This window comes from Sciurus vulgaris, assembly GCF_902686455.1.
Source record: "Sciurus vulgaris genome assembly, chromosome: 5".
Classification (NCBI taxonomy): domain Eukaryota; kingdom Metazoa; phylum Chordata; class Mammalia; order Rodentia; family Sciuridae; genus Sciurus; species Sciurus vulgaris.
In genome coordinates this window covers 78,158,872-78,230,960 of record NC_136465.1, presented here as the reverse complement: position 1 = coordinate 78,230,960, position 72,089 = coordinate 78,158,872, and the positions used below count along the sequence as shown (strand labels likewise).

General features: G+C 34.9%; 4 protein-coding genes across 5 annotated transcripts in view; 2 read left to right on the top strand and 2 right to left on the bottom strand.

The window, feature by feature from the left end:
• CLEC1A (C-type lectin domain family 1 member A) overlaps positions 1 to 12,346 on the top strand; it is a 19,854-nt gene extending 7,508 nt beyond the window's left edge. Inside the window, 6 exon segments of the mRNA XM_079143164.1 lie at positions 1,009 to 1,107; positions 2,418 to 2,594; positions 5,693 to 5,844; positions 7,327 to 7,445; positions 8,480 to 8,627; positions 8,629 to 12,346. Of these exon segments, the coding sequence (XP_078999290.1) occupies positions 1,009 to 1,107; positions 2,418 to 2,594; positions 5,693 to 5,844; positions 7,327 to 7,445; positions 8,480 to 8,627; positions 8,629 to 8,682 (749 nt within the window). The 3' untranslated portion in view covers positions 8,683 to 12,346.
• Positions 12,347 to 17,898: 5,552 nt separating this feature from the next.
• On the bottom strand, positions 17,899 to 31,715 carry CLEC9A (C-type lectin domain containing 9A). The gene is made up of 6 exons (XM_079143177.1): positions 31,011 to 31,715; positions 30,122 to 30,202; positions 21,460 to 21,606; positions 20,371 to 20,522; positions 19,024 to 19,145; positions 17,899 to 18,400 (listed from the first exon to the last, which is right to left on the bottom strand). Exons 1-6 carry the CDS (start codon positions 31,096 to 31,098, stop codon positions 18,268 to 18,270), a joined length of 723 nt encoding a protein of 240 aa, XP_078999303.1. The 5' UTR covers positions 31,099 to 31,715; the 3' UTR covers positions 17,899 to 18,267.
• Positions 31,716 to 33,721: 2,006 nt separating this feature from the next.
• CLEC1B (C-type lectin domain family 1 member B) lies at positions 33,722 to 41,994 on the bottom strand. Its single transcript, XM_079143178.1, has 6 exons — positions 41,529 to 41,994; positions 40,721 to 40,819; positions 39,604 to 39,729; positions 39,295 to 39,446; positions 37,663 to 37,769; positions 33,722 to 35,354 (listed from the first exon to the last, which is right to left on the bottom strand). Exons 1-6 carry the CDS (start codon positions 41,590 to 41,592, stop codon positions 35,210 to 35,212), a joined length of 693 nt encoding a protein of 230 aa, XP_078999304.1. The 5' UTR covers positions 41,593 to 41,994; the 3' UTR covers positions 33,722 to 35,209.
• On the top strand, positions 37,790 to 66,780 carry CLEC12B (C-type lectin domain family 12 member B). Of its 2 annotated transcripts, XM_079143163.1 has the most exons (8): positions 37,790 to 38,543; positions 44,677 to 44,711; positions 54,849 to 54,900; positions 56,741 to 56,839; positions 58,247 to 58,465; positions 58,974 to 59,128; positions 59,333 to 59,448; positions 61,906 to 66,780. In XM_079143163.1, exons 1-8 carry the CDS (start codon positions 38,513 to 38,515, stop codon positions 62,054 to 62,056), a joined length of 858 nt encoding a protein of 285 aa, XP_078999289.1. In that variant the 5' UTR covers positions 37,790 to 38,512; the 3' UTR covers positions 62,057 to 66,780. The 2 variants fall into 2 exon arrangements, with proteins under 2 accessions (XP_078999289.1, XP_078999288.1); XM_079143162.1 differs by lacking the exons at positions 37,790 to 38,543; positions 44,677 to 44,711 and having other exon boundaries at positions 54,718 to 54,900; positions 60,141 to 62,039.
• The last annotated feature ends 5,309 nt before the right edge of the window (positions 66,781 to 72,089 follow it).

Below are 72,089 nucleotides of genomic sequence, written 5' to 3'. Positions count from 1 at the left end.
TTTTTCTGTTTTAGAACCTGAGTTGAATTCTCAATGAAGTATAACTCACAGATCACAAAAAGTTCAGAGTTTGAGGGTTTCTTTCTCTTTTTGTTTAATTTGAATCAAAATTTCAGATGCCACCTCCCTCTGAGTTGAAGTCTTCCCTGTTAGATCTGTAGTCATTCAGACCCACATAGATGACCTCACTAGCTGATAGGTCTACTCATGACTTACATTGGCACTTCTGTAATGACAAGTCAAACTTACAGGAATGGAAGCAAGAAAGGATGTTGGTTATAGTTTCTCTTCTCCTCCTCCTCTTCCTCTTCCTCCTCCTCCTTCTTCTATTATTTAACTGCCTCAAAACTTGAGATAGTTTAAATCTGTCTTTGAGAAATTTGATAATCATGTTTCTGTATACTCTATTTCTGGGGAAATATAAATGAAATGAATGAATAAACAAAATCCTTGCAAAAGAAGGACGAAGAAACCCCAAAGAAAAAGAGTAAAATGATCATTTCTCATTACTGATATGCAATTTTTTTTCCAGAAGAAAAAAATAAATGTGAAATGGGGGGGAATCACATTTTGAAGAAGTAAAAATAAATTAGTTTCATAGATTTCTTGATGATGTTAAAAGTTGTTCCTTAGTATCTTCAGGTGTCTCAGTCTCTGGTTTAGGCAGTTTTTAGGAGAATCTTTCATCATTAGAATTTTGACAAGCAGTAGGTTATGAAAACAACCACCTAAAGATAACAGTAGTGTTTAATGTGATTTGGTGCATAGTAGTACTGGGGGGAGGATAGGAAAGGGTGGGACTTGTGAACAACTCTAGCTGTGATAAGTGAGGATTAACTGAACTTTGTGATTATGTTCCTGAGGACAAAGGGTAAGTTATCTAGACTTGATAAACATTGTCCTGCATAGTTTTTCCCGTCCAGAACCACCTCCTCCTACTTGCTGGGTGCTGACTTAGATCCAAGAAAAGGAAAAGCCAAACCTCCTTTTCTCTTTTGTTCCCTGCAGAGCACAGGACTCCCTCTTCAGCTTGGCGCCCAGTGGCCCTGACACTACTGACTTTGTGCTTGGTGCTACTCATAGGCCTGGCAGCCCTGGGCTTTGTGTGTAAGTCTGGGCTCTGCCTTGGGGAAGGATCCTGGTTCCACGGTTTGTCTAGGAGAAACACTTGTTATGGACTTTTTAACTTTTAATTCTGGAACTTAGGGGGCAATTCAGTGCTCCTTTTCTAACAACAACTATTTAAAGATCAGTGGTGGAAGAAGTATTAACACAGAATTATCGCTTGCTAACTAGAATTAAACCTGTTTCAGTTTAGGATTTTGTCTGTTTAAACGTCAATCTTTAAAACCGTTACTTCATCTCTCCCAAATTCCACAAGTGTAGGTTGGCAGTGGCTTTTGCTTTCAGTATGTGTGTTTCAGTGGGCTAAAGAAAAGGAAAGGGATTTTATTGATATTCATACCCTCAATACAAGGAGAATAGATAAGGCCCATAATCGCTATATTTTCCATAAAGAAGACAATTTGCAAAATCTTTTGAAAAATCAAATAAGGAAGAATGCATGTGTAAAAATCTTTGAATTTTAAGCTAACTAGGACAAGTTCCTTAATAAAGGAAGTAGATAAATTTGCCTCATCAATTTAAGATCCTACAGTCATGTTCCCTGAAGAACTAAAGAAGGTGATTCAAAGCAAAAGGTCATGAAAACAAGCAGATTTTTGTGTCAAAAAACTTATTTTTATAGTAAAAGTTTAAAATTTTGTTTATAATCTTAAATTTAAAAGTAAAGAAACTTCTTGTTTCTCTGTAACTCCAAAATTTTTATTTGACATACTATTATTTTGGAAATACCATTCTTCTTAGGAATATAAAGCAACTTTTGTGATTCATGAGGGATTTCTTTATTTAGATTTAGAAAACCAAAGTTCAAATCTGCATTGAAATTCTAAATTACATTAGGGAAGGTTCTTGATCTCACTAATCATAATCATAAATTGATACAAGTATGGAAATGATAATTGACTATTTTAATAATCAGACAAGAACAACATATGGAATATTGCCGATATTTAATGTAATGATCAATAGGTAAATGAATTTCTGGTTTTAGGTTAAGTAATCATTTGTGTGGACATAAAAGTATCTATTCAGCAGTAAACTAGTTTGGGAATTTACTTCTGAAGCTAGGAACTGCTATTATGACTCCACATTTTCAGAAAGACTTAGAGAAATTAATTTGTTCAATATGATATGATTTATTATGTATGTACTAGAGTCTGTACTTTGATATATGTAATACGAGATTTTAGAATCTAAGATCTTAAATGATACACCTTTTGCCTTCCTCTTAAGTGGAAATTAAATATAAAAGTAAAGAAATGAATTGTCCAATCTGACCTGGCCACTTGGGTTAGTTTTTCAGTTCTACCAGCTATCCAGTACTCAGCAAGACAACATCTCTGAAAAGGAAGAAAAGTTGGGGAATCTTTCTCAACATCTGCAGTCTGTCCAAGCCCAGAATAGGAAACTTGCAGAAACCCTACAGCATGTGGCTGAAAAACTCTGTCGTGAGCTCTATAACAAAAGTGGAGGTAAACAGGTCTTCATCCCTTTGCCCCTATCAATATAAAGTTGAATTTCTTATTAACATAACTGGGAACCAGTATTATTTAACTAGTTTTCTGGCAAACTCAATAAAGAGTTTGGGGATGCAAGATCATGATCAGTTTTGGGGATCATGTAGTCCACACATGTTTGTGTTACTGTACATGAAAGAATTCTTCAAATGCAACATTTAAAACAGTGGAAAACAATTAGTTTGGATAACATTACAAGTAAATAAAACAGGAATATGTTTCAATTTATCTTGTCCCATAATTGAAAAATTCATCCCTACTACATCAATAAATTCATAACTTAAGAATCATACAAATTACAGATAAAGAATGCAGATAACCTGAATAAAATCTGTTATTTTAATTCCTATGTCTTGACTGATACCAAAAATGTGCATTTTAGGAAGGACTGTAGATAATTGCAATGTCAATGATGGGTGAATCACAGTTGGATATATAGAAATAGTGTTGGAGAAGACTAGTCTGTGAGTGTGTGTGTATGTGAGTATGTGTGTGTGTGTGTGTGTATGTGTGTGTGTATGTGAGAGAGAGAGAGAGAGAGAGAGAGAGAGAGAGAGAGAGAGAGATTATTTCCTTTCCATTTGGTATTTCATGATCCATTTTATTCCAGTCAGCCTTCTGTTCTCTTTAACATATATACATACAAAGAAACGTGTATTTTCAAGTCTTCATTTTTTATTTATCCTTTGGGAACTCTAAAGGAGGACAAAATCTCTCAAACTTCCAGACATATAGCATTTCCCATCCTAAGCAGACATGCTGATTGTGTAATCACCCAATAATATAAATAGGCATAAATAAATAATATGAATAGGTGTACTAATGCTTCTCTAAATGACTTTTTACTCACATGAATACTGATCTCACTGGTCACACTTTTCTTTCTTTTCTTATTTTTCTAACAACCCAGTGGGCATACTTTTCTTTGTTGGGTGCCACATCATCACAAAGAGAATCCAGGTTTCTCTGAAATTTTCATCTAGCTGTATTAAAAAAATAAAAAGAAAAGCTATGCAAATAAACCATACCTAGTTTAAGTATAAAATTGACATCCAAAAGTTAGGAACAAGAAATAAATGCTGTCTTTAGAGTCAAATACATGAAAAATAAAGTTTGTGTCTGGACAACGTATATAAACTTACATTCCTGGGTCCAAGGCCCAGTAAAAACAAAGGAGAAACAGAAACAAAAACGATTATATGGAAAAAAAATTGATCAGACTATGTTTGATGATGTATTTTTCGGTGTTTATAAAACTGAATGCCCTTCCTAAGAATACTAGTCTCCGTAATGTGGACATTCTTGCCTCACTGATCATGAGCAATGGTAACTTTTTATCACTGTATGTCATATATATATATGCACACACACAGGTAATTTATAGGTGAGGAGAATTCCCAGAAAGCACACATGTTCATCTTAGGAATCCATTAGTATTTGTAATTTTCCTAGTCATGCAAGCCATGAATAAAACAGTTGAAAACAATCCATTTTCAGTACACACATTAATTTATCTGTCTTAAAATATGCATTTTTCTCCTTAAGTATATTTTGTATCTAACTATCTGATATACATATATATGTATATATACCAGATGATGCATAGATATACATATATACATATATATATGCATCAATATATATACATCATAGATATACCAGCTAGCTAGCTAGTATACATATATACATATATAATACCATATAGATAGATAAATACACATATGTACATACATATATATAAATATGTATATATATAAATATATATATAGTATGTGTGTGTGCACGCATGTGCACAAGTGCATGTGTGTGTGTCTGTGCAGCAGGACCAGGGGAAATTATTTCTGACTCATTCCATTTTTATAATTTTTATGTAATATTAAATATTAAAGTAGGTAGGTAAAGAGGTATCTCTATTGCTATCACTTCAGCTGCCTAGTATCTTTATTTTACATAAGGCATTATATTTTAGTCTTTCTCCTTTCCATCTAATTGTATCTTGTTTTTTTCTATACACTTTTTAAAATTATACTTTCTATCAGTTCCCATAGAAATATGGAACTTTACTTGTACAGAGAAAATCACTCACTATATGTGAAGATTAGAGGTATGCAAGAAAACTTATAACTGGAAAGGGGAGTAACATTTCAGTTGCAGTTTATATCTCCTGAAGCCAGTTCAGACACTACAATGAGCCAAGATTTGCCTTCCTGTGGAGCCCAGATGCAGCTTCCTAATCTTTTCCTGCCGAGTGCTCCAAGCAGGCATTTACCAATCTAAATTGTCACGGTCACAGTCATAATTGGAGTTAAAGCTAACATCAGTTCAGCCTGTTGCATGTATAAGCTACTGTGCTAAGGGCACTATTTATATTTTCCTATTTACTCTTTACCACAATCCTTTCAGGCCCTATGACTCTCAGGGGTCTAATTCCTAAATATGCCATGGATACCCAGTGTTCCATCTCACTCTCAATTTGTGCACTTACTTCTTTGGCATGGATGCCAATCTTAATTTCTGATACATGGAAATTAATCACTCTAACTTCATGCTTATCTCAGCATTTTTCCCCTAACATTTTATTTTTGTTTAGAGTAAGAAAAGAGCCCATCTTATACTGGTTTGCATTGTATTTTTAAAAATCCCTTTATCATAATATGAGGATTTTGAGAAAGAAAATTGTGATCCTTTGTTTATTGAATATAATGCATTGTGTGTTCCTGAACATGCGAGCTGCTTCACAAATTGAGTTTTCTCTCCATGTGATGCATTGCATAGCCAAGAGACAAAGAAGTTTCCATCACTCATTACTCCATTCCATACTCCATTAAGCAGTGACTATTTTAATTTCCACTGTATACTCAGCACCAATTATAATTCCTGGCATATTGTAGCTGCTCAATACATATTTGCATTTATCATTGCCTAGGCAATTTAAATATCTGAGAGAAGGGAAATTAATTCTTATTTGGGGCATAAACACTATATAATTTCATGAGAAGAAACACAGCAGACATAGGTAGAAAATAACTTACAAAGTTTTTCTTCCCCCCAAGGACACAGGTGCAACCCTTGCCCAGAAAAATGGAAGTGGCATGGGGACAAATGCTACCAATTCTATAAAGAGAGTAAAAGTTGGCAGGGCTGTGAATATTTCTGCACTGGTGAGAACGCTACCATGCTGAAAATAAACACACAAGAAGTGCTGGTAAGGTCTTTTCAATGTTTGAAAACTTCTTAAGAGGAGGCCTTAGAAGAGCTGGCCAAGAAAATTAGGAGTAGTGAAGGATATTAGCTCACAAATTTTCCCACTTACTCTGATCAAGGCCTCAATATTATTCCTATTGCTTTGCATGATTCTCTCAACTAGACAAAAGGAACTCTGTTCTTCATAAATGCTCACCCCCATAGAAACTACTCCTCAGACAGGGAGCTGCCTGCTGGGATTATAGATGTGTGCCTCTGTAGCCAGCCAAATTTCTTTTACTAATATAATATGTCCTGGCATAAACTCTCCTCGTTTTTCTTATTCTCTTTGTTACCTTTACCTCCAGCCCATACTGAAGACTCAGGTATGTCATTGAATAATACTATATGGAATGGTAGAAAATTTTGCTATGAAAGTTATAAAGTTATTTTCTCTTATGTACTTTATAAATTTGCATATGTTTAAATTTCTTTTATATGATTTATTTTCAGAACTATTAAAGTGATCCCATTTAATTGGGAGAAAATATGTTGAAATATAGTTCTTTTCACATGACTACTCTGTGACTATTGTTTTCAATAGTTTCTCTGATATTTCCAATGATCTTTTGTTGAATCAGCATGTGCAATTAATTATCTGAGGCATTGAGGATATAAAAGTTCTAAAACAAAGCATTTAACCCCCAAAAATTCATAGTATGGTAGAAAAGAAAGACATAAATTGATAATTATAATAATTATAATATATGTAATTATAATAATTGTTATATATTATAATACATTTATATAATTACTATGTTAAATGTATTATGAATATAGAGTGAAAGTAGATGGAAGGAACTTTTTAAAATTTCAACATGCATATTAGAAATAAGGACATACACATGACTCTGTGTTTGTGTGTGTGTGTGTGTGTGTGTGTGTGTATGGAAATTTTAAAATTTCTCTTTCTCCCCTGTATAGTTTGAGATGTAAGTTATTCTTCCAAATCCATCTTTTACTTCTTTGTGCACTGAAGTATATTCATTATTATTTTCTTATTCCCAGTTATTTTCTTTCCTAAGTATTTATAGAGGTTTCTTCCCATTCCTGAACTTTTCCTTTCAAATTTTTCTATTTTTCGTAGTCATTCCATATCTTTTTGTTGATCTTCCTCCCATTATTTTATATCACTCTTGATGTTTCATCTTGTGTCTTAAAAATCGTGGATTATGTATAAATCTTGACTGATGAAATTCTTGGTTTCATTATAGCAGTATATAAAATTCCAATATATAAACTAAAGCAAAATAATTTCTTTAACCTGGATGAATTTCTAATGAACTTCCTGACAGATATTTTTGTCTCTTAATCATACCCTCATCTATGTGAGGTAGGACTCCTGTGTTGATCTCCCATGAACAGTGCTGGATGCCCCCATACTTCTCTGAAAATAAGTTACAACTTCTCTAAAGCTAAAGATTATTTTGTGTGCCTTTCACAGGAGTTTGCCATGCCTCAGAGCTACTCTGAGTTTTTCTACTCTTATTGGATAGGGCTCTCCCGCAATGGCAGTGGCAAAGACTGGCTGTGGATGGATGGAGCACCTTACTCCTTTGAACTGTAAGATTTCAGAACATATTACAGGGAAGGCATCTGACAGAGTGATGGAGTTAGCAGTTTGGTTCAGCGAACATTAATCAAATATTTGCTTTATCCTGAATGCTATGTTCACAAGATGTCCAAAGATGCTTAGAACATGTGTGATTGCTTTTGAATGGCTTATAAAACAGGGAGACAGACCTGTAGTGCTAGTAAAATATCAGGGGACAGTTCCCTGGCTGTTTTCAACACTGTGTGTCTAGGAGTAACTGTAAATTGAATAATTAGGTTGGAGAGAAAGAAAAAGAAAATCTTTTATGGCTGTGTATACAGGAAACCAAGATGTAAAAGGGGGTGTGTTAGGTCACACATCTTGTTAATACCTAAAAACAGGATAGAATCTCAGATTTCTTTTTTTTTTTCTTTTCTATCTTTCTTTTTTTTTTTTTTTAGTATGGTGAAATAGGGAGCACATCTTTAAAAAATATGCACACTAAGAGTAGATTTGCTGGCAATATAAACAGACTGTTGTAAAACACTAACTTTACTCATGATGGGAGTATTTAGAAAGAAGAATGCATGAAAGTATTTGAATAGGAAAATGCAATGTTGGGACCAAAATATATTACACTTAAATCTATATCTGCTTTTCTTCTCTGTGTACAGTGAAGCATTTATTCTCTCAGGAGACAGGATTTATTAATATAATTATTGGTGTTTTATAGTTAAGTAAATAGATTAAAGAGGCATTATCTACTGTAGATAAGTAGATAAGTGTTTAAGAAGCAGATAAGTTTTTAAGAAGCAGTGAAATCATATGATAAATTCAAATTAGAACTAGTTTTTGTTTGTTCTGGGTTTCCTGCTACATTGAAGAACAAGAAGCAAATTGATAGACTGGAAATAAAGAAGTTGGTGACTCCGTCTTCCCAGTAAACTTATTCAGGGTGTATATTTTATAATTTTATCACCATAGGAAGACTTTTAGGGACTTTATGAATACTTAGTATTTCACTGTAAAAATAAACTGAGTAACTTTTTCTTTCTTTTTTAAGGTTTGAGATTATAATAGATGTCAGCAGCCTAAGAAGCAGGGACTGTGTGACCATCCTCAATGGAAAGGCTTTCTCAAAGGACTGTAGAGAGTTGAGACGATGTGCATGTCAGAGGATGGCGGCTAGAGTGGAGCCCGAAAGTCTTCACTAGCCCCCCTGAACCAACAGATGAAGGGGACCGACTGTTCTGCTTCAGCTACTAGCAAAAGAGCTGAGCCAAGTGAGGCCAGTGCAAGGCATATTTGAGACACTGGGAAATGGAAAATAATCAGAAAAGGCAAACTCTCAGACTGGTACAAGCAAGATTCCCATTTTTCCTGTTCAGGATCATCAGCATTTCTGAGCTTGAGGTTCATGCACATATTTACCAGTCACGAGAAGTCTTATCTGTGGACCACCAACCAGCCCCAGAAACCCTTAAGGTTTCCATCCACTTTCTTGACTTAGAAATAACTTTCTGGGTTTCTTCCTTCTCAACATCCAACATCATCTCCCCGTTTCTATGTCTTCCTCATATGTGGAGAAGTGAGACACTCACTAAAATAGAGGAATTAAATGGAAGTCACATCCTTTGTTCCAGAGGCAGGTGATCCAGGGGAAATGAACAGACTTCCCATCCTGTGCTTCTACATGCATGACTAATTCTTTTTGTTTCTCTTCAGTTCACACTTTTCCTTTCCCAGTCTGTCAATAAAGACTCCATCTGAAACAGCTGAAACAACTCTTTATGAGAATCTTAACTTCTTATAAACATATCTCTGCATACTCAATAATACTCCAGGAGCTGTTTCTTTTCCCTAAGAATTTCTCAAATCAGTTTTACATAGAATCACTGCCCTTGATACCCGCTTCAGAGAGATTGAAGACCAGGGGAAAAAAGAAAAAAGAAAAAACCTCTCTTATGTGCACCAGAAATAATTTGGTATCAGTTCTTATTTCCTCCCATTTGATCCATTTTTATACCTTTCAGGTACTGAAGAGTTAATAATAATAAATGTAAATAATGTGAAGTGTGTGTGATTTTAGAATGGATTTGTGGTCTGGGGAAAAATTAAGCATGAGAATGCCTTTCAGAGTATGATAATAATCATTGTTTTGATTGTGCCTTATTGAGAGTTTGTGGAGACTCTGAGAATTGCTTATGTGATTATTGGGGAAAAAAGTAAGCCTTTGAAATATATGTTATCTTCAAGAGGAAGGTTTTAATATTTTCCTAAATGAGATATTTTTAAGCAAAATCATGACATCAACACATGACTAGTGAGTAAACTGCTTTGCAATAGACCACATGATTTTCCAATCAGGTCATGGAAAGTGAAAGAGACTAACATCTGCAGAGCTGAATTCTAGACTAGATGTCTTTCTCAAGATGGCTGTTATGCACAACTGTAACAGGGATCTTTGTGAATAAAACCATCACAACTGCTGACTTTATTGGTTATAGATGAATCAATTTTAGGGGTTTAACATTAGAAAGGATCATCCACTAAAGATTATAAATCTTCATTTTTCAACAGTGAAAACTGGAGTGCTTTGTTTTCATTTTAGGAAACATGTATCTCATGGGGAAATGACATTCAATTAGCAATCATATGATGAAAAAACTCTTGTGTGTTCATTTTCGTTAAGACTTTATTTGGTAAGAGTGTCACTTGTCTGCATTACTTATAGATTCTTCCTTGAGGACTCTTTTAATATTCTTCTGGTTAACTAGCTAGGAAGCTTCTTCAGTGCTGATATATTGTGCTGTGCAAAGAGAACTGCATTTGTGATTAGAAAATGAGAGTTTTAGACCTGTTATTCTGAATTACTTTGTGGGCCAGTCATTTTATTTCATGGAGCTAATTTCACTAAGTATAAAGTGGAAATATTTATAATTTCCTCATGATACTATTGTTTGTTAGAATAAGGTAACTGTGAAATTAATTTCACAACCTAAATTGTAATATAAAGTAGAAGGGAAATTCATAATATATTTTAAAAGATTTAGCGATTCATTTTTAAGAATAGGGGAGCACGAACATGCATAAACAACCTTCTTTGGAGAACTATATTCATGAACAGATTATGTAGAGATAACTACTTTGAGGATATTATAAAATATTTTGTATGATGAGTGCAGATGTTCAATGAAAGTGGCTAATATGTATATAACAAGAAATGAGAATTGGGCATGTTGGTAAGCAACCATTACTTAAACCTCACTTCTGCAAAGAATATATAGTTAACACAAGAAAGTCACATAAATTTATAGACTAAATTGTAAAGAAGGGATATGATACTCATTTAAATATTGATTCCTGACATTAGGTACTCAGGGACGAATGACAATGTCTCTTCAACTGCCATTCTTTGAAGAGTCTAACTGCCTAGAGAGTGAAAGGTGACTAGTGTCCTCACTCCCAATATTGGACCTAAAGGAGGGATCCTTGTAGATGGTGAGGAAGAAAAAATGGAATTCATTTGACATACTTTCTTTCCTTGAACTCATTCCTCTTCCTCTTTGCCCTCAATCTCCTTGCTTAAGAAAACTCACAATATTGATTGCATTTCAGAACAGAAACATTATAGTACAATGTTTTCTCCACACACTTAAAAAAAGAATTTAAGAATAGCAAATAATCACAAGATGAATTTGAAGATATGACTCACAGAGAACAACTTTCAGTTAATAATCAGACTGGGGTCCCACATGAATTGGCTTTTCAGCAGAAGACGTGATCTCTTCTAGGCTGTTCCGTGAGTAGGTAATTCTGAAGAAATTGCAGGAAAAGTCAAACAAGAGCACAGCCTTTCCTGGTAGAGCTTAGTTCCCTAGGGTACACAGTGAGCTAGTCCTTTTCCTGAGGATATTGAACCAGTACTTGAGACTTATCAACAGGAAACAGGTCATGAGCCCTGTAACAGCAGGAAGTATGAGAAGGATGATGGGGAGATTTTATTTGGGGGATCCAAGCAGATTGTGAACCAAGCATAAGAGTTTAGCAGGTTGTCTCAGGGTCAGTCTTAAAATTTTGGAGTCAGTCCTCTGTAGAGAGATTCTTGTAGTTGAAAGATACAAAAAAGCAGCCCACAGGGTTTATGACTTTTGTTAAGGTTTGTTTTATGAGGAGATTTTTCAGACTCTAGGAGCACCTATTATTATTCTATTAATATTATTATTCCGATGTGTTTCTTTTTATGTATTTAACACACTTTACTAATACCTTTTGACAAAGCCTCTTTACATTTGTAGGACAGTTATTTTTTCTTTTCCTTTTTTTTTTTAACTCTTAGAATTCAATGAGAAGAATCAAAGAGACCCAGTTTATCACTGGTGGAACTAGGTTTTAAAATTGGTTATCTCGGTGCTAATTGCCTTTAAAAAGCCTTGGTATCCTGGACAAAAAGTAACCTGCAGGGAAAACATTTCCACCCACAGCATTCCTGTGGAAGCAGCATTGCTACTGAGGAGACTTGTAGGAACATATGTCAATTGCAGTGTAGATAAAATTCTAACTTGTAAATACAGCATCATATACTAGCTGGATAACATCAGTTGGAGGATGTTTGTCTTTTGTTTCACTGAACTTATTCTAAGAAGAATTACAAATGCTTCCTATCCTTTCTCTAAACATAGCTCTGTGACAATACTTTGAAGAATCTTGAAGACAAACAGTCTTTACCACTGAAAATCGCTATTGTTTCTTCTTTATTCCAGGTTATTATATTTAGCAGCCAGCTGCCAGCTGTGATAACCAAACACAGGAGACAACTTACATGGTTGTGGGGCACCAGCAGAAAACTAGAGAAAATTCCTTTTGTTGATATTCCCACCATTAAACTCCGGGTCAAAGGTAAATAAAACAAACAAAAAACAAAACAAAACAAAGACATGTTCTTACCATTCTTCCATGCCTTTACCTATTGTAAAAGGACCTTTAAGTAAGAGAAATTTTATTTTCATTTAAATGATTTCCACTGCCTCAATGAATTAGGGTTTATTTTTACTTTTTTTAAATGATACCTTTATTTTAAGGAGAAAATATGAAAATAAAATGTATCTTAGGCACTTCTTGTTAAAAACGAAGGACTGGAAATTATATTGAATTTAGCAAATATTTATTAAGAACCTCCTATGTGCCAAGATATTGTTCTAGCAACGGTAGGTAGGAGAAAGATAATATACAAAAAATTAATGAATATTTCCTTCTTGAAGATGGTGAGGTACTTAACATATCAACAGTCTCTTGGAAACAAGATAGATGTTTCAGGGAGCCCACACTCCAAGCACAGGGGTTGTCTATAGAGGAGAATTTTATTTGAGGAGGATTCGTTAACTTTAAAACAGATATTCTCTCCAAGGAGTTGCTGACAATTTACAGAAAATTATTTCTTCTCAATGTTCCTACAACATGAGCAGGTAAAGGGAATACACATAGAGGGTTGATGTCTAGAAGTGGGTCCTGGCTTACTCTGGATAACAATAGCAAACACTGATACAGTGTTCAACTCTATAGGACATCATTCTCAACAATTTATATGTATATATTTATGACTTAGTCTTCCAATAATATTTTGAAGTAAATCCCATTATTATTTTGTAATGAAGAAATTGGGGTATTGAGAAAGACAATTAAAAGTACTGGATTGTTAACTTTGGGAGTGTAAACATGAGCCCTTTGATTTGTGAGTGGTGGGTATAAGGAATCCGGCCTCCCAACCACCTGTCAATCTGCGTTCTGCCCACCTCTCCCTTTACAGGAATTTCCGGCCTCCCCATCACCTGTCAGTCTGCGTTCTTCCTGCCTCTTACATTACAGGAATTTCCAGCTTACGCTGCCATAATCTTCCTGCCTCCCACATTATGTCCTATCATGCTATTGGTTCCTCTGAGCCTGCTAGATTTCAATATCTGGGAGAGGCCACACTCCATCTTTCTCTTTTCTTCCCTTCTTTTCCCCCGAGCGGACGTGAATTGTCTGCATAAAATAAAGTCCCTTGTGTGAGATCTCGTGTCTGCGGAGCATTTTTCTGGGAGCTATCAACAAGCCACAACTGCCCCTAACATCTGGTGCCGAAACCTGGGATGGGTTTTTTCGCTGACTAAGCAAGTGGAATCCCATTCAATAGCCCCAGCCCCTGCGGATACAGGCTCACCTTCCATTTACCTGGACGCCCAGTTTTCTGCATACAACACCGGACTCCAAAATTGGTGAGTTCCCCTTAGGCAGGCCCCTGACCACTTAAACACATCTCACTGATCTGAGAAGCGGCCAATCCCGTGGTTGCCTCCGTCGCCGCGGCCCCCCTCTGTAAATCCGGTGCTCTCAAGACTGCCAAGGTGTGGGGGTACCTCCTTGGTCCCCATAGCTGGTCCTAGTTGCTGGGTGGATTCCTGATTTTATGGTGCTGAGATTCTTTCTCAGGGTTTGAGGCTCTTTTATATTTTTTCCTCTCGCTTGAAATCCTGGCCAGGTCTTCAAATTCTCTTGGCTAATGCCTGGTTAGACACTGGTATTGGTGACGACCAAACCTCTGGACTAACCTCTTGTTGCCTGGCACCGTGGTTCTTGGGACGCCACTAATCACTAGCCAGGTGGGTCTCAGCTTACCATGGTATCCAGGACATCCAGCCCAGCAAACTCGCCCCTGAGATGTTTATTAAATCATCTCAAACCCCTTCACCTATTCCCTGAATTAGAGCTAAATTGTCCTTTAGATAGTAAGTCAGAATGGTCTATTTATGGCACCCTAAATTCTAGCTTTATACTAGGTAAAATTATATGCCTAATTATACTAGTTATGATTAAGTACATATGTGGGTGGCCTGGTGAATGGAAAGGAACCTTTCCCCTTCGTGTTTTCCCTTTCTTTCTTGCTGCTTCTCCTCCCCCTTTTAATCCTTTCTCTTCTGAGTTTGATCCAGCTGATGAGTCATGTCCTTACAGGTCTCCTACTGCAGAAGTTCCTGTTCATTCCTCTCCTTTGCCTCACTCTGTTTCTCCTTCCGCTCCCCCATTCAGCCCACCAAGTCCCCCCACCACATGGTCTCGTACACACGTTCTAGCTCCTCTACGGGAGGTGGCTGGCGCAGAGGGAGTAAAACCTGAACACGTTCTCTTGGTTGATTCCTTATTTTCAAATCTTTTCTTTCTCGCTTCTTAGCTCTCCCAGCAGGCTCAAGAAATTAAAAGTACTTAAGCATCAAGTTTCTGCTAGAACATATTATTCAGATTCAGATCTCAGTCAAGGGTTACATTGAAATGTAAATGAAGAAAGGAGCAGTAGGAGACCAGTTTCAAACCCAAGAAAAAAAAATTTTAAATTTCTCCTGGGCTACAACTCAGAATACTTTTCTCCCTTTCAACTTTTCTCTCCTTCTCATTTTCTCATGCTTTAATTAATAACCATTATCATTTTTCTTCTAGGACTTTGTTTTTCTTAAATGCTGTATTTTTGAGCTCACAATTTTGATCCTACAGACATAGGTTAATGATTTTTGATCAGTTCTTTTTATCCAACTCTAGAGTTATTTTTGAATATCCATTACATTGCAATGGAAATAAATATTACAAGGCCTTTGCTTTTGTGTTAGATATAAGCGTGCATAAAAATTAAAATTTTAAAAATGGATCCAAATATTTTTAATTCACATGATTTAATGAGGTTCAATTTAAATTGGGTAAACTAATAGAAGTAAAATGTCATTAAAATTAACTCACAAGTCTCTAGGTGGTCACACTAATAAAATATTAATGTTTATAAAATGTCTAACATCAATTTTTCTAGGAATTTTCTTCAACAGGAAAGAGATGGCAAATACTGTTGGTACACTTGTCTGATATCTTGATTTTTCTACAATAAGATGAGTGAATTGGAGTCGACATGTATGGGATTACTCAAATGTGTTTGTTAGAGACATCTGATTAATTTATAAAGCTATTCCATGGAGTAACATACTTAAAAACATTCTTTGTATATTAAATGTGTTCATATTTTCCAGGTATACAAGCCTTTAAAGCAGAAAATTTATCAAGCTGCTGTTCTCCAAATTAAACTTGTCTGTAATGGTAAACCTATCATTTAATGTTCTATTATAGGACCTGTCATCAATAGGGTATATATAACCTAACATTGCACACATATAAAGATTGCTGACATAACTCTTTAGATCCACATTTCCATCAGAGAACAGAGCTCCATCTGATCTCAACTTAATCTTCAAAATCTGTGTTTATATACTCCACTGAAAATCCCCAGGTTACCTGAGATAAGGCTCTGCCTCACTACCCTGCTACACATTACAATGGCTCCAAAGTAAGCTTGACTTTAACTCATTTAAAGTTGTGTTCAGAAGTTTAATGTTTGTTGTAAAGATTACTGTGATCTCAAATGGAAACTCAGCCAAAATTCAAAATAGCTATTGCACAAACTGAATGTTTTACTGTTGATGACTCCATTTTGTATTTTTCTTGTAAACTCTAATTGTTGCCTGATCAATATTTTGCAGAATTACTGCTTCAAGAGCGAACATCATAAATTAACTTCTCTATGAGTGACCCCTGTGGAAACTCAGCTGACTCTTTAACAGACAGGAACAGGTCACTTTGACCAGCTTGATCTTAAACACCTAGCAAATCAGTTAAAACCAAAGTATAGCCATTCTTGGGCATTTAAAAATAATAGTAACTATCAAGAGAAACTGCCAGAGTCAGAAGTTTTTAGTCAGTTTAAGGCCTACAGACACAGGTAGGCTTAATCTATTTTTGCTAGTAACAGAAGTATAGAGATATCTACTAAATGTTGTGTTCACATTCCTGATAACCTAGACAATGTTAAAGCTCCCAAATAAAGGCCTGTCCTCTCCAGCCTTTGCTAGGCCTTGTTATGAGAACAACTTCTCAGTTCTTCCACCCCCCTGGTGAGGAATTATTGACTCTGTCATCTTTATAATATGCATTAGCATGTTCCAGATCCTGCAACATTTATATTTTATCAATCTCATTTCAGCACTCATGTCTTTTGTTCTTCTCCCATAGAAGCACCCATCTCCAGATGCCTTTACAGCCTGCTCTCCCCCAACTGGACTTCTACCATGAACCCCTCAATTGACCCGATTTCTAAAAAGGAACCTCCAAACTGCTTGCCCCACACTGCCCACTTCCAGCTAGAAGAAGTCAGATCGGTCATCAGCTCTTTTCTCTACAGCAGTGAAGGAGTTCCTAGTATTAGAGGGGTAAATGAAGTCAGAATTGGGGACAGGTAGTTAGTGTAGAAATAAGGGATCAGTCAGATGGAGAAAATGAAGTCCATGAAAATCATCTGCCTTTGGAAGCCTAGAAGGAGAATGAACTTTTTACATCTCACCTGCAAAACCAATCCCAGTCACCTAGGCAGGAAGGAGAGAGAAGGCTTCAAAAAGAACTGGAGAGCAAGATTTTTTAATGTTTTATAAAAAAAGAAATGTGGGAATGTAAGGAATCCAGCCTCCCAACCACCTGTCAATCTGCATTCCGCCCACCTCTCCCGTTACAGGAATTTCCGGCCTCCCCATCACCTGCCAGTCTGTGTTCTTCATGCTCTTACATTACAGGAATTTCCGGCTTACGCTGCCTCCCATGTTACGTCCTAACATGCTATTGGTTCCTCCGAGCCCCACGAAGATTCCAATATCTGTATCTGGGAGAGGCCACACGCCATCTTTCTCTTTTCTTCCCTTCTTTTCCTCCGAGCAGACGTGAATCGTCCGCATAAAATAAAGTCCCTTGTGTGAGATCTTGTGTCTGCGGAGCATTTTTCTGGGAGCTATCGACGAGCCACAACTGCCCCTAACAGTGGGGATGCAGTAGAGTGAGGCAGGAAGTTCTCAGCTGTCCTTCACTGGGCACTAATGCTGGCATCCTGACTGCCCCCTCCAAATAGAAGAAGTTCTAGGAGTTCATTTCTCATGGAACTCTGCAGTCCTGAAAAGAGTACATTGACATTGCAGATAGACGCTTTCCTTCCTTAATTTCAATTTGGAAATTCATATCTCTTTCCTCTCACTGTGCCAGTCCAAGAGCATAATGCCTGAAAGCTTTGAAAATGCATAGAAGGACCTGATAGATCATAAGGTTAAAATCAGTCAGCTATAACTTCACCACCTCCCCCAATGACTTATAGATTTCTGTGTGATATTTATACTGATTCTGGACAGAGAGAAAGGGAAAAAAAGAAAATAAAAGAAAAGAAAAGGAAGGAAGGAAGGAAGGAAGGAAAGAAAAGGAAGGAAGGAAGGAAGGAAGGAAGGAAGGAAGGAAGGAAGGAAGGAAGGAAGGAAGGAAAAAGAAGGAGAGAGGGAGGGAGAAAAAAGAAGGAGGGAGGGAAGGAAGGAGAGAAGGAGAGAAGGAAAGAGAAAGAAAAAGAAAGAAAGAAAGAAAGAAAGAAAGAAAAAAAAAAGAAAGAAAGAAAGAAAGAAAGAAAGAAAGAAAGAAAGAAAGAAAGAAAGAAAGAAAGAAAGAAAGAAAGAAAGAGGGAGGGAGAGAAGGAAATTATGTCCTTCAGTTTGTTCACAGTGCATCAGAGTTTTGTCCTCTGTGGTTCCAAATCAATTTTTTTCTTGGCAATTTGAACAATGTCAAATTGAAATCTGCAAAATGTTGAAGAATATTTCCAAGTGAAAATACAGAAATAAGTGTTGATTTCCAGGAAGCTGGTTTTAAAGCCCATACTTTGGTTTACTTCTGTTATTTGCTCTTAGGCTTCTTGCGGCAGGTTTTTCAATGGCCTGTTTCAAATACTAGTGTAATAGATCACTTTGAGCAATTTCAGATAGAGGATTTTAATGCATACTTCTCACAGATAAAATATTTCCAAGAGTTGCAGTTAGCTGAGAAAAGGGCATTGTCTTTGAGGTATCTGCAGACCTGGTTGGTTGATTGGGATTTCTTTATTGGCAACCTAGAAAGGTAAGTCAGAATACCTGAGGTTAGATCAGAGTGTGACAGTGATGCTTCTAAGGGTAGTGCATGAGAGACATCTTTTTGTTTTAATATAGCACCCACCTGTGGTGGTTTTAGCTTCCTCTTTCAATAACAGTAGTTTTGTCTCAATAAAAAATATTTTAATGTATTTTGAGCAGTTTATGAAGAAAAGTAAGCCATGCATACACAAAGATAGGCTGTATAAGGTAGTTTCTCTCCTGAATTAATTCTCAAGGTAGAACTATCTGAAAAGTTCAATATGGAAATTGCTTAACAATTACCACCATCTCTTTCCCTTAGTGCTCTCTAAACATTAAGTGATACAAAGAAGATGTACTCAATAATTATGTTATATTGTTCATTCAGACACTCATATTTTGGTGTGTTTTCTGTAGGATAATGGTAGCAAGGCTAAGGAGAAGATTTAGAAGCTGTGAAGCTACCTCTTCATGATATTAGCTTTAATTTCAATAAGGATCCTGTGACATTGTCATGCTTATTTGTCTCCCAGAGGGAACACAGCCAGCATACAAATTAAAATCAGTTTTGAATTGCCTCATGTTTCTAGTTATTATTGAAACATCTCCCTCTAAGACTTACAGGTCACTGGGAGAAGAGGAGCCATCTTGCCAAAGCCAAGGTGCCTGAAGTCCATCCTGAGACACTTCCACCCAGTACTCATTGCCTGCTTTGAGCTTATGCAAGTTTCTGGAGACAAAATCCTATGAGAAAGAAGACCTGAACTGTGAATTGAGAAAAAATAGAACACAGACAAAACTACCATGAAGTATGAAGTCTGACGTTTTGCCTAGCTAGAATGAATGGTAATTTTAGTGCTAAAGAAAAAGGGAGGGGATTAATTAAAAACAAACAAACAAACAAACAAAAAGCAGAGATACATCTTGTAGACGTTTTTCTGTTTCTATGTGATCAATGTTGTGTTAAATACAATGGGAAAAAGACATCTGATATTAAAATAGTTTTAATGGACTAGGAGTCTGACAATAGATGTCAAAAAAAAAAAAAAAAAAAAAAAAGGAAGGGAGGTAAGTTATACTGACCCTAGTCATTAGAAGTAAAAATATTTTTGACATCATTAACACATGGATCACTCTTTCCTAGTATACTTCAATATTAGAAATATTTTAGGAGATTCCAGAAGCAATTTAACTGCAAACATATTTTGCTAAAACAAACATTTCTAATTTTTGTCATCAAATTTGCACAGAAAATAATTTTGGGAACCCAGAATTATAATAATGTAGTTCAAGCCTTCCTGGCTTACTGTATCTGTAACAGATTGTTTTCCCATTATTCTTGTAGAAATGAGCTTCAACAAATTACTGAATATAGCCAGTATATATTTTTCATGTACTAAAAAATATGGTATAATTACACATTCTGTTTCATATACACTTTAGGTGGAATGAGTTCAGGGAAATATTCTCTTGTTAAGATGTTACTTAACTATGTTTAATACCAATTTAGCATTTCATTTACCAAGTACTTGGTTTTATTGAACCTATTCATTTCATGACATCACCTCAGTTTTTATACTTCTGGTTTTTCTTGATGTTTACAAGATTGTTATATTTCTCTACAGCATTAAAAAATACATTGAAAAATATATTTAATAATCATATATGTATGTCTTGAAGTGGGTTAGCATTTCAAGGAAGACTATTCTTCTTATGTTCTAGTCCTTTTTGTTTTTATTAACCAAGGACATTGAACTAATATATTCGCCTCGATTTCTGGAAAAGCAACCTGATTTTTGCTTCTCCCATAAAAGGAAAATAAACCATAGTAGTTCCTACTTTATATCTTTTAAATCTTTATTTTACAAATTTTAAATATTAAATAATTCTATCTTAGAAGAATCTGCTTTCTTTTTATAAGTAACATGGTATTTTCAGAGTGACATGTGACCATAGGACTAGTGTTTACCATTTCTTCTTTGTTGTCTATTTGTAGAAGATTGGAGCCTTCTTTTAAACAAGTCTCTTTGCTGGTGTGCCAATTTTTCCAATTTTCAAAGACATGGTAACAACTTTTTCCATTCTGAATCCAATTGTGTGGACAAGGGCTGCAGTTTTGGGCTTTGAATAGAAACATTTTACTTTATTATCACCATTATAAAATATTAGTAGAATATCTCCCCAAAGTAACCCCTGTTACTTTGTTTTCTCCTCCAGGAAAACCACTCTAACCATGTATAGCACTTACCAATTCCAGCTTTCTGAGACTGAGAACCACAAGATTAATATAATACTTCCCACCTACAATAGGTCTCTAAGAGATGGTTTAAGTTAAAAGTAACTTGGAGATATTTTTACCCAAATATGTCCCCTTCTATTAAAAATTGATCTGATTTTCCCGGGTTTATCAAACCTTCCTTTCTTTGAATTTATATCATTTACAGTCTTTTCTTATTTGCTTATTATCTCAGGCCTGTTAATCTTACCATTCCAGTTTAACCTGAAATGTACCAAATAACTAGATGGGTTGAGTTGATGTTCAAATTGAGAGTTAAGGAAGAAATATTTCATGTATAGCACAGAGAACAAACAGTATGACTTCAGGAGTGACTTGCAAACATGTAGGTGAAGAAAACTGAAGAAGAATGTGAATGAACAGTATGCTTATTTTAGGACTTCAATGTAACTATAAAGTAATCATTAATATTCAATTTGAAAGAGTTTGTTTTAAGAAAGAATGTATTCACAAAAAGAAAATCAACTGCATAAAGTAGAACCAAGAGCAAAACTTTGACCAGGAGGTCTGGCACAGTTTTATAGAAGGAAAGATACATAAACTTCCAGAACTGTCATTTAGCTGCATTTTTTTTTTTGAAACAGTGTTTTCCCTATACCATTAGAAGATACAGATAAGAATAAAGAGCATCAAAATCATGTTTCCTACTATAAAATCCTGACGAACAGACTTGAAGAGAATAAAATATGTCATTGCTTCTTCTGAGGAGTTAGTACATGCATTTATATTTCTACTGAAAATAACTGATCTTATATCAATTACCTGAACAGAAAGAGTTTTGCATCAAGGCTTGGCAATATTTCATCTGAAGGTCATGATTGCTCTTCCATTGTGTAAAGTTCAACAATGCTCCTTCCTGATGGTTGAGTTTTTCTTGCTGCTGCATTGAGATGGTGGAGACCTGGAAAACTGCAGACAAAAACACTCATTCCTAATAAAATACTGACATTTTATAACCAAGTAATCTTTCAACACAGACTAAAGGAAGCTCTAGATTACTGATCAGTTTTGAGACTTGAATTTGCATTATTTTAAGTTTTTGTTTAAAATTTACATTTTCAAGAATCAAGTGTTAAAATCAGCCAGACACAAAAAGATTAAGTATACCATGTTTTCTTTCTTATGTGGAAATGAACAAAAGTGACCAGAAAATAGAAAATGGATTATTGGGGAAGTGGAGGAATGGGGTAAAGTAAAACAGAGGGAAGGGAAAGAAAGGATAGTAGGGCAGGCGAATTGAATCAAAGCATAGTAAGTGCACTCATGGAAGTGCCACAGCGAAACCCATTAATTAGTACACTTATCATGATTAAGTAATTACAATAAAAGAATCAAATGTTTCAAAGGATGCAGAGAAAAAAGCTTATTGCTGTCTCTGTTTTTTTTTTTAATCCACCCAGTTTCACTAAAGCAGATGAGTTTATCAATTTCTTCTTTATTTTTCCAAAGGTATTTTTAATTTGACAAACAAGTGAATATAAAATACTCTTTCTCCCCTTTATGCAAATGGTGACAATCTGTTTACAGGTGTTTTAGCTGTTATTACTTTAAATATATTTTGGTCCTAGTTCCATGACAGCACATCAAGAGCTTTCTGTTACTCTCTCATCATACCTATAGAATTCTATTGAATGAATGTATCATGAATTGCTCCAGTATTTCTCTATTGCATTTAAGGTGATTTGTAATTTTTCTTGTATGGCAGAAAGCATTATTGCATAAAGAATCTTAGTCTTACATCACTTTACATGTGCAAGTATACTTTTAAGATAAGGTCAAAATTTGTGGGCATTTAAATTGTATTAGATATTTCTATATTACCATCCATATTATGAATTTACACATGTATAGTAGTATGTGAATGTGTAGCTGTCTTTTTATGTTTGAGGTTGAAGTTCTTTTTACCTGCAAAGTCAGATGTATTTTCTTTTGTATGAAATACATGATTATATCTGTTGTAACTTTCTTCTTGTTGAGTTTTTAGTGTTTTTTTTTTTTAAATTGTGCTCAGAGAAATAGTTCCAGCAAGCCTAAAATCAGCCTGAACAATGTTTTATAAATTCACACATGACACTGACCTTCAGGAAAGGTTTGAGACATACTGATTAATAGCATAGTTTTGTAATCAAGAGTCCAGGAATTAGGCGACCAGATTATCCTAGCTTGTCAGCATTGTTTATTGATGACTGAATAATACGTGATTTGTCCTTGGATAAATGAGACCCTGAGAGAATTGTGCTGCAGAGGCAGGTTACCTAGCTTCAGCAAAGTTTTGTCTTTGTGATCAGCAAAATATAACAATCCCCAAATGAGGCTCCATTTGGGGTTCCTTAGGATCAAGGTACCGTATATACACGTCAGTAATTTCAGATACAGGAGAGAAATGGTGTCCTCACCTGGTGCTTAGAGAGTCAGGAAAAGGTGCCTGTGTCTGGCCTCTCCAGGCTCCTTATGATGAGACAGACTTTGGCTGATATGTATCCTTACTTTTGTGATGTTGTTAAGTTGTGCCCTTATCTTATAATAAACTAGATTTATGAATACTGTCATTCTGAGGTGGGTCTCCTTTATGAACCAACCTCATTATCTGATGCTGTTGTGCATGAACATGCTGTGGAGTCAGATTTTTATATGATATGAGCTACAGTTATGTGTTTCTAGTTTGTCTTTTGGCTTCGTGGTAGTTTATGCCACATAGATTTAGTATTTTTGAGTAATTTTTAGTAAAAGTTTTATACGTGAGATTATACTGCTATAAGTATATTTTGATTTACATTTTTATGTATGTGGAATTTATTTGGTTCTAAATCGTGAGGTATAAATTCAACATTTCCACCAGGTATCTACAGAGTTGTCTTAGGTATTTATTGGATATCTTCCACTCCCATAACTCTTAGTTGCTACCTTTAAGTCGCTGTAAATATCTAATAAACTACTTAGATTTAGTTTTGTTTTGATTATATTCAATTCATCTATTTATTCATATGTCAACATGACAGGGCCTTAATTACTTTAGCTTTGCAAATCATTTTAGTATCTGATACTTTAATACGATTTTAGGTTTGTTTTTCTTACTATTCTGACTAACTTAGTAAGCCCATTTCTTTTTAAAAACCATTTTATATAGTTGCCTCCTATTCCTATTCCATTAAACACTTTTCTTAACATCAATAGAATATTTAGCCTATTTGATTCTAATAGAATTTCTTGAACTTGTAGCTTAATGTTTTTAACCAATTATGGAAAATTTTTATTCAATAGCCTTCTAATACTTCTTTTGTCCAACTCCCCCCTTTCCATGTTTGGCTCTACCGTAACACATATGCTAGTGTTTCTTGTGTGTGTTTTGTGTGTCTCACTCTCTTTTGTATATTCTGCTCTCTTTTTACAACTCCTTTTTTATTCTGTATATTATTTCTGCTTTATTTTCCAATTTACTAATTTACTCTTCAGTTGAGTGGAAATATTAAACTCTTTTTTGGGCGAGGGTAGAGCAGATCACTGCTGTTGTTAATTTGTTAAGGTGTAATTGACCATTTAATATATTTTTGGGCATATATATTCATGCAACAGACTATCTCCACAATGGAAATGATGAACATATCTATCACATAAAAGTTTCATCTTTACTTATGACTCAAATTTTATTTTAAGGCAATTGTGGATTCATATGCAGCTACAAGAATTAATAAAGATTTCAGGTACCCCTTACCCACTTTCCACCAAATAGTAGCATCCTGCAAAATTATAGGTCAATGTCAACACCAAGATATTGAAATTGATACAATCAAGATGCAGAGCTTCATCATCATATATGTCCATCATATTTCCTTTTATAAATACCCATTCCATACCCATACCATAAGCATGCCCGTACATTCTTGCCCCATTCTCCTCAACACTAATCTATATTCTAGTTCTATAGTTTTGTCATTTCAGTGATGCCATAAATGAGATCTTACAGTATGTAACACTTTGTAATTGACCTTTTCCATTCATAATAATTTCTTGGAGATTCACCTGGATTGTTGTATAAGTAGATAGCTAATTCATTTTTTATTGTTAAGTGAAATTCCCTGATATGGATTACCACATCTGTTTAACCACTTGCCTGTTAAAGGACATCTGTGTTTTTCTCATTTCAAATAAAGCTGCTGTAACCATGCATCTACAGTTTTTAGTGAATGTAAGTTCTCATTACTGTGTGGTAAATGCTCAGGAGTGCAATTGCTGTGTTTCAATGAGGTAATGAGTTTAGATTTTAAAAGAAATTACTGTGTGATTTTCCAGAGTGATTGATCCATTTTATCGAAGTGAGTGAGTCAGCTTCTCTTTACTCTCATGAGCGTTTGATGTTATCATTAGTTTTTATTTTTAGCTTTCTGAGAGAGGTATAGTGATATCTGACTGTGGCTTTAATTTGCTTTTCCTGAATGTTAATCATGTTGATCATCTTTTCTTATGCTTACATAGTATCTATATATTTTCTTTGGAGAGATGCATTTTGAATTTTTTTCATTTTCTAATTGATTGGTTTGATCTTTCACTGCTGAGTTTGAAAGTTTTTATATACTCTAGATTCTAGTTCATTTTTGGATGTGTGGTTTAAATGTATTCAGTTCATCTGCAACTGGCCTTTAAAAATCCTTTTAATAATGTTTTTTGTAAAGAAAACATTTTTCGTGTTGAGGTATATGCAACTTATCAGTGTTTTCTTTTTATTAATTATTCTTTTAATGTCAATTCCAAGATATCTGCTTACCCTTAGATACTGAAAAAAATATCTCCATATTTTCTAAGAGTTTTATAGTGTTGTGTTTTATAGTTAAGACTGTGATGCATTTCGAATTAATTTTTGATATTTTTATAAGGTGTGAGACTTAGACTTTTATTTGCCAATGGATATCCAATTTACACATCAGTATTTGTTGAAAAGTTTATTCTGCTTCATTGAGTTGATTCTGTACCTATATAAAAAATCAGTTGAGCATAATTGTATGACACTATCCAGGTTCTCTACTGTATTTTATTGCTGTATTTTTCTAGTAATATACATAGCCTTCATTAGTACTGCTATATGATAAGTTTCAAAATCAGGTAGTTTCCTCCCTCATTATTTTGTTTTAACTATTCTGGTTCTTTTGATGCTGTATATAAATTTTAGAATCACATTATCTATATCTATAAGAAATCCTGCTCATATCTTGAAAACAATTGCATTAAACCTGCATATTCAGCAACTCAGGAGTTTGAGTCAGGAGGATCACAAGTTCCAGGACAGCCTCAGCAATTTAGTGAAGCCCTAAGCAACTTAGCAACACCTGGTCTCAAAATACAAAATAAAAAGGACTGGGATGTGGTTCAGTGGTTAAGCACAGGATTCACTCCCTGGTACCAAAAACAAAACAAAACAAAACAACAACAAAACCCCCAAAACAAAGGAGGAGTTTCTGAAAAACCATAGAAGAGAATTCCTAATGGTGAACATAAAAATAAGAACTATTGAAAATGCAGGAAAATGTCACACTAGAATAGTAAAGAATGTTTTTTGTGGTTGTTATTTCCCCGGGGGGTTGGTGATCTGCATATTAATTTGAGCAAAACTGACATTGTTCCTGTGTTGAGTCTTATAATTCATGAACATGGCCTGTCTTTCCACTTAGTTAGGTCTTTTATTTCTTTCATCTAGTAGTTTTCAGCATATACATTTTGAACGTATTTTGTTAAATGTTTCATTGTTGGAGTAAGTGCAATTGGTATTGCATTTTTAATTTGATGTCCATGTGTTTATTGCTAATGTATAAATATACAATTGATTTTTGTGTGTTTACTTAGTGTTCTGACTTTGCTAAACTTAATCTAAACTTAATGATTAAGTTTAGAAGATCTGTGCCAGCGTCGTTTACACAGAGTGGTTTAATAGAGAGCTATAGAATTGGCTTCAAATAAGCTTGAGATGTATTAATAATTATTCCCTGGCTGTCATTAAGTGCCCATGTTGTTATATGGGTACAGAGAATGGCATCAAGGAAATCAGTAAATTAAAAATATGCATGTCAGTCATATCTAAAGGAGTAAAAATCAGATCTTTTAGAGATATATAGGGGAAACAAGAAGAAAGTGAAAAGAACTATAAAATGATTTCTATTTTTTTAACAAGAAACGGGAGGTAAACAAGAGCAAAAAGGAATCTGATCAAGATAGATTGATCTTATTTGTAATAAGTGAACTAGTCAAACTCTACTACTTCCTGGTTACCATTTAACTTCATGGATTATTAGAAAAATGAAAATAAAGTAAATATTAATTAAGATTGGTCCATTTAGATCTAGTTAACTCTGCCTTATTGGGAAACAAGGACACAATTTGGTTGTGCTCCCAATAGTGAATATTCTCATGAAGGGGAAGAATATCATTTGTGTAAAAAGCAATTTGCTTCATCAGTACTTTGCTCATCTCCCACTTACTGGCCAAGTCAGGCTGCACAATAAACATCAAATTACATATTTGAACATTCTGATTTGTTTTACTCACCAACATTGCTGTTGAGAAGAAAACACTAGAAATCAATAATCATGGACTAGAGAAAGCAGGTGTTCATGTCTTGCTTGTCTGTGGATAGTTAAAGAAACTCAGGCTGCCAGCTGATTGGATTATTTTTCTCTTAGCAAAAAGTTTGGACCTAACCAGAGTCGGGGAATAGGACAATGATGTTCTTTATTTTATCTTGGTAGTTATTTGACAAACTTAGGCATTGAAATGTAATAATTTTACTTTTAGGAACTTGAGATATAAGATGCTTTTTTTAGGTTAGCAATATTTTAGAAGTTAGTTTTGGTCTGTTTTTTACTCTCTGATTAGCTTGTACTATACAAAACTAATAAAACTGGAGAAAGGGAAATGAGGCTTCTGTTTTCAGTTTTATCCTAAATGAGAAGCAAAATGCTTCACCTTTATTGGTGTTGAGGTTGGAATTAATTTTCAACAAGTGAGATTAAACATTGTAATTACCTGGGGAAACAACAAAATACTTCTAAAGCACCCTGAATTAAAGTATGTGCTGTGTAGTGTACATTTTATCTAGCTAAGAATCTGTGAGAAGACTCAGGCAAATTATAAGGTTGCTAACAACAAAAAATAAATGAAAGTCACTACATTTGAACAAAAGTCAAAGGAAAAAAAAGTAATTTTACATTTGTATAATACATATGGATAGCTATCAAGACAAAACAAATGAAAATGTTTTATTTGTGAGAATTTTCCAGAAATTACTGCTAGTCTTAAACATATTAGAGTCTAGCTAGTGTCCCATTATTCTTATCAAAATAACTTTATTTTTTTCAAACAATTTTTGTTCTGAGAGTAAAAGAAAAATGAGCACATTCTACATTCACAGGATTAAGATATTTTTAAAAAACACAAACAAGTATACAATGAAATACCTTGTTCTCAATGTCATCATCTATTCCACTTATAAATTCTATTGCTATTTTGTGTAAATTCAAGAAAATATTCTTTTTAAATCAAATTATGGCATAACGTACATTTTTTTGAATGTTGCCTTTTTTAAAAACTAACAATGCACCTTGGAGATATTTCTATAGCAGCACATAAAGAATTGCTTGTCTCTCTCCCCCCCCATTGTGATATTCTATTGTATAGATGCACCATTAATTATTTAAATGTTCTCTTATTGATGTACCATTGGATTTTTTTCCAATTTTTAAAATCTCCTACTGCTGTGTGTGCAAGTTTATCTATAAGAGAAATTTAAAAAGTGATACTGCTAGGACAAAATTAATTAGTATCATTTAACTCAGCATTTCTCAGAAATATGTTGTCATAGTTTATCTACACACATCTCATCTACTAGAGAATAAGACAAAATTATTACCCTATGTACACGTATGATTACACAAATGGTGTGACTCTACTTTGTGTACAACTAGAGAAATGAAAGTTGTACCCCATTTGTGAACAATGAATCAAATTAATAATAAGAACATAAAAATAAATAAATAAAAATCCCAAGTTTTGTTGAAGGGACCAAATTATATTCCATGCTTGTATGATTATGTCAAAATGTACCTCAATATTAAGTATAACTATAATACACTAATAAAAAAGAACCAAGTCCCCAATTTTTACCAAAGAATATTAAGATATTTACTGACTTGCTGTTAGTTCTCTTTAAATAAATTTGTTCCTAGTGTGTTTGATAAACAGATATTTAATATATGAGCACTTTAATAGATGAACTAGCATTTGCTTAAAATATTAAAAACAAAACAGAGGGAGGGTAGGAGAAGGCAGGCTCCCTGGAATTTCTCACATGTGAGGTGGGCTGTGATATTTTATTTGAGGAGATAGTGTAACAAGTTTGATTTTAGTCTTAAAATATTTCTCTAAGAATCATTAAGAAATGAAGCTTCTAGCACTACATGAGCAAGGTCAAGCTTGTGGAAACAAATCCAAAAATTCCCTTTCCCCTTCTCATAGCTCATTGTACTTCCTGTTCATCAGATGCCTCTGAGATAGAGAAATGATTTGTCAAGTTCTTCAAAAAAGAAAAATTATCCAATAAAACCTCCATCCCTCCATCACTATCTTCCTAAGCACATTTTCTCAGTGCTAGCAGAAGCAATATTAGAGGTTCTTAGTTCTTTTTCTGGATTTGGAAACTCCATAATTGTTGTATTTTATAAAAATTTCATTTGCTAGACATGGAAACGTGTCTCTAGTTTGGACAAAAGGAAGAAAGCATTGGACAAAAGTATGGCCCAAATACAGCTCTCAGATTTGCTGTAAACATTTGAAATTGTTCCTTGCTTAATACGCAGTGAAACACATTAAAATAATCTGAAAAAGTCATTTAGACCAAATGTATATTAGAAGCAGAAGAGCATATCTGAAATCTTTCAATCCTTTGGCATGCTAACGTGACTCACAAACAGAATCAGAATTACAGTAATGCGAATGAGGTTGTAGCTCAGTGGTGGGGTGTTGCCTAGAGCGCACAAGGCTCTGGGTTTGATCCCTTGCACCATTAAATAAATGAAAGAAAGAAAGAAGTAACTGTTTGCATTTTTTTTTAACCCAAAGAAATATATGAGATTAGATTTGAGTTAAATAAGATGCAAGCCATCACTGAAAAGTTATTAACAATATCCAAGTGTGCAGAGATACATAATAAGTAACTATTCTATAATTTAAATTAGGAAACCTTTCTTTTATATCATTTAGACCCATTCAGATAGTTCTTAACTGATTTCTTCATCCACTTGGAAATCATGAAGTTTTTATGTAATGATATACATATAATTATACGAACAGTTACATGTAGTTCATAATATATATATAGATACATATATATAATATATATGTATCTTTAAATATATATTTAAAGATATTCTCTTGTACTTACACTTGATGCCCAAGAAAATGGATGTGGTTAACAAGCCTAAGCAGAAAATCCATGAAATCGCCATCACAACGCAACATGTTCCTAAACACAAAATCAGGTCAAAGAAATTGAATTAGAGAAAGTACCCAAAAGGGATGAGGCTGACCAAAAGAAAGAAATAATATTGGGCATTCTCACTAGAAAATTATGGAGCCCTCGAATTTATAATTATGGCTAATAAGAAAAAAAAAAAAAAAAAAAAAAAACCTTTGCTAAAACTGTTTGAAATGAAAGTGATAATTTGGACTGCATCTGATTTGGAAAATATCAAATTAAATAAATTTTATAGTGTACCTCTTCATCTTTATGAATAATGTTACAACCTTACTAACTAATTACATGTATTCTTTTTCAACAATCGTTAGAATTTGTCACAAGTCGGGGAGCTGCTTTGAACTTTTTTTTTGGCCTTGGACTTTTGAGAGCAAAACACAGTCATATCTCTCATGCCTCTTAAAAGTGTCACTTGAACATGACTGATTAAAATCTATTTCTTTATTTGGATGATGAACAAATTTTTCCAGCTAATTTTGCAATTTTTCAGGAAGGAAAACTTAAGAATGTATTATTTGTTATATTCTTAACACTACTCAGAGAAAAATAAATAAAATTTATCTTTAGATAGTATGGTAGGGTTCCTTATCCTTGTAACTTGTAAAGAGTGCTTTATGTGGCAAAAGAGACTTTGAAGATATCATCAAGGATTTGGAATGGGAGGTTTAGCATGTCAGGCACATGAAAATATTCTAAGTAGGTCATCTCAGATTAGAAAAAATAAATCTTGGACTCATCATAGAATAAGAAACAAACATAAACTCAAGTCTTACCCTAAAAAATTAGAACTGATTACCTGAAAGTTTGGTGGAAGCAAGACATCTCTGAGAAGGGTCTGTTGGATTATCCCACTGAAGAGAGGTGTATATTTCTTCTTCATGCATGGCTGAGATGCTTCGATAGGTAAAGCAGTCCACACAGGAGGCTTTTACAAATAGCTCCTCTTGAGGTTAGGAGCAGGTTGGTGAAAGAAGTGAAACTGGCTACTTTTCTCCAGGAGTGGGAAAATATGTTTGGGTTTAAGGAATAGAACAGACACAAGTTCATCCAGAAAGTGGATGTTTTTAAAGTTTACATTAAAGTTTAATTGGTAAAGGAGGAAATGAGACGGTACTGAACTTCACATGCCAATGGTAGAACATGGTTCTGCTCTGATTTCCAAAGTGTCACAGATACTGAAGGTCATGGCCCTGGTTAGTGTTAGAAAAGATACATGTGTAAAGGATATGTGTGCAAACAATGCCCTTCTATTTGGCATAGGACATGAAGCAGGAAGATGGCTTAGACAATGAAGATATGAGGCAGCTCACATTGGGCAAACCAGGATGTAGATCACTGTGTGTCCTTAAGAAAGCTAGGAAGGATTTCATTCCTAAAATAAATTTATATGCTCTATGTTAAGTAGAGTAATACTAACTGCTGTGATAAGTAAACGTCAAATATCAGTTAATACTATAGAAGTGTTGTTTTGTTTTGTTTTGTTTTTCTCACTCACATAACACGTTAGCTCCAGTAATCTTGGTTGGTTGACAGCATTCCTCCCAATGAGACCTGGAATTCTGGCACTTTGTGTGACATTGGAGTGCTCTACTTCTACCTACTGGAAAGGAAAATAGAAGGTGGTAGATTCACACTTAACCTTTTTGGAAGCCAAAACCTCGAATTAAAATGTATCACAACCACATCTACCAATGGCATATCCACATTTGGATATAAAGGTTAATTTTGCAAAATGTAATTTTTGCCTGGGTGGCAAACTTTCAATAGTAACTTCACTCTAGAAGGGAGGCATGAATTATTTAGAGTAAAGATGGCCATTTGTGGAGCATCCTGTGACTGCAGCATTGGTATTGAGAAATTCATTCCTTTAATCATTATTCATTTTTCAGCCACTTGTTATTATGGCCAAAGGTCATGTCTCTCCAATAATCTGAAAAGTTGCTCTGTTCTTTCTGTTTCATTGTCTCGCTGGATCAGTTGTTGCTCTCATAGCAGTCAGGGTCCCAGAAGCAAATAGCACACTTAAGGGATCATGTAAGGGAATTCACTAGAAGGACTAAAGTTTTGGAAAAGGTCAAGAGAAGCAAAGCAAGGTAGTGAGATATGCACTGGGAAACTGTTATCATCCCTAGGCCTATGGAAGGTGTTTACTGGATCTGCCCCACCAGGGCCACAAACTAACACATAGAACAAACTACCCGTGCTAAACTAAGTCCCTGAAGAGAGAGGGTCAGTGGAAACAATATTCTACTTTTAATCTTTGCCAGTGCCTTCCATTGGCTGAAGTAACTGGAAACCAGAGGCCAAGTTTGTCTAGATAATGTATTCATTTTTTGAATTCAGCTTCCCAAGACACAAGAAGGGGCTGAGAAGATCTCTAGGGACAAATGAAAAATATCCAGTACATTCTCTAAACATTTCATATGATGTTCCTGTTACCTGAGATTCTAATCTGAAAAAAAAGTGACTTAACCACATGTAACCTTTAAATGGTACAAGTTCTATTTAGAGGAGAAAAAGAGGAAGAATCCATAATCATACCAAATGTGAATTGACACTAATGACACGAACGAAAGTTCTATTTCATTTCCAGTTTCTCCTCAGATTTCATTAGCACTAAAAATCAGGTTCAGAAAGACCTGATTTTCTCAAATACAGTATATTAGTTAATAAATTTCTTTAGGAGGGCCAGTGGTTTCCTCCAGTAAAAGATTAATATACTCCACAGATTATATTTGATTATTTTAATCATATTTCCTGTACTTTGCTGTTCATTGTTTATTGCACTATTTTAAAGGGCTTTCACATGAATTCTTTTGATTCTTACAATAACTCCATGAAATGGGTACTACTATTAGTATAGTGTAGCTTAATTGTAAATTGAAGCACAGCAAAATCAAATTTTCTGAAATTCACTTAGTAAGTTCCACATTTAGTTTAATATTTGACACTAAGTGGCCTGATCATAGCATAAGTTTTATTAATGTCTGTGTTATTCTGATTTCATGTATAAGATGCTTTAGCTGTACCAGAAAAAAAGAATCTTTGTAGGCATATTTTAATTGGTTTACATCTTTTATTTGTGTTTTAGCTATAAAGTAATCTTGGTTGGTAGACAGCATTTCTTCTAAATATGAATGTTCTATATATGCAAATATTGCTTTTCCATGTTGGAAATCAGAAACAGTAAAATTCAGAGATATGTCAGATTTGGGAGCACTTTTTTGAATTATTATTTTCAATTTACATCTCTAAATAAATAATTAAAAACCATGAGATGTTCAAGTCACAAACCCCAGCTCAAAAACAAAACAAAGCAAAGAAGCAACAGCACCAAAAAAAGGAGAAAAGTAAAATAAGGAAGAAAGAAAAGAAAATAATGACCTCCTTCTCCCAAATCCAAGATCTCTAGACACTTGACACAAGATCTCTGACACAAGCAGAATCTGGAGAATTTGTTATATTTTTCTTCAGCTTCCTACACCTTCTTGTTTATTGATGGTAAGATAAAGATTTAAGAATGCTTGGGAGTTGTGAATGAAGCTATAAAAATAACCCATATTTATTGAGTAAGTATTACATGCTGAAAACCCTGACCACTACTTTGTATCATTATACTAACTGATCTATCTGCACAATTGCCTTCTGGATAAGGAAATAACATTGAACCCATTTCATAGATGAGAATATTGAGTTGTAAAGAGACTAAATTACTTACCCAAAGCCACATAAGCTCTAAAGAAATGTTTTTTTTTTTTTTTGAAATGTATTAAAGACTACCTGTATCAGGATCATGTGGAGGTGCTTGTTAAAAACAGGCTCTGTCTCCTTAGCCTTCAAACTGAGAACATCAGTATTTGTGATGGAATATCATGTTTTAACAAACACCTTAGTTGATGGAGAATCATGTTCATAAATTGTTAGAGAAAGGAAACTGTGGGAAAGAAAGGCAATTTTTACTTGTTATCCTGTTAAAAGGTACCTGACCACATACTCCATAAATACTTCCTGAGTTATTCAGCAAAAGCCAAACATAGACCTCTTGGGGTGGGGGGGGGGGGAACAAAAAAACAACTAGATAAAACTCTTTCACATGTTTCTTCTGCTTTCTAATCTCTGGGCCTTGTTAAGAGGCATTTACTCATTTTACAAACCCATGAGGTCAACTTTCTTTTCTTTGTTTTGCACAGAGAATTTCTGCATTGAGTCTGATCAGAAGTGGACTTAAAATAATAATGATATTTGTACACTGTTTTACTGATTGAGATGTTTTCTAAAGAACTGTCTCAAATAATGCAAAACACATAGTTTTTGGTTTCCTGTGAACTCTGTTAAGCAAAGACTAACACTTCCCTCTTCACTGTATTTGGTGCTGATCATAGAACAGTGAACAGGGAAGGCAGTCTCTGCTTAATAGAGTTTCTGGTATATTTAATACTCTTAAGTTTATCTTAGGTTGTAGAATGGTGAAGTATAATAGTTGGGTAATAGTCATCTCATTTTAAATATGAGAAAATGGAAGTTAAGGAGGTTGTATGACTTGTTCATGGCTATACTTCAGTTAAGGGACCACATCATCTAAATTTTCTCCTTATTCCATATTTAGTATTATTTCTATAACCTTATGCTGTATTTCTTAGATATTTTGCACAGCTTACATCAATTAAGCACTAATTTTTCTTCTCCAAATTTTGATTTAATATGTGTGTATCTGAAGATGCAGTGAATCATAGTATGATCAGATAATTAGCAATGGAATACAAGAAGAGAAAATTAATGGAAAATAGAGCAGCTGAAAAGTAAAAGATCAACTCACATGTTGGCTTCTGGATGTGCAAAGAAGGGACTAGGCAAGTGGTGTTGGAAGTAAAAATAACATAAAATTACTCCAAGAGGAAGAAAAGGAGAAATGAGCAATTTTGTGGCAATATTTTCTTCATCCAGATCCTTTATTATACAACCATCACTTGTCTGATATCTGTCTATCATTTTGTATTAAAGCAGTTGTTCCACCTTTGCCAAGCCAGCCTTCCTCTCACACATTAAATAATGTCTGTCCTTACAGAAGGTAGGGCGGATTTTCCCATTGTGAAAATAAGCACAATTCATGTTTTCTCTTCTATCTCCAGAAAGATCAAGCCTGTGAATAAAAAAAGATAGAGTGCATACCTTTGAAAACTGAATAAACAATCAACAGCCAAACTCTGGGTGTAGAACACTGTCGCACAAACTGGAGATTATGGGAAAAATGTAAAAACAACAACAGCAGCAGCAGCAGCAGCAGCAGCAACAAAGCCCCCAACATTCTCACCATTGAGAAACTTCAAGTCTGCTTGCGAATACATGGTATGTACATTTGGAAAGCCCAACAGAAATGTAATATAGTATAAAAATCAATAAGCAGTGAACACTAAGTACGGGGCCGTCCAGAGAAAAGGAAGGATATGGTTCTGACATGATGAGCAAAGGCATTCCTTATATGATTAGTACTGAAGGCAGACTAGGATTCAGATAAGCAGATAGGGGATGGGAGAACCTATAGAGAAAGCTGCACAAGATGGGACCGAGCTCAAGGAAAAGACAGTTGATTGGATATTTTTGAACTGAGGACTTAGTTATTGAGTAGTAGATTGATGACAGCATGCTGCATTGTATTTGCCCTTTAACTTGTCTATACCCCTTGCTAGATTGCTTATGATGAGGGAATGAGGAATATATATTTACTAGTTTATTTGTCAAATATCTGTGAACGTGTCAAGTGTCAGAGTCATTCAAAGTACTGAGGACAGAGTGGAAAATAGAGACAAAGACCCTCTTTTCACTTGGGGATCTTATGTGACAGCAGTGCAATACTGGTAAGGAACCCACAAATAGACAATAAAATTTGACAGTGACAATAATTATGAAGATACACAACAGTGAAGGTATGATGAACTGTGTGGAAGTGGGTTGGAGGGGGACTAACTTAGTTCAGGTAATTAGAATTGATCTCACAGAACAAGCAATGTTTAAACAGAGAGTCAATTCAAAAAGGGGAGCAAAACCTGGAGTTGTGGAGGAAAAGCATTCTAGAAGAAAAACCAGCAGATACAAAAGCCTACAGTCACTCCCCTAAAGAAATTAAACTAACAAAACAAACAGATCAAAAACAAAACTGAGTTTGACTTGTGGGAAGAATAGAGAGAATACTACTTTGCCTATAATATTGTGACTGAGGCAGCCAGTGATACAGACCAAGGTCTACAAGAGGTTTGTTGTAGTTATGATGTCCTGGGTTCCTTCCCAAAGTAAAGACTTAATAAATATTTGTTAAATGTTTAATTAATAATTTAAATAATGATCAAATTGTATAAGATTTTGTTATCAGTTTAAATTTTAATTGGAGAGAGGTTCTGTGATTTTCATATATAGGTTGAACAAAATATGTTAAAATTAGAAATTGGAGAGCCATGTTAAATAACTCATCTCTCAATGCAATTGGGCCATTTGCCTGGATTGTTTGTGGAAGGATGGAGCCTCATTACATGAACATTAGAATTGCCTTGTGACCTACAGTGGACCTGATTTCTTGGAGGCTCCTAGGGTACAGAGTAGGCAAAATGACACTGAGAAGTCAAGAGACTTTTCATTAAGTTAATAACTGTCAACCATAAAATAATAAGGATAATTATTTGGGTCTAAAAATGTGTGAAGACAATCAGGTCAAATTTAACACACACACACACACACACACACACACACACACACACACACAATGTTCCAAAGGTAAAATTGGACACAGAAATAAATGGGGAAAATGTTTTAGTCAACTTTTTTGCTGCTGTGACTAAACATCCCAACCAGAGTAATTTTAGAGGAGGGAAGGTTTATTTAAGGGCTCAAGGTTTCAGAGATCTTAATCCATAGAAGGCCAGCTGCATTCCTCAGGGTTCGAGGTCAGGCTGAACATCAGGGTGGCAGAGTGTGGTAGAGGGAACCAGCTTACATTGTGATCAAGAAGCAGAGAGAGAGTCCACCCACCAGATACAAACATATACCCAAAGCCACACCCTACCACTTCAGTTACCCCTCAGTTAATCCTTATCAGAGGATTAAATCACTGATTGGGTTAAGACTCTGGCAACCCGATCATTTCTCCTCTGAACTGTCTTACACTGTCTTACATGTGAGCTTTTGGGGGACACCTCACATCAAAACCATAACAGGAAAATAATGAGAATATTGATGCAGATAAAAAAGAATGGAAGGGAAGGAAAAATAGAATTGTCTTTTTGTCAGTGTTCTCTGGTTAAGAGTAATTAGGGTATCAATGACTCAGCTACTGCTTAGAAAACTCATAGTAGGGTACAGACAGATCTCAATTTTTAGTAACCTGTACTTAAGAGGAAATGGGATCCCAGAATGAATGTTTCTAGTAGTGCCTTCTGTTCAGGTGTCCAGTGACTTACATATTTTTGGAGAGAACAGAACCATCTTCCCACATCCAGGCCTTGTTAGAATTCTGACGGGATAAGCCAACCCAACGAATTAAAACGGTCCGGGCTTTGATGTATTCCTATTATAAATATAAATAAATATAAAATGCTCAGAATATCTCCACAACTCTTCATAATGACAAAGACAAAGCTTCATAATAAGACCTTGCACAAAATATTAGATTATATGTGTATGTTAGTATGAATGGATTCTACTTAGCATTTAGAATTGTACCAAGTCAAGTTGTTTCAGAATATTAAAAAGCTTGTAGGACATAGGAAAAACTGGACACTGAATGGTTGATGTTCCAGTCTTCCTATATTTATATAATCTATGGTTATATTTCCCATCAATTGAAGATTAGAGTTCCAAATGGACTAGGAAATATGATTCAAATAGGAAGAATGGCAAACAACTAGAGGAGGAATACAAAAAGAAATGCATTGTTGATGAGATTTTTAGTCCTTTGATTTAAACTCTATTTGCTTTGGTTTTATTGCTTATCGTACATAAAGAATGTTGTTTTAGTTGACTGGGAAAATAAAACGTTTACGACATCTTCCTGAAAGGGATTTATAAATTACATTCATCAAACCTTTCCTGATTTACTTTTTTCTACTTAATAATGATTACTATCATCCTATATACTGAATTTATTTGTTTTATTCACTTCCTATCATTCCAACTAGAATACATGCTCCTAGGGATTTTTTGTCTCTTTTTTTTAAATGCATGGGTCAAGGTCCTGGAACAGTTTCAATATACATTTATTGAACCAGTGAATGAATGGGCTGTCAATCAAAGGAATAAAATTACAAGGAGATGCATACTCTCATGCCTTCCAGAATAACAGGTGGGAATTCATTCTTGGGAAAAAATAATTTGAATTTCTTGACAGATATGTGACTCAGAGTGACATTTCATGGAGATATTGTGTAAATGTCACTTCTTACTGCTTATTCTAGAAAGTCTGAGCCATCTACCAACTTTCTGCTAATTCCTGGTCTTTTCTTTAAAATATATCCACATTATGTGCTTCACTGTAGGTCCTGATGGCTAATTCCACCTCTAGTTCAGCATTTCTTTTTTTCTCACAAATTATATTATTTCTTTTATTAATAAATCTTCACCCTGGCATCACCCTAGAGTAATAAGATTCAGGATACATATGTCTCCAATTGATCTCTTTTGAAGTTGAGATTTGGGGGCATTCTCCTATTTTGCATGAATGAAAGATAAAGTTTATAACTAAATAAACGTTATTCTCTGTGAGTCTGAGCTTACAGAAAGAGTAAGTAGATGGTGCAGCTTGTTAGAGTAACAGGGAACACTAGTGATGGGGAATATCCCTGACTGACTTTTCTTGTTAGGTCCACCATGCACTTTAGTTCTCAGAAAGGTATAAGTCAGTTTTACTGACCAACTATAGTGATTCTGAGGAACATGACTAGATTGAATACTTGAGCTCTGTAATTTTTACTGATCTTGACAAGTTTCTTAGAGTATTACAGACATAAGAAGATGTTAAAAAGAAAGAAACAGGTTAAATATTACAGTTTTTTCCCTTTAAGCTTCCAACATGTTTAACATAGGAATCGTCTTACCAAAATATTCTGGTTGGCAATCTTCACTAGAGTTGCATTCATGTCCATGCAGTACTGTTTACTCTCTTCCCATGTCAAGTTGTGCCTGAAGAATCCATAGCAGCTATTTCCGTAATACCTCCATTTTGTGTCACAGGGGCTGCATTTGTGGTCTGAAGGAGAAACCAAGTGTAGGGAACCTTATCATTCTAAATGCCACTCACATTTTCCCCATGTTTGGTTTTCACTGACTGCAAAATTCCCTTCAGTTACCATCACAGAAATGTTCTAGGAGTTGAAGAGAGGAAGAGGTTACCAAATCATACTTACAGAAACTGCCCTTTTGCTTTTGTTCTAATTGTTTTATTAAATCTTGGCAGAAGCTCTTTGCTAATTGCTGTAGAGTTCCTGAGAGACTTTCTTTCTCAGCTTGTAGGTACTTTTGCTGTGTGACAGCTAGGTATAAAAATTAGATAAATCATAATTTGTAGTCAGGATCATAAAGGTGATTGCAATGATCTTCCATTAGTTTTCACTTCTACAGAATGGCCAGTATGTGACGAGATTATTGGATATGCATGAATATATGAAAAAAGATGAGTAAAGGAGAATATAAAGAAAAAAGTAAGAAATATGTAAAAGACACTTAAGTGCTATCCAGAAGAATAAGTGAGTTATTTGAAGGAGATAATCACAAAGAAGAAGATTCCATGATCAAATAATATGCCAAGGCAATCATTTAACATTTCCTTGAATACAAATTTCAGAGTGGACATTATAGAGATGAGTGACCTCAGTTATTGTCTGTTCATCATGTAATACCAAAATATTAACTCATTTAAGGATGCATATTGGTTTCTTATTATACTTAAAATAACTGCAGTGTTCACATAGATAAAATATGATGAATAAAAACATCTAAAATAACTTATAAAAATAAATACACAAACAAGTAATGACTATACAACCTACAATATGACATTGTAGGGCCATTCAATTTCCAGGAAAAGAAAGCCAATATTTCAGTAAATGAAATAGGAAGGAAGATATTTCAGGAAGAGGGAATAGATCAAACAAAATTTCAGACAGGGAGAATTCAGATTTATTTATGAAATTAAGAAAACTCTGGGTTGGCTGGGTCTTAGGATATTTATGTATTAGGTAAGTGGGAAGTTTCAAAAGATAGTTTGGATCCACACTAACAAAGATCTTAAGGACCAGTGTTAAATTCTGAAAGTGGTTACAATTAATGAAAGAATTAAAAGTGATTTTAATCAGAAATAAAGGTCAAAGTTCTCCTTCATTTGAAATATATTGGTAGCTGTGTATAGGCTGATTGGAGTGCGACAACTGGAAAATACTGACAAGAAACTGAGCAGCATAGACCAGGAGGACTCTCAGGTATTGCCTTCCTCAGATCAAATCTTTGGCAAAATTCAATACTTACACATAATCCCCAAAGCTGCCAGCCCAACAACCATCCCCACGGACAAGATCAGCAGAACCAAAGCCATCACACGCCACCAAGAAGAAGAAGCAGGGTCAACTGTAGACAAACAATGAAGACTTCAGGGAGCAGATGATCCTTCCACCCGCCACCTGCCTTCTCAGGATTTTCCAGTCTCATCAAGGGCCAAGGCAGAACTTGCCTTTGTTCCCGTGGTGATCATGGATAATATGCACAAGTCACTCCACACCACACATCCATCTGCATTCCCAGTGGATTCTCTCTTTCGAAGCTAAAACATCTGGCTGTTAAGATCTCATGTAATTTGTCTTTTTTGGTACATGTGCCACCAACATAAATAGTTACTTTAATAAGCAACAACTGTAGAAACAGATCCATTTACGAACATTCAGAAAATGGAATTTTCAAACATTACATTTCTTTATCTCCTTGGTTTCTGTGCCTTCCAGTAAATTCTAGAAACCTTAAAATCATGATCCTTACTTGTATCTTTGCAGTTTATATTCTAAATATGTGCATATGAGCCTTTGTAGACATTATTCCAATACTTCAGAGAATGAACATTCAAGAAAAGATATAAAAGTCATTTGTTTACAATAAAAAAGCCTCTACTTCATGTACAGAGAAACAAGTTGTACCCCATTTGTTTACAATAAAAAAAATAAAAAGAAAAGATTTTTTTTTAATCAAAAGTAAAACTATACATGCTATCACTAGTAGCAAAAGAGAATAGTATTGACCTGTTTCACTAATTAATATCCAGGTGGATGTCTGTCTACATTCTTACCTGAGGAGAGAGGTGGCTGTCTAGATTTAATATTTAAAGTGATGTAGCCATCTTCATCCTGCATGGTTTCCCCTTGACTGAAGTGAGCTTAGAGTTCAATGACTTTGCAAAATGCAGTGTTCCCTTCTTAAAATCGCAGAGTCTGCCAGTGTGTGATCCTTCTCTCCCTGGTCGGATAGAACCATGTGAGTTGGGACACATGGTTTTTGTTTTGGTTTGGTTTGTTTTCCAGGAAACCCTTTCATGGCTGTTCTGAGATACATGGACCTTGAACATAAAAACACAAAAATAATAACAACTGTGGTAAAGGAGTAGATGTGGTATTTGTTTCCTGTTTCCTTATCTTCAACCCCAAATGACGAGATATTCCATCATGTGTATTCTTTCAAAGAACAAAAGTTAATGCTTCATTTTAGCCTTAGGAAACCTTAAATCATATTGCTTAAATGAACCAATTTTTGATGAAAATTCATAGGTAAAAATATATATAGTATATATATAAATACTATATAGTATATATAGTATTTATATATATACTATATATATAGCAGATATATAGTCTATCCTATTATGAGAAGCAAATCTAATATTATTTGAATTGATATGGAGCTAAATTAGATGTTCATAGCCTTATGTTGGAAGGAAGCCTTATTAATTATGACCTAGAATTCATCTAAATTCTTGAATCTTTTATAAATAGATCTTTCAAAAATTTGAGGAATCTGTAGGCTTCATATTACTTAGATTTAGGAATGGAAGGAAAACAACAAAGTGAAATAATACAGAGTTAGTGACTTGATGTAATTCCCTTCACTAATTTTCATACTTCAAATTTAATTTCCTGGAATGAAAATAATCTGAATTCAATGACATCATTTCATTTCTATCATGGTAGTGCTTTTAGATAGTGCACATTTGGGAAAGTAAATGTCCTTTACATCACAATATAATACGCATTCTACACAATAACTTCATAGATAGACTTTTAAATGATTGTTTAGCTTACAGTGAAAGTAGTTATAAGAACAAATGTACAAAGCTGGCTGATATATTGTAGGAATATTCTTGAGAATGTAGTCTGTTTTGCCATTAGGATAACTCTTACATAATTTTATAGTAGATAGTTTTGTTAAACTCCACTGTCAATAAAGTGTCCATTTAGAGTTGACTAGTAGGCATTTATATTATAAATGATCCTATTTGTATTTTTCTCCTTAGCTGATAGAATCTTTGACTTTATTTTTTAGTACAATAATGATATGGGATCTTGTGGCAGGTATTTTGGTTGCTAACATTGTCTTTGATATATCTTACTATCCACTCCGAAATCTTTACCAATTCACTCAAAATACTCATACTTTAAAATTTCTCTTCCTATACATCTCAAATTATTTTGAGAACAATGAATGGCAAATATGAATGGCATTGCCTTATTTTGGATTGGTATAATCCAATAATTTCACCATCCTTCATAAAAAAATCTCATTTACTTCAAATAACTGTGAAATTTGATAACAGTACTATAAATCAAATTTCCGATATCCCCAACCCAGTGAGTTTCTTAGTTAAAATATTCAATGATTTTCAACCATAAGTAGGATAAGTTCAGACTGTTATCTCACCCTTCATCTACAGCAGTTTCTGTTTATGTAACTTTTGTTTCAGCCTAAAATGGCTCTTCCTCTTCCTGACAGTGCCTGGTGAGCCAGGACTCCCAGCAAAACCTAAGAAGAGCTGGACCCTTCTGGCTTCCTCTGCCCACGTACGCTAATGCACCAAAACTCAAAGCTGCTTTTGTTTCACTTCTTCTTCTTCTTTTTTAATCTAAATCTCCTTTTATACTCTTTCTCTTGTTGCCTTACTTTAGTGCTTTTTCTTAATTATGTATACAAATATTAAAAAAATAATTAAATAAATAATTGTGAAGAGAAAAAAATGGGAACAGAGGTTATACTTCAAAGGATACTTTTTAAGTAAGGTTTTGCATTGTTCTCTTAGTAACCAAATAGGTAGCTTCTGAAAATTTAATCATTTAATTTAATCAAATATATAACTGTGACATCAGAGGATGTTTGGAAACATTTTAAATTGTTGGACACATGTTTTTCTTCATTAATGTAAGCCTTAAGAAGGAATTAAACATAACAATTGTTTGTTGAAGTTTCTTATTTTCTGAGTCTCGGGCAATTGGTTTAATTGTGAAAGTGACTCATTTATTCTTGGGAACCACCAGGACTGTATCAGTCTTACCTCTTACTTCTTGATCCATTAGTGTATGAAACTACTATATATTTAGCATTAGAAGAAGGTATATGTGAAATAGGTTAGCACTAAGCCCCAGGTTATAACATTTCTTTTTTTATTTTTCCCTTTTTCATTGTAATTTGTTGGTTTTTTTTTTTTTTTTTAACCTTGATAATTCTAGCTGTGGTCTGAGGGTCTTCTGTCGAGAAGCACAGAGCATGGTTAACAGAGAATTGCAAGGTCAGAAAAGTCTCTGATAACATTTTGTCTTAATTTTGCTCTACCCTGCCACATTTCCTATAAATACAAGCTGAGTTACTCAGCAAAAATTAAGCAGAGACATGCAGGAAAAAGAGAGATATAACAATAATTTCTTCTTCCTTTTACAAGTCCAGAGGCTTTGGTAGATATCTCTTAACCATCCTACAAAGTCTCTTCTTAGTATATCTTATTTCCAGTTGAATATTTATCTCTTCTCTATTCTCTTTGTTCAGGAAACTCTGCCTCAAAAAAAAAAAAAATAGTGTTCTTTATTCCAAATTTCCAGATGAGTATTGAATTTGGAAGAATATTTCTTATCTATTTAGTAATATAGAGATTGAGGCACTTTAGCATGAATTATCCTTTTTATTTTAAATAAAATGTTTAATTAATATCAATTAGATTACTGATGCTGAAAATGGTGCTTAATAGTCATGGAACAAGTCATGATACTGGATCTTAGGGAGTACGGTTTTAGAATTTATATATGTAATCTTTATTTTTTAACCTTTGGAACATCTTCCCCCACCCCAATATACACCAGCTCATAATCTTTTACCTCTTTTCTATAACACTATCATAACCACACAGTAATCTTAAGTATTTAAGTCTTTTTCTTTTTTTTTTTTTTTTTTTTTTTTAGTGCTATGGATTGAACTCCTGGCATGTGCATGCCAGGTAAGTACTTCCCCACTGACTTACATCCCCAACTCACATATTTAAATTTTTTAATCCCTGGAATAATATATTTTATGACTCTAAATTAGTAACTGACATTCAATTACCACCCAATAAATATTTTTTAAAAGACACTGGGTCACAATAAGGAGATATTGGTATGATAACAAGGTGAAACAGTTGAATGGATAGCATTGTGGATAGGACTGATCAATACTCAAGGATGGCTAGTGGATGTGGAAAAGAGAAAGTCAAGAAAATTATGTTGATTACTATGGGAATTATTACATTGTCTCTAAACTGAAAGAAAAAGGAGCATTTTGCCATTGGCGATCTCTTTCTATAGGCTTTTTCATGTACACTCCTTTTAAGTTGAAGTTTGGGGTCCCCTTATCAGTGATGCCCTGTTCCCTCTTTCAGCCCTCTGCATTATATTTTTTTTGTGTGTGAGTACTGGGAATTGAATCTAGGGGGGCTCTACCACTGAGCTACATCCCCAGCCCTTTTTATTTTTATTCTGAGAGAGCACTTGTCTAAGTTCCCAAGTGACCTTGAACTTGTGATCCTCCTACATCAGTCTCATAAGTAGCTGGAATTAGAGTCCTACACCACCAAGTCTGGCTCTGAATTAAAATTGTTGGTTTGCCTTTGATTTGCCAACTTTGTACATATGTATTAAACTATCTTTAAATGATTAATTATTTTAAATGGTTATCTTTAAGATATTTTACTTACATATGTAAGCAAAAAGTTAAATGACAATCAAATGGAATAAAATGAATACAAGGAAAGGTAAAGATTGCATAAGAATAAAAAGGAGAGGGGAATATTTATCAGGCAAGGAAAAGAACTGAATAAAAAAGTTGGAAGTTTGAGTAAGTATGGAGTAATTGAGGAAAAGCATATCTGAATTGAGAATTTGTATCACGGTATATTGAGATATAAAACATGGCATTTTGCCATGAAAATTACAATAAAACTTATATGGCAGGGATAATTGGTCAATTATTTGAACATGAATTCATTCATCACTGTGGCTGTCTCAGGCACTGCTGTTTTCGGAGGATCAAGTGGTCACTGAAACATAATTTGTGCTCTCAGTGGAGGGTAAGGAGCACAGATTGTAAAAAAGTAAAGAAAACAGCAAGATAAAGTGACATCATGCTGAGTGCTATGCTATGAAGGAAACACAATTGATCTAATAGAGCTTGGCTGGTCAGGCTGTGGGTAGACCCTGCTCGGGCTACTTGGAGGGTTCATTGGAGCTTTGCCAAAAGAGCTTGGGCAATTGCACATGTTTCTTCCATTTTAAAAGTCACACAGAATAAACCAAACTTTCTTCGGCTATAATAATGTGATAGATGCTTCTAGAAGCAAAGTGTACATATTAAACAATTACCTTCATGGTAGGTACTTATGTAAACTTGACTAATAAGAAAAATAAACACAGAGGATAAGCAACTTGCCTTAAGTCACAGAGCAAGTGTTGATTAGGATTTGAATCAATTAGCACTTTCATAGCCCTTTACTTGAATCAGGATATCTTTTCCTAATTGGTGAAGACACATTTCCAAATAAATTCCATCCTGTGTTTATTCTCTGTCTCCTTCTTGTGGCTACTTTTTTTTTTTTCCTTTCTGCTTTTAGTTTATCTTTGTTTCCTTTGGGTATTAACATCTCTGCCTTTCATTTTTCCCAATCCCTTTTCATAAATACTTGGGAATTAATTTCTATTCTAGCTATTTTCTGGGTACTAAGCAATGTAGGCCGCTCCTTTTTTTTTTTTAAATATTGTTCTCTGAAATAGGCATAACACGTGAGAATGGGAGGACTGTTGAAGAACAGAGTGAGAATACAACTTTCCATGGTATAAACTCAGTATTTTTAATGTATTCTGAATCGTACTACTTCTATATTTCACACCTGTGTTTGTTCTGTTCTTCAGTGAACAGTAATCTGATGGATTTAATTCATGTGAAAGCATTAAAAAACAGAAAAAGTGAAAGGTGATTCTAAGCTTTTTTTTTTTTTCTTTTTTTTTATTATTTTTACAAATGGGATACATGTTGTTTCTCTGTACATGGCGTAAAGGCATACCATTTGTGTAATCATAAATTTACATAGAGTAATGTTGTTTGATTCATTCTGTTATTTTTTCCCTTCCCCCCACCCCTCCCACCCCTCTTTACCCTCTATACAGTACTTCCTTCCTCCATACTTGCCCCCCTCCCTAACCCTAACTCTAACCCTAACACTAACCCTTCCCTCCCCCCCATTATGTGTCATCCTCCACTTATTAACGATATCATTCGTCCTTTGGCTTTTTGAGATTGGCTTATCTCACTTAGCATGATTTCCTACAATTTCATCCATTTGCCTGCAAATGCCATAATTTTATCATTCTTTATGGCTGAGTAATATTCCATTGTATATATATATACCACAGTTTCTTTATCCACTCATCAATTGAAGGGCATCGAGGTTGGTTCCACAGTCTGGCTATTGTGAATTGAGCAGCTATGAACATTGATGTGGCTGTATCTCTGTAGTATGCTGATTTTAAGTCCTTTGGGTATAGGCCAAGGAGTGGGATAGCTGGGTCAAATGGAGGGTCCATTCCAAGTTTTCTAAGGAATCTCCACACTGCTTTCCAGAGTGGCTGCACTAATTTGCAGCCCCACCAGCAATGCATGAGTGTACCTTTCTCCCCACATCCTCGCCAACACCTGTTGTTGCTCGTATTCTTGATAATCGCCATACTAATTGGGGTGAGATGGAATCTTAGGTGGTTTTGATTTGCATTTCTCTTATTACTAGAGATGTTGAACATTTTTCCATATGTTTGTTGATTGCTTGTAGATCTTCTTCTGTGAAGTGTCTATTCATTTCCTTAGCCCATTTGTCGACTGGATTATTTGAATTCTTGGAGTAGAGTTTTTTGAGTCCTTTATAGATTCTGGAGATTAGTGCTCTATCTGAAGTATGATTGGCAAAGATATTCTCCCACTCTGTAGGCTCTTTCTTCGCATTGCTGATAGTTTCCTTTGCTGAGAGAAAGCTTTTTAGTTTGAATCTATCCCAGTGGTTGATTCTAGCTTTTATTTCTTGTGCTATGGGAGTCCTGTTAAGGAAGTCTGATCCTAGACCAACAAGGTGAAGATTTGGACCTACTTTTTCTTCTATAAGATGCAGGGTCTCTGGTCTGATTCTGAGGTCCTTAATCCATTTTGAGTTTACTTTCGTGCATGGTGAGAGATATGGGTTTAGTTTCATTCTGTTGCATATGGATTTCCAATTCTCCCAGCACCATTTGTTGAAGAGGCTATCTTTTCTCCATTGCATATTTTTGGCACCTTTGTCTAGTATGAGAAAATTGTATTTATTTGGGTTTGTGTCCGTGTGCTCTATTCTGTACCATTGATCTACCTTTCTATTTTGGTACCAATACCATGCCGTTTTTGTTACTATTGCTTTGTAGTAGAGTTGAAGATCTGGTATTGCAATACCCCCTGTTTCACTCTTCCTGCTAAGGATTGCTTTAGCTATTCTGGGTTTCTTATTCTTCCAGATGAATTTCATAATTGCTTGCTCTATTTCTGTAAGGTGATTCTAAGCTTTTGACTGAGGGACTGCAAGCATGGAGTTCTCATTTACTGAGATGGAAACATGTATTGGGAAAGGTCATTCATTTCTGATGTGCTAAACTTGAAATTCTATACAATATCTAAGCAGATATGCAAAGAATCTAGAGAGACATGTGGTTCTAAAGAGCAAATACAGACTTGGAGATATACATTTGGATATCATTACGGTATGGCTATTGCCTCATGCCATGCATCTAGATGAGCTCATCTAGGTGAGCATAACCACGTGTTGGTACACAATATTTTGAAATCAGTTAAGGAATAATCAGTGAATCTAAAAAGGGAAATAAGAAACTGGTGTCCTGGGGTATAAAGTCATTTAGATAAGACAGCATTTTAAGAAAAAGCACACAAAATCAAAGCAATAATCAATAAATGGGATGGATTCAAACTAAAAAGCTTTTTCTCAGCAAAGGATACAATCAATAATGTGAAAAGAGAGCCTACATAGTAGGAGAAAATCTTTTCCACATGCACTTCAGATAGAGCACTAATCTCCAAAGTATATAAAGAACTTACAAAACTTTATACCAAAATACAAAGAACCCAATCAATAAATGAACCAAGGAACTGGACAAACATTTTACAGAAGAAGATATACAGGCAATAAATAAATATATAAAAAAGTCTTCTAAGATTTCATCTTATTCCAATTAGAATGACTATTATCAAGAACACAAACAATAATAGATGTTGACATGGATGTGGGAAAAAAATGCACACTTTTTCATTGCTGGTAGAGTTGCAAATTGTTGCAGCCACTCTGGAAGCAGTGTGGAGATTTCTCAGAAAACTTAAAATGGACTCACCTTTTGACCCAGTTATCCCACTCCTTGGTTTATACCCAAAGGACTTAAAATTAGTACTACAGAAATGTAGCCACATTAATGTTTATAGCAGCTCAATTCAAAATAGCTAGATTGTAGAACCAACTAGATGCCCTTCAACAGATGAATGGATAAAGAAACTGTGGAATGGAATATTATTCAGTCATCAAGAAGAATAATATGATGGCATTTGCAGATAAATGGATGGAATTGGAGAATATCATGCTAAGTGAAATAAGCCAATCCCAAAACACCAAAGGCCGAATGTTTTCCCTGATAAGTGGGTGATGATATATAATGGGGATGGCAGGGTGAGGGGGTGAGAGAAGAATGGAGGAACTTTAGATTACATAGAGGGAAATGAGAGGGAGGAGGGGGTGGGGGTATGGAAAATGATGGAATGAAACAGACATTATTACCCTATGTACGTGTATGATTACATGAATGGTATGAATCTACATTGTGCACAACTGCAGAAACTACAAGTTGTACCCCTTTTATGTACAATGAATCAAAATGCAGTCTGTAAAAATAAAATAAATAAATAAGTAAATAAAAAGAAAAGGGAATAATTGTTATGTCAAATACTGCTTACAGGGTAAGATAACTCCCAAGAAATACCCTTTGGGTATTAATAGGGGGATTAATCATGACTTTAACAGGAAAGTTTTTCAGAAATGCTGAGGAGGAAAGGCCAGATTGGAATGGGTTCAGGAAAAGTAGGAAGAGAAAGCAGGACCAGTATTGTTGTTAAGAGCAAGAGAAATGGGGTGATAGTGTGTGTTGGGGGAGGATATGCGAGAAGTTTTTGTTGTTGTTGTTGTTTTGCTTGTTTTTAAAATGGCAGATATTTTATTATATATGTACATTAAGATGAGCGAAGCAGCAGAAATGAAGAAAAAATTGGAAAAATCAATGATGCCAGAGAGAAAAAGATAGAGAATTACAAATTCAAATAGGCAGATGGGATGGATTTTAAAATACAGTTGGAGATGGATGGTAAATAAGAGGTGGTGCAGCTTAACCATTGTTGGAGAAGGGATAATGCCTTACACACAGGCATAAGATGATTTTTGTGTATTTGGTTGGCAGAACAGAGGAAACCCTCTTCTAATTATTATTATTTTTTAAACAGGTCATCAGTTGCATTTGAGGAAAGATAAAAGAGAGTTGATAATTGAGAAAGAAAGATAATTTGTGAATAATCTTCTAGCAGGTTAGCAGAAAAAAGAGTTAGGAAATTATATTTCAAAAATATAAAATAAGACCAGTTACCAATATGGTCACATTCACCACTTTCAAGCAAGTGTGGTGAGACAGGGTTGAACTGAATGGGGCTGCACTGTCCATATGCTTAGGATGAATGAAGAGATAAGTAAGGAAGTGGTAGCTGTATGTAAGGAAATGATTATTACAGCTGACCCTGATGTGGTCTAAGTCAGGTTAAACAGGCACTGAGTCATGAGGGAGTGATGACAATGAAAAGGTTATATTCTATATATATATAATGAGTATATGTACATCAGTGGATTTGACATCCCAGGGGGCATTAAAAGAGTATGGACTGTCTAGAAGGAGTGGGCTGGGAAACAGGAGTTGGAGGTCAGAGAGTCGAATACCTGAAATTGAGATAATGGAGAAGGAGTTCATATGGGAAATAAAATTTTCTAGATTCAATGCAGCTCTGTCCAGTAGGACCTTCTTAATGATTGAGATGTAATATATCTGTGCTGTATTATTTCATAATTAGTTAGCCACTTGTGGTTACTGAGCACTCAACGTATGACTAATGTGACTAGGAAAAATAATTTTAATTTTTTAAAAAATTGGTAAATTTAAATTTCAATAGTCATATGTGCCTAGTGATTATAGTATTGGACAGTGTAGATCTAAAGTATAATCAACTTGTGGGTAGTTGATTTGTGTGTATGGATGAGGTGATTGGAGGTAAGTCCAAGAACTAAAACCTAGGGTATTGAATTACCACTTACATGGATATTAAAATCACTTATGATCGTGAGAGGACTAAAGGTGAGCAGGAGATATAAAATGGTTGGAAAAATATAAGGGGATAAGAAAGACTGTCCTAGCATATAGATGATTAAATTAAGATGATTTTTTTGAGAATGTGACTGATGAAATGAGCTGCAGAGATGCATAAAAAAACATATACAGTAATTTCCAAAATAATAAAATCATAAACTAATAATATATTATTTAACCTTTTAGTATCACAATAGTAGAAATGGTGTAGGAGGTACGACCCATTTTATTTTCCTTTTAGAAATAATCAGGAGTCAGGTGAGATTATTCATCACTGTTTTATTCAAGCATCATTTCCTGTACCTTAGCAGGAGATTGCATACATTCTCAGGGAAATTTAAGGTTCATGAAAGAATCAGGAAAATGAGAACAAAACTCAGTTTGCAAAATTTGGTGAAAATGGTTGACCAGAGCAGAGATAGACAAACAACTTTCATTTCTTATTTTTATAATCACCTACTTGATTTAACTTTTTCTCATGTTAATTCTCTGCCTTTATTTAATTTACCTAGAATGGTAAATAAGAGGATAGATTCATTACTAATTTCCACATTTTTTGACAGTGAAGTACAGTTGATGTACAATTCAGAGCCTCCAAACACTTTTTGATTCAACTCTCCATCAGTTAAAAACACAACAATTAAAAAAAATTGAACATGAGTAAGGTATGTAAGTACATTCATGTCTTTAGAGGTCATGTGCAAATGTTCCTGGAGAATGTTCCCGCATCTCTTTCCCATCTTGGTAACTGTTGCAACTCATTCTGGAGGTGATTGAGATCATCTTCACAGAGATGTGGACCTTGGGACGTCTTGGATTACACCCAAACTATCTGAAAATACAAAACCAATGCCGAATTCTCCCCGAAGCATAGCTATGTAATCTTCTCCTGCCGGATCAAAGGAAAACTTTAGAGGAGATACCCTTGCTCTTGTATAGCTCCTAAATATTTTCTGGGGTTTTGTAATTAGTTTCTTATTTATGCTGTGACAAATTATCACAAACTTAGCCACTTAAACAGCACAAGTTTTTGATCTTACAGCTTTGTAGGTTAAAGTCTGACATAGGTATCACTGGACTAAAATCAGGACTGTTGGTAGGGATGAGTTCCTTTCTGAAGGCTGTGTGGGAGAATGTTTCCTTCCCTTTCCATCTTCTAGCTCAGATTCCTTGGTTCCTAGCTCTCTGCCTTCATTATCACTCAAAGATGTTGTATCTCTCTAACTCTTTGTTGTTCCATGACTCTGACCACCTAAGGAGCTTCTCCAATTTTAGGGACTTATGTAATCAAGTTAGGTACACTCAGGTAATTCAGGGTAATTTCTTCATCTTCAAAGTCCGTGACCTTAATCACATCTGCAATGATTGTTTTGCCATTGGAACTATCATATTTAGAGGGTCTGGGGATGAAACCATGGACATCCTTAGGGGCTCTTATTCTACCTATCATAGATTTTTAACAACAATTTATTTTCTTATATATGTTGGTAAATTTTTATGAAAAATTATGGAGGGATTAGAAATAGATGCAGTCCTTCAGAAAGACCCCTGTGAGTCTTACAACTGTTGTGACTCAATGACCCAAGGCATGTCCAATGTGCTATCTTTTTTTTGCCTTCTTCCAAATTATAATCACAATATTTCCTATAAAACTTATCAACTCATTATCATTCATGTCATGTTGTTGAAATTTTTAGTATTGCAGTACAAATTCTTGTGGATGGTGTTTACTTTTGTTTTACTGGAAACATGCTTTTCAGCCTTTTTAGGCCTAAGAAATAGAACATAGAAGTAGGTTATTTTGATCTTTTTCCATTCTTCTTCTGTCTGTCCTACACACTTTTCTCTATCCTTCTGGCTTTCCACTCTCTCTAGCGCACACCCTTTCTTTTCCTTTCTCTTTTCCTCTCATTTTCTCTCTTACCCTGCAGGGAGACACTGTTTGCTTAATAAATTCCCTTATGTGATTTAAAAAAAAAGAAGAAGAAGAAGTAGGTTATTTTATCAAGTATTTTTAAATGAAATGTAGATAAATTGTAGCTAAAGAGGCTTCAAGGTCAAAAACATTCTAGACACCTCCCATAGTAAATGTTCCATGTGGGTATCCACTTATTCTAGCAATATTTAAGGTTGTGTGTGCCCCAGACTCCATCTTCTGATATTTCAAATCCAAAAGACAAAAAGTATTTTATAAGAGTTTTAGCTGTAGACCACCCTTGTGCTGAAAAGACATCATACTAAATGAAATAAGCAAGACTCAGAAAGTCCAAAATCAAATCTTTTCTCCCACATTTGGAAGTGAGAGAAAAATAAGGGGGTATGGGGGCAGAAACAAAGGAGATCAAGGGTAGAGGAAGGAGATTAACAGGGAGGGAGGAGGGATGGGACAAGGGAGGAACCATGGAAAGAAATGGACCAAATTTTCCAATGTACATATATGAATATACCACAGTGAATTCTACCTTTATGTATATCTAGAAAACACCAATAAAAAAGCAATAAAAAAAGGGGAAATGGAAGAAAGAAAAGGGGAGGACTGAGGACTGAAATAGAGCAAATTATATCCCATGCATGTATTAACTGTGTCAAAATGAACCTCACTATTATATGTAACTATAATGCACTAAAAAAATTAAGAAAATACAATAGAACAAAATAAAAATAAAAATACCTTAGTGTGCCAGTCTATCTTTCCAGAACCTGCCTACTTTTTTCACTCTGCTGAAACTTCAGGTAGTTATTTAAACAATATTGCTCTAGAGTATTGGTAACCTGCAGGAAGATTATTCTAAGATTATACTGTTAAAGATCTTAATCATTCCATAAGGAAGAATTCATACTCAATTTTATGAATATGAAATCCATATTTCATTCATATCCAATTTTAATAGCGATTAATTTCATATACATAATATATGTTATACATAATTAACACATTCATCATACAGGTTAATGAGTTGCACTGTGACATTTGTATACATGTATATGTTGAACCTTGATCATGTTCACCAATAGCTATTAATTGCTTCTCCATGTCCCATTTTCCCCATTACCGGCAACATCTCTCTCTCCCTCTCTCCCTCTCTCTGTCTCTTTCTCCCATGTGCATACACACGCACAACACATTTGGATTACTTATAACAATAGACAAGCATGCATGTGACACAGCTCTTCTGGTTTAGTATTTGTACATCTTATTGACATGTTGTATAGTCTCTATACAGGATGAGCTAACCTTAGACACTTGAAAATAAGTAAGACAACTTGGCTGTTTTTTCAAATATTCGGAGCAGACTAAGGATAAAACCACCATTCCTGCTCTGCCTCCAGGCACCCCCTTTTGGCTTCCCAGAAAAGAACAATGGTGCTACAGTTTGCCATCTGTAACATTTCAGTGTCTAAGGAGAATATTTGATTTCTCTCAATTTCACAGAAGAGAAACTGTTATTCTGTTCTAATAAAGGGACAGTAGGGTCAGTTGGGTGTCTATGTAAAAGATTTTAGCTTGGAAAAGAACACCCTGTTACAGACCTGAAGATATTGAAACATTAGTTACATAATTTATGGTACTGTTTTCTTCTGCAATGTCCGACGAAGTGACTTATGCGACACTTACATTTCAGGATTCTTCTGGAGCAAGAAATAACCAAGATGGAAATAACCTGAGGAAAAGAGGTAGGAGTTTAAGATAAATCAAGCTGAGACCTTGGAAATGACAGGTGTGATATGCTTTGAGGTACTGGCTTTGCTACTGATACCAAGACAAAGCGGGCAGTGGCATCTTCAAGGTGCAGTCATGGAATCGATTAGTGGAGTGAGTGTTCCTAAGGTCAAAGAGAAAATATGTGCCTTTAGGAACCTGCTTCAGATTGTGTGAAATCTGTATGTTAAGAAGCTGTACCTCCTCCTGAAACGTTTTTGTTGGATGTGTCAGATGGAGATTGGAAACTGAGATGTTTCTATTTTATGAATGTCCTTGATGTTTATACTTTACAAGGTTGTGGGAGGAATATTCTTTTATAAGTCAGACTGGGGGCTTCTAAAACAGAGGACATGGCATTTTTCTCTTACATGGTGTAAATAACGAAAGGGAAAAATTAGAGGATGGGCAGATCAGACATGGGCAAGAGTTAGTTTCTCATTTATAAGTATTTTTTAAATCACAGTAGTTGAAATCCCAAGTTTAATTAGTAATGCTGCATCATTAATAGAAATATTTATATAGTGTTATATATGCATTGCCATATTTTTATTGAGATATAAAGTAAACAAAATGATTTTACTGGTTTCAGAGGTGAGGAAACTGAGATTGAAATAAATTAAGCATTTTAACTAAGTTCATACAACTGCTATGGGGGAAGCCCAGTTTCAGTTCTGGTCTTCAGTTTATTCCCTTGTAACCACTGAAGGAAATGAAAGTTTCTGATTAATATATAAGATAATGTCCCTATTCCTTAACTTCAGAAGGTCTGCTCACAGTTCAGGCTGTTGTCTTTAGTCATCTGAATCATATGAACTACTTTAGACTTAGTTTTAGTTTATGAATATGTGTGCATGTGTGTATATTTGATTTGAGGGGAGGATATTCAAAAAAGATGTTTAGAATGGGCTTTACATGTGCCATATAGAGCCGATTATGATTTCAGCTTCCTCTTTCCCTTTCTTTCTTTCTTTCTTTCTTTCTTTTCTTTTCTTTTCTTTTCTTTTCTTTCTTTCTTTCTTTCTTTCTTTCTTTCTTTCTTTCTTTCTTTCTTTCTTTCTTTCTTTCTTTTCTCTAACGCTTGAGGGAAAAGGAGGTCTGGATATGGTGCATGAGATAGTGCACCTGGAGACTGTATCAATCTATCAAAAACATTGGGCTTGACATATTAGGACCTGAATCAAAGAGAAGGTGAGAGAAATAGGAGAACATTTTCATTAAAAATTAAAGATGAGATGCTGATGTTTGAAGAATTAGATACTGACTTCCTGGCCTATTCTGCTGTTTGTAGTTTAAAATGTACATTATTTCTTTCAGTATTAATTCATTATTTACTGGGTGATAAATAGCATGGAAAATATATAAATGTTAATTTTTTAGTAGATAAAATTTACTTTTAAAAGTAAAATTCACTTTTATAAGAAGTATAGAATAATCTGCCTTTTGGAGATTTGTAGTTGTCATGGAGAAAATAGGTCTCTCCTATTGGCAGTATCAGTCCAGGGCAAGTTTTCATAGATGCTATTTGTGAAATCAGCAAACTTGAAGATGAAAGGTAGGTTATGATATAAAACAAAAAAAACTAAAAATTAGAAGGCATTTACTTTTGAAGGAAAAGTCGTGGTGAAGCAATGAAAGAGAACTGGTGATGGGCCCTTATTAGGCTTCATAGTAGACATTTTCTGAATAGTGTCATTGAATGAGCAAAAGAGAAGTTTTAGTACCTGGAAGCTTCCTAAGTGGGAAGAATAAAGAACCCAAAGTGTAAAAGCCACACAGCAGTTCTACTTGCTCACTCCTCTGTTGACTTTGCAGGGCCTCCAGCTCCATCCCCTGTATGGCGTCAGGCTGCCCACGGTCTGCTAACTCTTTGCCTAATGTTGTTGATTGGGTTGGTGACCTTGGGGATCATGTGTAAGTATATTTGCATTAAACACAAGAAAAGTGATTAAATATAATTTGTAAACTATGTAAATTCACTTTATATCCTGAATCCTTTAGTGGTTTTGCCATCACACATTTGTCCCATTCTCCATGTTGTCAAAATAGATCATTTGGGGACATACTTTAATATGGAAGTTCTGTCCCAACTCATCATTTTCTCTTGACAAACAAAATAGCCTTTTATTTTTATAGTTATTGGTTAGAGCAAGGGGCCTTTGTTTCCAGACACACATCCACTTACTCTCCCAGTGGAAACAAAAGGGAGTCAGGGAATTGTGTTTAAGAAAGTCAGGCTGTTTCATTTACCTTGAAGACTTAGCAGAAGACTAGCTCACACTGCTCACCCAAGACCTTCCTCGTGTAGAGAAAACGTCTAAGCAGCAGAACAAGCACAGAGGGAGTGCCCTGGTATACCACACCCAGCAGACAGAATTGAACCATCTCTGCGTAACTGTAGGAGCTTCACTCCCCAGAGCCATACCCAAAAAGAATATTTTCTTGATTCTGACCCAGTATTGTAAATATCTTAGAAAGTGGGAGTTACTCTTATTGTCCATTGAAGAATAAACAAAGGACTAATAAACAAAGTGGGAAAACATCCCAAGAATATGTATTTAATAGAATGTTGTTAAGTATGTGGAATAAAGAGTAATGATTTGGTACAGCGTTGAGTTTCAGGGGATTTGAAGTAAAAAACCTATTATGTGTTGAATGATACATCTCTATTATTTTAATTTCTTTGTATATATGTAAGATCTCATGGATAATTAGGATTTAGACACATCTATCTGGACATACAAATGGAGGTTAATTACGTAGCTTGCTCTTTTGTAAAGAAATATGTTCTAGCAAAGATAACATATTCAGTTGCTCAACATTGTGAGAATTAGAAGCTAATCTTCTGCAATGATATATTCTTTGAAAATAAATGAACTTTCTATGGTACATGTTCATTTATTTATCGTAGAAGTGTGGTTAGTATGCTATACTTCGTGATATCCCTTGTCTCAAGGAATTTCGTTTCTGTAAAAAATATAATTCTATCCAACAACTCCAATTAGAAAAAAATATTTACCAAAATAAGGGGCAAAATTACCAACACCAATTTTGATGAAATATCAGATATGTAATTGTTAATTCATTATTTTCATACAAGTACAATAATAGTCAAAATATGAATAAAATTATAAAGATGAACTATAAGCAACTTGGGATTGAAAAGTATCTGGTGTATTTCTTTCATGAAATCTCAATTATTAGAAGTTACTAATAAATATTTAGCAATAAGAAATGTTTCTGAATGAAAAGAATTATGAATGACTATTATGACAATGGAAAGATATTTGAGTTTGTCTTCTGTCATGTTATGTCTTGGAGTTTTGCAGTTGTCTAACAAAATTAACTCGGATTCAGAGAAATTGAATCGACTTCAGAAAATTATCCACCACCAGCAGGAAAATTTATCCCAGCAACTAAGCAACCGCAGGAACTTACCCATGGAGGAAGAATTTCTCAAATCACAGATATCTAATCTATTGAAGAGACAGGGGCAAATAGCAATCAAACTCTGCAGAGAGCTAATCATTCACACTTCAGGTAATTAGACTTAGATCGGCTGACCAGTTATATTGAATCAGTAGCTCTGATTTAAGCTGACCATATGTGGCACCTCAGAGTATGACACAGTTATGTCATTCAGTGATTCTTTGAGGATGTCACTCTAAATTTATAGAATATAGGAGAAGATACATATTTGTTTAATAGTTTTGAAAATACAGACGCAAAATGGGAATCATCTTAGAATATCAATTGGAAATTTCATCCCCTTGTTTTATTAATTATTTATAGGCAATCCCAGGTTAAATGAAGTTAAAACCATAGCTGGAAATTCTGAGGCCAGAAGACCAAACCCTGAAAAGAGAATCCCCAATGCAGGTACCCATAACCAGAGTGACCTCATTTTTAGAAGCTCCCAAAACAGCATGTTTTCAGGGTGCTGGCCCTCAGATCCCATTGTTCAATTAAATGATTTAGTTTTAAATGCCTTCTCCAGATACTCCCAAATCATTGAGTTCATGCTGTTGAGTATAATCTCCTTTTTCAGACCATAAATGTAATCCTTGTCCTAAGACATGGAAGTGGTACCAAGAAAGTTGCTATTATTTCACAATAAGTGAAGAGAAAACCTGGAGTCACAGTAGAAAGGACTGCCTAGAAAAGAACTCCACACTGCTAAAGATTGACAACCTGGAAGAAAAGGTATGATTGAATCTCCTTCCTGGGTTATAGAAATTATCTCATTCAATGAAAGGTAAATAAATGAAATTCTGATTCACATGTTAGAAATTCAGTGGATTCTGAATAAGAATTAGCAAATGAATTCAGCGAATGCTTCTATCTTATTTCTATAACTTAGAATGTGACTTTCTCTTAAAGATTTCCCTCTGCTTTTTTTTCCCTCAGGATTTTCTTAAGTCACAGCCACTACCCATGCTTTCTTTTTTTTGGCTGGGATTATCATGGCACCCATCTGATGGAAATTGGCTTTGGGAAGATGGCTCAGTTCCCTCTCCATCCTTGTAAGTTTACTGGGGATGGAAAACCAAGATTTCCATAGAATCCTGAGAAAATAAGTGGGAAGTGTAAGAATTATAAATCTACATTTTTAAAAAGGTGTACAAAGTACAAAGAAAAGAATAGCAAATATTGTACGGTAGTGTACTGATTTTATCTGTGTAACCAAGTCAGGGCAAGTCACTAGACTTTGCCTATTAGTTTAAATGTTTTCTTTATTTAACATATACATGTAATACTTAGTATCTTCAGAGAACTTCATAAATACAAACTGCCTTGAATAGAGCAGTTATATTCCCATTTCACAGATAAATATTGTCACAAAGAGATTAAATAAATGTGATTCAGCTTGAAGGTGAGCAAATCAGGACCTTGAGCTTTACGGACTATGTGTGTTTAGGCACTTAGCTATTCTGCTCTTCAGCACTTAGAATCCAGAAGGATTGTGTCATAGGAACTCATGTTAATGTATCTATTTGGATCAAACAACTGTCAGTCACTTTCTAACAGAAAGTAATTTTGAATTACTTGTACTTTGAAATAGCTTCATGATGAAGATTTTCCAATTAGGTTATGTGGCAAATGTTGTTCATAATTTAAAGTAAACTAAATCTGCCATGGCAAAATTTTGATGAAAATATTTAAAGTACATTTAGGATGTAATAATTGAAAATTGCATTTTTCCAACTATCTAAAGTTATGGAAAACATAGGTGCCTGCCATCTTCTGTATCTACTGTAAGAAAACCTTGGCAAGAGACTCTGTCTCTAAGGACCTGGAAGCCCAGGTGCTGCTTCAGGTCAGGTGGGGTCCAGGTAGACCAATGGGGGACAGGGGTGGGCTTGTGTTTGTTCTATCTGCAGGGCATGTCACAGATGAAAGTTTCTCCAGAAAAACATTTAAAATATTGTGTAAGGGAGCACATAGCTTTGAAAAGATTCTTTTAAAGAATACAGAACCAAAAATTTTGGTGAACATTCCATATCACAACTACATTTAAATGACATAACGGTTTCATATTCTAAATGTAACATATAGTATTGTTTTTTTAGATGAAACTAAGATCATTGGCATCATTCTGGGTGTAGTTTTTTCTCCATGGCCCTCTCCCAACAAGTACCTAATCCATCTAACTCACTTCTATTTTACTCTTTAATTCGTGTTGTCAAGTTTTCTTAAACTGAATGATGCTGTTCACCTTTTGTCAAAGATGCCGTGCTTCAGCTCTGACACACCAAACTCCTTGAACAAAAGTTTGTCTATTCTTTTCTTCCTGAGACACTTTATTTTCATTCATTTCCCCAAGTTTTGGCGTGGCTATTTCTGCTCAAATACCAATTTTCCACTCTCTCTAATCCCCATTACTAGTCATATTAAATTGATTAGTCTGGTTTCACAAAAGCAATAATGGCAAAAAGCATATACTGACTAATACATTAGCAAACAAAATGGCAGCAACTTTTTGGTAACTGGAGTAATATCAGGCATGCATTGATTAAGATTAATCTGAGGCACTTAGTGCTACTAGACTGAGAATTTCTAGGAGTGATGCCATGACATCATGTCAGTGCACTTCAGCTTTCCTTGGAATTTACAATGTTTCCCTTCCCCCAAAGGGATTTTAATCATCCTTTGTCCCTTCTCTGTGGGAGGAACCCACAGCAGAGTTCAGATTCTTCTGATGCTGACCCGCCCAGGGGTCATGCAGCTTCAGGTAAACCACCCATTATACTCAGGTGATTGAGACTGATCTTCTGGATTACATAGTCATTTCCTAGGCTCAGAAGACCTTATCTGCTGAGCAAGTGTTTAGCTAAGACTAAGATCTAATAACCCTACCCTGAAGCAAGAAAAGGATATGGCAGTTGTAATGCAGGTCATTTGGAAAAAAACAATACTGATCACATAGAGAATTAAGTTGGTCAAGCTTAATTTTAAAATGACATTATTTGGGAGTTATCATCAATTTCCTAGCAAAGGAATTGAGAGCTATTATCAGAACCACATCTATATTTTAATTCATTTCTTCTCTTAACCTCTGCCATGTTCTCTTGTTACCCTCCATAAGTAAAATTAGGTTTTTGCATAGTAGAATGTCATGAAATTTTGTAGAGAATATGATCTTTTTCTACTTTTCTTCTTACATTTGCAAAGTACAATTATTCTAGCATTTCTAATTTAATCTGGACCAAGCGGATTCCATTAATGGAAACCCATACTAGAGAGGGAAATACAAGTTCTCATCACAGAACTGAAGTGTTCTTAAAGAATTCTACCTAGAATCACAATTAACTAGAAATAAAGAATTTGGATGTGCCAGATTAAGGATTTTGATACTTTAAGAAGGCAAAAGTCTCAGAATATTCATGTTGTTGATTGCAAAGGTAACTAGGAAAACTGAGTAGTGATCAAATTCCAAATACAATATTTATTACTAATTTTAAATGTATTAAAATTTTCAGATTTAGTAATAAAGAACTTGCCCAGATCAATGGATCCAAAGGATGTGCTTATTTTCAAAGAGGAAATATTTATATCTCACGCTGTAGTGCTGAAATTTCATGGATATGTGAGAAGACAGCTGAAATAGTGAAGATTGAAGATTTAGATTAATATGCTTCTTCCAAATTCACCAAGAAATAAGGGACTTGCAATTGCAAGCCCATGTGATGAAGAAAGGAGCTACAGTCATAGAGTCAAAAACAGCTTACAAAGTGATTGTATCTAAGCTCTCAGGCAAATGAACTTGCTTCACAGGACATTCTCCACTTCACTGTCTGATGCCTTCTGATTTGATGTTCAGTGTTATCCTTTGAACCCAGGAGAATACTTGTTCTATGCTTTTATTATTCTATCTCAGAATCATCTCACTGAATTTTTTTTCTCTCTCTCAAATAAAAGACTCTTTTCTTGCTTTTTTATGACATATTTACACATGCACTCTGGTGATATTTAAATAGGAATAACCAGAAGGAACATAGGCCAACTGGAACAAGTTCCAGGAAACCCTGTTGTGAAGGGTGCTGGATCACGTGGAGGTTTGGGGGATCCCAAGGTAAGGATCCTGGTAGGTGGGACAGTAGCAGTGTACCAACTGATTTGGAAATACTTGAGTCTTCTAGCAGATGTTTGTACCACTGTGTGCCAAGTCAGTCTTCATGTGCATAACCACCTCCTCCATTTTCCTATGAAAATACATTCTTATTAATCTTTAAAATGTAGGTCATTTATATTCTAGAGTAGCATAAGAACTTCATTTTAACAACTTTATCATTTATTCAAATTAATAATATTGAGGTTATTGTTTTGGTAATCTGGGCATCAGTCTTAGAAAACTTTAGTCTTAAAACTCTTGTTTTATTTCCTTCAGAAACATTCTAGTAAATTGTTTGAAGACATTAAGATATCAGAATCATTACTTTTTGCAACTTTCTTAAAGCAGTTTATCAGTAGTGGCACATTAGAAGTTAAAAGCAAATGACTTCAGGACCTTTTCCAGGACAGAACTGCTGATTGCAGGATATTGTCAAAAGATAAAGATTCCATCTTTTTGCCTCAGATAATTGCATTATTATGTATAGTCTAAAAACTAAATTAACTTGTGATATTAAATTTGCTAAGACAGTGATCTAGAATTTAAGTAAAATGAATATGGTTCAAGTTCAAAGCCAGTTGCATTGTGGAATACTTTAATAATTCTTTGAAATAACTTTATACATACCTTCTAGTAGTTTATTTTTCTTGAAAGATTTAAAACTGTGAGCTAATTAATTTTTCTATATGTATTAAAAGAAACTCTAGAACTAAGGAATAATGTTCAGCATAAATATTTAGTAAGATTTATAAACAAAATATATTTAAGCACATTTTAAAAAATGTGGATCATTTTTTTAAAATCATAGTGTTAGGTGAACAGAGTTTACCGGTTCTCTTCTAGGACTGAAGCGCAAGCTACATATACATGGATTAAAAGAGAAATTTTATTCTTTCATTTCTCTTTAGTTGTTTACTGTCACTTCTACTCTCACATAGATAAAATTATTTATTTAAAATCAAAAACTCTGCACCAGATTCCTCTGTTCCCAAGGGAAAGATAATTTCTTCTGTTATTTTTTTTATTTCTAACCAAAGAACGATGTACTATTTGTAACTTAACTGTCCTTGTTATTTTTTTCCCTGTAAAGAGGTTACAGGTTATCTTCCTCGGGTGACCTCTGTTCTTTCCTTCTTATCTCCTGTGTGCTCTGACTTTCACACTCATGAGAAGAGAGTTCTGTGTCTGACCTTGACCTCAGGTGGCTGTGTTTGGATCAGCTACTGTTGGTGGTAGCCCCCTTCCTGTCATCACAGGTTGGTGTGTTCCCAGCAGCCTCTGCCCTGGGCCAGGAAATCCAAAGTTCTTTTCTGTTTCAGAACATTTCATCCTTGTTGCTTTCTCCTAACTTGGCTTATGAGACAGGGTTTGATCCCAGGAACTTCCAGTTTTTTTTTCTCTCCCTCTTTCCTAACCTCTCCAAATCAAAATTCCTAGAAGACATTTTATACTTAGATAGATTTATGGATAGAATGAACTTTAAGGAAAGCTGAATCTCCATGAAGGACCCCAAGTGGCTACATAGGCCTAAATTCAAATTAGAATCTGGTAGCCAATTGCTGAGTTGGGGGTCACACATATACTCTTCCTGAAAGAACCATAAATTAAAATTTTGTGGCCCTGGCCCAAGCCTGCTGATGTTCTAGCTGCCAAGATAAATAGCTCCCAGAAAGTCCCATTTTGCCACCTGGCTTGACCAATGAACTGTGACCTGCAATCCATCAGAACTGAGCAGGCTGCAGGCTGGCATCCTTTGTTTGTACAGAGTACCACAGTGGGAACCTGAACCTGCACTTTTCTATATAAGCCAGCTCCTCTGTTCCTTGTGGTGCATTTTCATTTTGTACTGAAGGTTACAACTCCCCACTTTGCAAACTATTGTTTGTTTTTAAATACAGCCTTCTATTTATCTTAAATCCTTTCCTAGTAAATTTGAATTGATAATAGATAGATAGATACATAGATAATTATACACACACATTACATACACTTTCAACATTCTAAGGGAAAGACCATTGTAATGGTTTAGATGTGAGGTGTCCCCCAAAAGCTCACATGTTCTCACATATGCAAGAAGGTTTGGAGGAGAAATGATTGAGTTGTAGCCTTAACCTAATCAGTGAACTAATACCTGATGGGATTAACTGAGTGGTAACCAGAGGCAGGTGGAGTGTGGATGAAGGAAGTGGCTCATTAGGGCAAGGCTGTGTGGTGTATATTTGAATCTGGTGAGTGGGGCCTCTCTCTCTGCTTTCTGATGGTCATGTGAGCTGCTTCCCTCTGCCACACTCTTCCTCTATGATGTCCTACCTCGCCTGGAGCCCCCAGGAATGGAGCCGGCTGTCTATAGATTGAGACCACTGAAACTGTGAACCCCTAAATAAACCTTTCCTCCTCTACAGTTGTTCTGGTCAGGTCTTTTATTCACACAATGGAAAATCTGACTAAAACAACCATGTTTTGTATTTATTTTAGACAACTTTTTCTCTGTCAACAAGTAATAAGGTGGTTCCCAAACCTGGCTTCACATCAGATTTAAAGCACAGATTTTGGGGCCATGTCTAAGATCTATAGAATCAGAGTAACTGGAGGGCAAAACTAGAAACTCTCAAGTTTAAAAAACTCTGTACTGGGCTGGAGTTGTAGCTCAGTGGTAGAGTGCTTGCCTAGCATGTGTGAGGCACTGAGTTTGATTCTCAGCACCACATATAAATAAATAAATAAAGGCCCATCGACAATGACAAAAAAAAAAAAAAAAAAAAAAATCTCTGTACTGACTTTTAGTAATTTAGTGTAGGTATGTGGCAATGTTTGGATAAATGACCTCAATATCAACTTCCTGAGCAAACAGGCCCAGAGACAAATGTGCTGAAAGCAACTTCCAAATGGACAAATTCTTTTTGTAACTTTATCAAAAAATAGTTTGGACTTTTGTAGGATGTAGTGTGACATGACTACAACCATCATGGTAGCCATGTAACCCTTGCATTACAATCCCTAAAGTGTTACACAGTATTTGATATAGGAAGCCAAACTTTTCCTGCTGGCCACTAATGCCTAAACTGTTTCTTTTCTTTTAATATTTTTTTAGTTGTCAATGGATATTTATTTATTTATATGTGGTGCTGAGAATTGAACCCAGTGCCTCACACATGTTAGGCAAGTGTTTCAACCACTGAGCCACAATCCCAGCCCTGAGATTGTTTCTTAATTGATGTTTAACGTTTTAATAGTTTATGCGCAATCTTAGGTATATTCTAATTGGTTAAGACCTGTCTTTGTCTATCTTACCATAAATTCCTCCTTCTGCCTTGGGGTGCAGGGATTCTCCTTTCTGCTGTCCAAGAGGTATCTGTCTATAAGTCCATAATAAATCATACTTTACACAGTCCTGGGTCTGTCAGCCTCTGTCTTTGATCTCATGGCACTCTCCAACTGTAGTGGTAGACTCTTGTATAAGGGAGTTTTCCCTGAATTAGTTGTGCAATCCAAGTTAGGTCAGTGCAAGTAAAACTTGGGACAGAAGTAATGAAATTCTCAGCAATTGCTTTGCTGTAAACTTGGACAACAATGCCTTCCTTAGGAAATTGATTGAAATGGTCAGGATAGACAGGTGATAGGTAGTTTGATCTATATCAATTTTTGAAACTAATTCTCTTTTTTGGCTGCACTTTGAAATTACACTGGAGAGTTGTGAATAAATTCTGATGTCTGAGACTGTTTCATATGTTAAGAATTTGATTTAATTGATCTGAATATGACTGAATTGTTAAAAAAATTAGTTTCCTATATGATAATAATATGCAGCTAGTCTTAAAAAATCATGGTACTGAGGTCAGCTCAGTGCCAATTATAACAGAAAAATAGCCAAACCTCTGTTATGTATCAAGAAAGCAGGTAAAGTAGTTCCATTGAATGCCATGTGATTGACAGAGTAAGATGACTGACTGTTATCTGAATCTAGGGCTGAGTATATTCCAGACTGCATACAAGCATGTTCATTTGTGTTTGTATATATTTATATGTGCATAGAGAAAGGTGTGGACATATCACTGATACTATTTACTTGAGGTAAGTATGATGGGAGAAAAACCAGACAAGAGAGGAGATAATAAACTTAAAAAAATATTTATTTTAATTTGTTATACATGACAGTAGAATGCACTTTGATATATCATATATAATGCAGTATAATTTCTCATTCTTTTGGTTATACATGATGTAGAATACCACTGATCCTACAGTTATATATATATATATATATATATATATATATATATATATATACATGGGGTAATAATGTCTGATTCATTCTACTATCCTTCCCTCCCTGCACTCCCCTTTACCTAATCTAAAGTAACTCTATTCTTCCCCAGCAGCCCCCATTGTGAATTAGCATCCCCAATATCAGAGAAAACATTTGAATTTTGGCTTTTTAGGATTATCTTATTTTGCTTAGCATGATATTCTCCAGCTCCATCCATTTACAAGCAAATGCCATAATTTCATTCTTCTTTAAGGCTGAGTAATAGCCATCAGGGAAGTACAGTTGAAACCACAATATCATCCCACTCCACTAAGAATGGCTTTTATCGAAAAGACAATAACAAATGCTGATGAGAACACGGAGAAAGGAGAACACTTACAGACCATTGGTGGAGGTGTACATTATATAGTCATTATGAAAAACAGTATGGAAGTAACCCCCAAAATGAGAGATAGAGCTACTATATGATCCAGCAGTCCCACTCTTGTTATATACCCAAAGGAAAGACATCAATGTTTTGAAGAAATACCTGCACTCCTGTGTTTACTGCAGCACTATTCACAATAGTCCACATATAGAATAAACCTAGGTATCCACTTACAGATGAATAGATTTAAAAATACACACACTTATGCACACAACAAAATGTTATTCGGCCATAAAAAAGGAATGAAGTTCTGTCATTTCAGTAGCATGCATGGCAATGGAGGACATCATGATCAATGAAATAAATCAGGTACAGAGAGGACAGAACCCACGTTTCATATGTGTAAGCTAAAAAGTTGATCAGATGGAATTAAAGAGTAGAATATTGATTACTAGCACCTGGGAAGAACACGAGGAGAAGGAATAGAGAAAGGATCATTAATGTTTACAGAAATACAGTTGAATAGGAGGAATAATTTAAAATTCAATAGTATGTTGGAATAGATATGCCTGACAACAATTAATTATATATTTCAAAAGAGCTAGTATAGAGGATCATAAAAATTCCCAATACAAAGAAATGATAAATGTCTAAGGGGATGAATATGCCAGTTACTCTGATCCCATCGTTATACATTATACGATATGTTAAAATTTCACATGGTGCCCCATAATCATGTATAATCACGATATCAATTACAAATAAAAACCAGCATTTAAGTGTGCTTCATAAACAATAGACGGTAACAAAAAAAATAGCATCTATTTCCTGAGATATTTGTGAAGGAAAAAAAGATATATGGGGATGGGGGGTGGTAAGAAGCATGTGGTACAGCAAATGCCCAGTTGGATTCAGTCATTATTTCTATCTCTTCCTTGGACTTCCTCTTGAGTAACAGATTCCTACATCTGTCCAGTCCTGTACACACTGCTGTGTGGAATGCCCCCTTGATTCTCACCACCAATATTCTTGTACTTGCACAGAGATGCTGAATGTCAACTTCTATATTGACTGTTCTTCTTAGGAAAATCTCAGTGTAACTGAAAGGCAGCATTTTTCATACAAATATAATGAAAGCTGTTTCACGCAGCCAAGTGCCAGCACATCAGGGAAGAAAGAGCAGGGAGCAACACTGGGGACGGTAGGTAGACTTTAACTCTAGGTATCTACCTGAGATGGGCACTATTGCCCGTGGATTATCTTGAAGCTTTCTGTGTCTTCTGTGGTATGGAAGTCAGACATGAGGTGGAAAAGACAGGCTCCAGGTCTTTTCATCTTTTTGGTTCTTTATCAACTGCCACTGGAAATTATAAGGAACCGATAACTTTTGGAGTTACCAAAGTATAAAGGGCATAATTTTTAGTTTACCAGCTTTCTTTGTTTTTAGAGAAACTGTTTCTAAGAAAAGTTGTTCTCTGTGGATGAACTAATTATTGGAAATCCCTTCTATCTTTTTGGTGTTGATTCAATTTTTCAGTCTACTTATGTTTTCCTAAATACAGGGGGTGAAGTTTCCTTAGTTAACTCCATTTACATTAGCTCTGTATATATTGACATACACACTCTCTTTCTAGACACACACACACACAGATACACACATAAACTCATTCAGAAACAGGTGTATTTTTTTTTTTATTAGTGAACCACTTTTATATTCTTCTATCTGTTCTCTGCTATCAGCTCTTAGGCATAATTTAATTGGTCCAATTATTTAAATGGCAGTTCACCTTGAAGAAAAGAAAGTAGGAAAAATGGTTTTTGCTAGAGTGCATGGTAATACATAGGAGAAGGTTAGATACAAAGTTTGTAAGAATTTAAGAATTTATATAGCAAGGCTTGCTGGAGGTATGTCCTAAGATGGAGGCAGTGTTGTGATGTGGAAATAAAATTGGTCCTGTCTAATTGGTTTGGTTCCCATTTCTTCCAAAGAATAGCTTTGTGGAGGCAACAAATAACCCTACCCTTTTAAATCTTAATGAATGTGGTGTTTTCTGGAGGTATACCTGTATTATACTAGGGTTTTGTTTATAAGGTAGATTTGTGAAGTATACCATAGCTAAAGTATGGTGGAACTTGAAAAGGAATTTCCATATAACTGGTAGCAAGAACTTTATTTTTGAAAGTGTAGAATTTTCTTCACTTGGGGATAAATAATATCAATCTCCAAAACAGCAAAAGTACTACTGGTTTCACTTCAAACATTCATTTCCTCTTTCTTTTAACTATGCTGAACTCTTTCATTTTTACTTCCTTTGGTGAATTCAATATAGTTTCCCATTTTTACAGAAATCTGCAAAGTTCTACTCTTTATTTTCCAAACAACATTTTTAGATATAGCCTAAGGTAGAATAAAAATGCATTAAAACTCTTATTTCAGATATGTGAGTATATGTTTTTATATGCATACATTCATAGATATCAAAATGCCCCTAATCTTTTAGACTGTATTAAACTAAAAAGAATTTATGTTAATTTTTGAGATTCAGGAATCAGACACTGAATAAGTAGTTTTTATATTTTTTTCTGTTTTACTTTCTTTTTTCTTCATTCATTCACTTAATTTTGGTACCACCTTTTCAACTAAATAAATTTAAATTGAATAAGAAATAATTAGAGCTATTGAATAAGTTAGGGAAATTGGAATACTGTATTAGTTTGTAAACTGAGCATTCTTTTCTTTCTTTTTTTTGAGGGGGCTGGACTGGGGATTGAACTCAGGGACACTTGACCATTGATTGATCCACACCCCCAACTCTATTGCTCAGTAGCACACACTTGTAATCCCAGTGGCTTGGGAGGCTAGGCAAGATGATCTCGAGTTCAAAGTCAATCTCTGCAAAAGTGAGGCACTAAGCAACTCACTGAAACCCTGTCTCTAAATAAAATATTTTCAGTAACCTAAAAAGACCACTTTGGAGTTGAACCATGCTGGTACATATGGTAAGCCATTTTTACTGGCCAAGCAGATAGTTTCTGTTTATTCTGAATAAACAAAGTATGATCCTAAACCACTTTTCAGAATCATAGGGCCTATTGACTTTTAATCAATTCAGCTACCTTGAGTGATCACTTCTAACATATACTCATTTTGTAGCTGCCCAAAGATACAGGGAAACATGTCATATGAAAAGATACTTTTGACTATTTGAAGGATGGTAAGAATATCTTGGTCAGGATTTCTGTAGCACTGATATCCACATTGCATCCTCTTCTGTGCATTTTAAATGTCCCTCTGCCTCTCTTTTAAGAACACTTGTGGTTAGATGAAAGGCCAGGCTGGATTATCCAGGATAATCTCCCCTTGTCAAGATCCTCAACTGAATCGAATCGGCAAAGACTCCCTTTCCTTATAAACTGATATGTATAGGTTCCATGAATTGGGCATTGATATCTTTGGGTTGTCATTTTCATTCTACTGCAATTGGGAAAGAGAAAAATTTCAAGTAGTCATGTTCATCTGACCTCCAAATTGAGACTAGATAGAAGGATCATTTGGAGAGGTATGGGGGTCTCTCAGTCACATCCCAAGTGGATGAGAAAAGTGTTAACTGCCAGAGGATGATGCTGGCTGTTTATCAATCAATTACCTATAAACTTATCTACTCAATAAACCCACAAGAGCCAATATTCTTTTTAAACGACAGGAGGCATGACGGGTCTGGCCATACCAGATCTGGCCTCTAACAACATGGAGTAGCCCAACTCTTTAATTTGCAACACACAGGTAAAAGGGGGCCAAGACCAGGAGGAGCTTCTTCTGTGATGGACAGGATAGGGGGGAGTTAGGGGAGCCATTCTCTTACGGGGACTATTCCAGGAGACAGGGAACCACTCCCACGCAGCGCCACATGCTTCCTGGCAGTTTCTAGAAGCCAGACATCTGCATCCCATGACTCAACCTAGTCTGATTCTGCTAAATAAGAATGGCTTACCACAGAGAGGGCTGTGGAATCCATTCTCTCTTGTGAAAAACAAGTCTCTATGTGGGAATTTTTTGCTTTGTGGAAGCAATTGTCTCTGTGGAACACTACTCTTCATCAATTGTTGTCTTTATGGAATCATCGTTTCTGTGTAAAGTGCTTCTTTGCAGAACCACTGCAGTGTATCTGTTGATAGAGCCAGAATTACTGCCCACTGACAGGTAAGAAGTCAGCAAGATGAGCTGGATGTAGGGCAGAAGGATGTAGACACTGCTCTGAGGCCTAACAGGCCTAACAGCATCTACCTTTCATCCTGAATGACTGTAGCACTCTTTTGAGAATAAAGACCTCTACTTTAATTTTGTCTTCCAGTTATTTGAAGAGTTCCCTTTACTGGCTAACTCTGATCAGGAACCAAACAGGAAAAAGGAGTCTAGGAAATGTATTTTCAAGTCTTAGGGCTTTGTTACTAATTTTACTACAGGTAATCTAGCACATTCCACATTTCTGTCAACACAATATTGCCAACATTTAATTTAATACATTCTGTAGGGTATAATGATAACTCACTATACTTTTAAAAATTTATTTTTATTGACATATAATAATTGTATAATCTAATGAGATATGGCATGGTAATTATATACATACATACATATCCACAATATATCTAATTATATATGTAATGTGTCATGACCAAATCAATGTAAAGAGCATTGATAGTCTCAACATTTATCATTACTAGTTAATGGAATAAGTTCTAGTGATTTACAGGACAGTAGGGTGGCTATAATTTTTTATAACACAATTTTTACGATTTATTTTTATTTATAATAATATTTTGTAAAGAACTAGAATAGAAGAATCAGAGACCCCTTTCACTGTATTTTGACTTTTTTTTCCCCAGGTGAACTATAATGTTGAGTATCTTTCTTATG

Coding starts and splice junctions, on each gene's coding strand:
- CLEC9A (XM_079143177.1), bottom strand. CDS start 31,098: ATGCATGAAGAAGAAATATACACCTCTCTTCAGTGGGATAATCCAACA. Junction 30,203..31,010: donor TGCTTCCACCAAACTTTCAG/GTAATCAGTTCT, acceptor TTTTGTGTTTAG/GAACATGTTGCGTTGTGATG. Junction 18,401..19,023: donor TCCTCTTCTCCCAGTGACCT/GTAAGTCTTAGA, acceptor TTACCTTTCTAG/GTTGCCAATAAAGAAATCCC.
- CLEC1B (XM_079143178.1), bottom strand. CDS start 41,592: ATGCAGGATGAAGATGGCTACATCACTTTAAATATTAAATCTAGACAG. Junction 39,730..40,720: donor GGCAGCTTTGGGGATTATGT/GTAAGTATTGAA, acceptor TTTTATACCTAG/CTGTCACACAGCAAAAGTAC. Junction 35,355..37,662: donor TCTGTTCTCTCCAAAAATAT/GTAAGTCACTGG, acceptor TTTTATTCACAG/GCTTGATCTTTCTGGAGATA.
- CLEC12B (XM_079143162.1), top strand. CDS start 54,789: ATGGTACTGTTTTCTTCTGCAATGTCCGACGAAGTGACTTATGCGACA. Junction 54,901..56,740: donor AAATAACCTGAGGAAAAGAG/GTAGGAGTTTAA, acceptor TTGACTTTGCAG/GGCCTCCAGCTCCATCCCCT. Junction 59,129..59,332: donor TTGACAACCTGGAAGAAAAG/GTATGATTGAAT, acceptor TTTTTCCCTCAG/GATTTTCTTAAGTCACAGCC.